Here is a 72,089-nt window from a genome sequence, read left to right on the forward strand (position 1 = left end):
TAACAGCTACAAAATGGGGTAAGGTGCAATCAGGGAGATTGCTAGAGACAAAATCAGGGAAGGGGAAGGGGAATAACAACGCACAGGCAAAAAAAGAATTAAATTGGTACGTATGATAGATAGTAGACCACTGTTACTATTAATAATTGGGGAAAATGAATAATGTATATTCAGCAGTGGCGGTGCTCACTAGAGTTAGGTACAATATGCAAAAAACAAAGAGGAAGAAAAGAACTCTGTTTGGTGAGCACTCCATAAATTGATGAATGATAAAAGTAATTAAATCTTAACTTTTAATAAACATTCTTAAAAAGAGAGATCAATATCATGTGTTTGCATATAAAACATTTAATTTTGATTTAATTACTTCTATCATTCATCAATTTAAGGAGTGCTCACCAAACAGAGTTCTTTTCTTCCTCTTTGTTTTTTGCAATCAGTGAGAGTTGGCAAGTATGGTGTGTATGCCCAGGGGAGTAGCGTGGAACCATGGCGCCCAGAAAAAATTCATGTCATAGTGCCCCCCGCCACTCCCTGTACTGAACTGTGCTAGTGGGGTATGGTCAGCCTGCGGGGGAATACTGAAGTGAAGAGGAAAACAGCAAACAGTGGCAGCATCACACTGGGCATTGAGGTCCCATTGGGAGAATAGAAAGCTTTAGCGATGCACTATCTGACATTAAGGAGTAGCTCCTTTGGCACTGCTTTATTTATATATAGCACCTAGGATCTGACTTTTATCTCCTTTGAATCATTATCAGTCAATAGAGGAGATTGTATTATATATTTTGATCATTTAACTTAAATTGACAGAATAAATGTGTTACAGTGAAATTACACAGGGTGCACAGCTTATGACTGTAATTTTGACCACAATCCATACATGCCGACTTTCTGGCAGCCCCTTCCGGGAGGAGGCTGCCAGGTCGGTTCAGCAGGGAAGGTGCGGGCGGCTGTAGTGGGCAGAGGGTGGGCGTGTTCGCGAGATCACATCATTGTGGCTCCGCCCCCCGCTTTATAATGCCGATATTTCCGGCATTACAAAGCAGGGGGCGGGGTTACGATGATGTGATTTATCGTGAATACCATCATCGTCACCCGAACCGCTCACTTTTACATGTGGTTGTGGGGGGGTCACGGGGGGCGGTGGACAATGCAGGAGACTTGCCTCCTCTTGCGGGGGGCCGGGAGTTACACTCGATTTTCGGGAGGCTCTCGACAGTCCCGGAAGAGTAGGCAAGTATGCCACAAGCAGCTATCACTGGAGTGGGGACACCTATGGGAAGCTACGTTCTCAGCTATGCTCCTACTTCACAAATATACATTACACCTATATTAATATGAGTACTACTAACCATGTTCTGTCTACCACCATTATTATTATTTCAGGTCTCCAATTAATATTTTTTTTAAATCCGTAACTTATTTAGGATATAGAACAAACTAACGAAGATAAAACTAACAGGCGGCCGTCACACTATGTAGCGGCCCATGAATTCCGGAACTCTGGATGGCGCCCTGTGTTCATTTTGGTGCCCGGAGCTCATGCTCCACTAGAACCACCCTCGCTACTCCCCTGTGTATGCCTCCATGTCCCCCTCCCCCCAGCAGCAGTTGTGTTTATGCCTCCATGTCCCCTTCCCCCCAACAGCAGTGTATATGCCTCCATGTTCCCTTCCCCCCACCAGCAGTGTATATGCCTCCATGTCCCCTTCCCCCTACCAGCACTGTGTATGCATCCATATCCCCCTTTCCCCACCAGCAAGTATGTATGTCACCCCAGGCCCCAGTGTGTCTCTGTATCAACTTTGTTTGTGTATCTGGCCTTTGTTTTTCCTTCTTCCTTTGCCTGTGTCTGCCATTACGCCTTTTAATTCTGTCCCCCCACCTAATTCTATCATTTATCTGCCATCACCCACCTTTTCCTGTACCCTCACCACTCACCTTTCCATTTTGCCCCTACCACTGTTCCTCTTACCCTGCTCTTCATTCCGCCACCCCCTTTCTATTTTCACTTGTCACTCTTTCTCCCCTTACCTTCTTCTTCCTTTTCTACTGAAGGTTGATGGAGTCCTGCTGGTCGAAGATCAGAAGTAGCGAGGAGAAACCTGAGCATGCCAGGTAAGCACAATCTTCTGTTTATAAATTATTTTTCATCTTTATAATGCTGCTGTCACTGGTGAAAACCCTGACGGCAGTAAAATACACCAGTTTTCACCAGTAAAGCTTCCCCATATGAACAGCACTGGTATTTTGGTTGTACTTTTATCGCCACAATACCTGTTCTTTCAGCAGGTTAAAATTCTTTAAAAAATGATTTATTCTTTGCAAAGTATTGGGGGCCCCAGACCAGTAAGTTGCCTAGGGCCTCATGAAGTGTAAATCTGCCTCTGGGTGAGACAGAGCACGGCTGGGGAGACCTGGTCGCCGATGCTTTGTGACAGGTGTCACTCAAAATCCTTCCATGATAGAGACATTCTACAACTATGTTTGAATTCAGCACAGAAAATACTATTAGGTTCACTTATATTCACTCTTTTGACAAAAAGTAAGAAACAGTTTGTTAACCAGTGTAATTATAGTTTTGCCTGAGTTAAATTCCACAGTGTCATAAAACAGGTTGGACTGGACCAAGCAGGGACAGTATTATACAATTTGGAATTACTTTTCATCCAATATTCTCTTCTGGTTACTTTTGATTTGTAAATAAGGTCCATCATGTTAGGTGGGTTAGACCTTATTCTATCAATAAATATGACCTCTTGCTGTTAGTAAATTGAACAAATGTCACCATGACTCGTGGCTTGGCCCACACTGGACAACAGGCTGTATCTGACCTTATTTTATCCACTCCCCTCAAACCTGTGCATACCAGAGCCCATTTCATTACCTTATGGTCTAAGCAGGAGAACCTGTTGAAATTAACCCTCCTAGCAGTCACTTATTTACTGTGAATCAACGTACAAAAAACGATTACCTAATTTCCTCAACTTACTACAAAATATATATTTTTTTAATCATTGATTATATTTTAATTTAAACAATTTCTTTTAATCCTAATACCTAAATTATATTTTATTTAAATAATTACCTATATGGCAACCTTAGATACCTGTTGAAATGAACCCTCCAAGCAGTCACTTATTTACTGTGAATCAACATAAGATTACCTAATTCCCTATTTAGTACATTTATGCATATAAACTTTTTAATGTAACATATGTACTCAACTTCTTGCTACAAAATATATATATTTTTAATCATTGATTATATGTTATATTAAACAATTTCCTTTAATCCTAATACCTAAATTATATTTTATTTAAACAATTACCTATATGGCAACCTTAGATACATACATATATAGATATGTACTGTACTGTGCACCTCAAATTCTGCATTCAACACACTGGTTGACTAGCTGCCATGCAATTTATTTAATACATTAAGGTCTTTAGTCTGTACAGACCATATTTTTTACCACTTTTCTAACGCTCTTTCATTCTAGTGTCAGTGTATTATATATGATACCACATTATATTACTAACAAGTCAGTCACTAACCGTGGAGTTACTGCGTTGAGTTCTCTTCAACCGTGCTGACTGGGCTCTGATGCCTCGTCTTTCTATGGCTCCTCAGCCGAATGACATAACGCTGGCTGGTGCCTGGCTGGCCCCGCCTATTCCCTCACTGCATTCTGTCTCTGACAAATGTTTAACAAGCTTTCACGTTTACACTTGGGTTTATCATGGTTTAAAAAACAGATGATTCTTTTCAGTGTACCAGATGCAATGAATGAATGACAAGCACGCCAAGAGAGAATTATTGCTTGCAGTTCCACTTCATTTTACAAGACAGTGGTCTCTGTATATGTATCACCATCTACGTGGAAAATACACATGGGTGTGCACAGGAGTTCCCACACCCCAAAACAAGCTTCCAAATGCAAGAAAATTGCACTTACACCATCACAGAGTGGAAAGGGCCATATTGTGGGTTGAATGAAAACATATTAATTCACTAGGAACCAACAAAATAACTGAAAGGGGGAATGCTATTAGCCCCGATAAGTTAATGGGTGTTAATTGAATGCCAGACCCTATTCAATTAGCCCCGCTTATCAGGGATTTTATTTTGGGTCTCCTGAGACCTTACCTCCCCTAGCCCCCCTCCACTTGCTGCAAACAATAATGGCACGTCACCTCCTCGAGCTCCCCCCCCCCTTGCTGCAAATAGCAATGGCACTGCCAGGCACCTCTCGTCCCCTTGCCCCCCCCTTGCTGCAAACAGTAATGCATTACTTAATGGCACCTCACATCCCCTAGCCCCCCCCCCACTGCAAACAGTAATGGCAATGTCAGGCACCTCATCTCCCCCAGCCCCCCCTTGCTGCAAACAGTAATGGGACTGTCAGGCACCTCACCTCCCCTAGCCCCCCCTTGCTGCAAACAGTAGTGTATTACTTAATGGCACAGTCAGGCACCTCACCTCCCCTAGCCCCCCCCCCCCCCTCGCTGCAAACAGTAATGTATTACTTAATGGCACTGTCAGGCACCTCATTTCCCCTATCCCCCCCTTGCTGCAAACACTAATGGCACAGTCAGGCAGCTCACCTCCCCTAGCCCCCCCTCCTCGCTGCAAACAGTAATGTATTACTCAATGGCACTGTCACAGGCACCTCACCTCCCTTAGCCCCCCCCTCACTGCAAACGGTAATTTATTACTTAATGGCACTGTCAGGCACCTCATTTCCCCTTGCTGAAAACAGTAGAGGTGCTGGCAGACACCTCGTCTCCCCTAAGCAAATCCAGAGCCTGCACAAGCGACGCCCATCCCCCTGCATTTGTGAAGGTGGATGTTGTTGGTGGTGAGCTTTATTGCACAAGATAGTAAATATAAGGCAAGAGTGTGGAAGGCAGTACGCTCACCTTTTATTCAGCAGCTCACCTCACTGCCTTCCTGCGTTCTCGGCTCCTCACTCAATGGGCGGAATTCAATTGATTCTTCCCCCCTTCGCGCCCGATGGAGCTATTCAATTGTTGCTCCTGTCGCGTGCGATCAGCTGCTAGCGCTCAATTTCAGCTCGCAGCCCCAGAGGGGTGCGGGCTGAAATCGGCGAAAAGTGTCCTGTTTGGGCGCCCAAACGGCACTTTTCGCGATCGCGCCCAGCACTTTGGTCGGGGTTAGCCGATTTACGCGGCTAAACCCAACCACTTTGGGTGCGATCAGCGTGAAAAGCTGGCACAATTGAATAGCGGCCCGCGATCTCCTGTCACTTTAGACGGGAGATGCGGGCCGCGAAATCAATTGAATTACGCCCCTTGTCTCTGTGCATGTCACGTGCACACACTGACACAGTGCAGGAGAGGAGGAGACAGAGTGGTGCACGCTATCCAATGCGCATTGAGACATTTACAGCCTACTTGCTGGAGCCTGTAAGCAAGCAAAATGTCCTCTGCGGCTGCCTTGCTCCATTATACATTCCAGTCGACGGATGTGGCCGGGATCCGCTGGGCCCTAAGCGTGTGCCTGGATTTCCTAGTGGTAAATCCACCTCTGATTCTGTGTGTTAACGCTTGATAACCAGTGTTGACGCCCGGTAACACGTACATTCAATGGGCATTAACACAGCTATAGGGTAATAAAAAGGGAGCCTACAGTAATTGAATAGCCAATCAGGTGGCATATGTGACCCGGATCGTGCCGTTTACACTGCAGGGCGGCACGGGAAAGACCTATGACCAAGCCTGCAAAGCACCCGAGTTGGATCCCCGGGTCCCTGGATCCGGGTGGATCCATTTACATCGACAAAAATCCCAAGTTGATGCGCATCAACCCAGGATTTTTAGGTCGGTGTAAAAGGGGTATTATTCATATTATTTTTAGCACCATTTTAAATACCATTTATTTCACTGTAAGTGGCATCTCTAAGGTACCTTGGCATGTGCGCAGTGCGACCATGATGTATGCGCAGTCAGCCAATAATCGCTTTACTGCGTAAATATCGGCAAACATATCTGAATCAGGCCCAAAGTTACCAATTTAGGTTACATTCATTCTGAATATTTAACCAAACATCAAGTCTAAATATGTACCCGATACAAGGCTTCAAGCTGATTATTGAAAAAGAGAGGGACATCTACTGCACTAGGAAAATTAATTTTACATTAGGCTTAATTGTTAAACCCTGTATCTTCTAAAAGAATGATCCACAATGTCACATACCACAACCACTCAAATGTTCAATTAGGCCCATAAGTAAGACTCTTATGGGGTAAATTTACTAAGATTCGTGTTGGTACCGATTTGGTCTGTTTTTAATCATGGATAAGATCGATCAAAAATGGACGTTCATTTCACTAATAAAATTGGGAACTTACCAAGCACCCGGTGTTCACAGGATCGTGTTTTTTGATGGTGTATTTGATCGATCCTCTCCGTGTTGAAGCCCTGAGTTCCCTGCTCAACTTTCCCTCCTGAACAAGCAGCCTGCACATATCAGTGACATATGTACAGGCTGCTTGTGTGTTTATTGTCATATTAAGGATTCCATTTTTGTAAAAAATTACGTGCCCCCCCCCCGAAAAGCTTAACCAGCCCCGGCTGCTCAGCCAGTCCTGGTTCCTAAAATTCCGGGGAAAAAACGTGTAGGGTTCCCCCATATTTTAGGAACCAGCACCTGGCTGAAGGGCCAGTCCTGGTTTTAAATATAGGGGGAAAAAATGCGTAGGGTTGCCCCTATATTTAAAACCAGCGCCGGACCCAAACCGACCAGGGTGTAATGCCACAGCCAGGGGACCCTATCACCGGGTCCCCGCAGCCAAAGCATTCACACCCCAAGCCGGTGTTACAAACTGCTGGATTGTTCGTGCTGAGAAGAAGAGGAATTGCACCAAGAAAACAGGAAACTGAACAAAGGAATATGATAAAATGATACTAAAACTCTAATCCGTAATGGCCACAGAATAAGCTAGCAGCCTTGAGGGCTGTTAGGGTCTTGGCAGTGATGCAGCCTTTGAGATCGTGTTGGAGCCTTGAGGTCTGTTAGGGTCTTGGCAGTGTTGCGGCCTTTGAGACCATGTTGCAGCCTTGAGGGCTGTTAGGGTCTTGGCAGGGATGCAGCCTTTGAGACCATGTTGCAGCCTTGAGGGCTGTTAGGGTCTTGGCAGGGGTGCAGCCTTTGAGACTGTGTTGCAGCCTTGAGGGCTGTTAGGGCCTTGACAGGGATGCAGCTTTTGAGACTGTGTTGCAGCCTAGACGGCCGGAGGTATTTATGATATCTATACTGACTGGTGTGCAGCTTGGTAAACTATGATGCGGGCTGGTTAGCCAAGGTGCGGCTATTGCCGTGATGCGATTGACACAGCCGGAGGTATTAACGATGGCCCTGAGTGACTGAGGTGCTGCTGACAGCCGTGGTGCGGCTGACACAGCTGGAGGTATTAACAATGGGTCTGACTGGCTGAGGTGCAGCTTGGTAAGCTGAGATGTGGCTTGGTTAGTCGAGGTGCAGCTTACAGCCATGGTGCAGCTGACATAGCCGAAGATATAAACTAGGGGTGAGCTGCTCACCCCTTGTATAAACAATGGCCTTACTGTCCGAGGTGCAGCTTGGTACACTGTGGTTCGGCTTGGTTTAGCCGATGTGCAGCTTACAGCTATGGTGTAGTTTACAGCCATGGTGCGGCTGATGCTGCCGGAGATATTAGCGATGAGCTGCGGCACCAAACGGAGATAAGCAGGACACGAGGAATTGGAACCCACATGAGGATACACTTGCATACACTGGAACTGGATGACACGCACTGGACGCTATAGCCAGCATGGAGTGAAGGCCTGGCTGTAATTTGTCAGATGCAGGGTCCAGTCAGCACAAAAACCCTGCAGAGAGCTGCCCTAATGAGAGACTACTGTGCACCTGAGCTCTGCACGCAGACACATAATTAACTAGTGTGCAGGTGAGATCTGCACAGAGACAGACAGGCAAGAACACAGGTATAAACTGCACACAGACAAGACAGGATGCAGTGCAGTGTCCCAGTCACAACAACCGCTGGGAGCTGCCACCAAGATGATCTGTACCATCCTAATTATGACAAGGTGCACTAGCAACTTGTATCACTACCCCCCCCTTAAGTTACCCCTAGAACCAGGTTTATCAGGGAAGTCTTGAAAAAATCTTCTTCTCAAAACAGGAGCATGTAAAGATCTTTCTGAGACCCAAGAACACTCCTCCAGACCGTAGCCCTTCCAATTAACCAAAAATTGTAAACCTCTGTGTGAAAATCTGGAATCCAAAATTCTTTCCACGATGAATTCCTGTTGACCCTGGACGAGTATAGGAGAAGGTCTAGCTGGGCATCAGAAACTAAACCTTGAGGAAGAAAACACTGGTTTGAGTAAGGAGCAGTGGAAAGTATTGTTAATTTTGAGCGTGTTGGGCAACTTCAGGTGAAAGGCAACAGGATTGATCTGAGAGATGATTCTGAAAGGACCAATGTATCTAGGACCAAGCTTCTGAGAACACTGGTGAATGTTGATGTTCTTCAAAGATAACCAGACCAGATATCAAATCTTGAACCTGCATGGCTTGTGAAATGAAGATTTGAGAAGACATTGACGAACCTTCTTCCAAACTGAACAAATCCTAGAGACATAAGAAAAAAAAAGGTTCCTACAGAATTGGTTTCAAAAGAATTGACTCCAGGATGCAGACCGGAGTTGTAGGCTGTTCTGTATGTATTCTTGCATAGACTTACTTTCCGGCAATGACAGAGCATATAACCTGCCTTTAGGTAACTTGGTTCCTGGCAATAACTGGATGGAACAGTCATGTGAGTCATTTTTTCTTGGAGAACACTCAGAGAAATCCCGATATGGAGTAGGGATCTCAGGAGAAGTATCAGGTTGCATGGAAAATACAGTCCAAACAGGAAAGGCAAGGCACCGTGAAGAGCAGGCAGACCCCCATTAAAGAAATTTACCAGATTGCCAATTGATAACAGGATTATGGTTCCTGAGCCAAGGTAATCCTAAAATCACAGGAGCGAGAGAACAATGGAGCAGGAGGAACTTTATGCTTTCAGAATGTAATGCCCCAATAGAGAGTTGGATGGGAGGAGAACTGGAGTTCACTGTACATTTGGATATGTGGTTGTCATCTAAGCCAAACATGGAGACAGGCATGGGCAAGGGTTCAGGAACTAAACCTAAGGTGTTGAAAAAAGATGTCCATGAAGGTATCTGCTGCACCACTATCCAGGAAAGCAGCAATGGGTGTCTTGACATTTAATGTCTGAATTACTGTGGGAATAAGGACTGAATTCTTGGGAGAGACAGATGCAAGGCCTAGATGGAGCTCTCCTGATTCATCTAGACCTTGCCTTTTCCCGATTTGACAGGACATGCAAAGGCGGTATGTCCCTTTCCTCCACAGTACAAACATAGGGCCCGATTCTGACCCGCTCGCGAGCGCTGTACGCTCTCAAGCGGGTCGATGGTGCACAAGTGCGCATGCGCACGACAGAGCGAGCTCCGTCGTGCGCATGCGTGAGACCCGGCGAGCGATGGGGAATCCGTCGCTCGGGGTCTCGCACCAAAGGGGGCGTGCTGTCGATGGTGAGTGACAGCACGCCCTCCTTTGGTGGGCATGCTGGGGACATGGCTGCCAGACGGAGGCATTCCCATGGGAACGCCTACCGTTTAGGTCCGGCCCCACTGACATCACTAGTGATGTCAGTGGGAGTGATTTTGGCTCTGATAGAGCCAAAATCACTCTAGGGCTAGCGGCAGCGAGACCCTACCGCAGGGTCTCATCGCAAGCCCGATGGTCGCGATGGTCTTGACCATCGCGACCATCTATTTGGCCGCTCGCATATGCTGTGGGTGGTCACCCACAGCTATGCGAGCGGCCAGTAGGCCGCTCCAAGTTGAGGTAGGAGGGCCCTGATTCAGAGCGAGCGCTCTGGTCAGAGCGTCCAGCTCTGAATCAGGCCCATAGTCCAAGAGACCGCCTCCTGCGCTTTTCCTCAGGGTAAAGTAAAAAATCCCCCAGTTGCATAGGTTCCTCCTGGTCAGGTGTGGATATCCATAGCGGAGATCATGGGGATGCGGTCAGTAACTCCTCCAGTCTTCGCTCTCGGAGCCATCGATCAATGCGAATGGCTTGATGCATTAAGTCATCCAAGCTCTCAGGAACCGGATATTGAACAAGGATGTCCTTGATTTGAGGCCCAGATGAAACTAGCTACGAAGTGCTGGGTCATTCCATCAACAATCCACTGACCATTTGCAGAATTCTGTAAAATAATCTTCTGCCGCCCTCTGTCCATTTTAATGATCGTAACCTAGCTTCTGCTAGAGTTGCCTAGTATGGGTCATCATATAAAAGTCCAAGGGCGGAAAAGAAAGAGTCCACGGAACTGAGGGCTGTATGAGTAGATGGTAATCCAAATACCCAGGTTTGTGGATCACCCTTGGGCAGGGAGATGATGATACCTACGCATTGGGTTTCAGTACCGTATGATTGGGGTGCAACTTGAAATGTAGTTTGCAGCTATCACGAAAATTAACAAAGTCCTTGTGCTTCCTGGAAAACCAGTCCGGTAAGTTCAATTTAGGTTCTCTGACCGTGGCCTGGGCAGATTAAGCATGAACATCTTCAACTCGGAGTGACAATTCTTGTACCTGTTGAGTTAAGGCTTACATTTGTGCTGCAAGCACCTGAGCCAGGCTGAGTGTGGGGTCCATGGTAGGCACAATTGTCCTCAGTAATCCAAAAAAATTGTAAAAAAATTTTGGACTGGCTATAATGTTATGAATTGCTGGATTGTTTGTGCTGAGAAGAACAGGAATTGCACCCAGAAAACAGGAAACTGAACAAAGGAATATGATAAAATGATACTAAAACTCTAATCCGTAATGGCCACAGAATAAGCTAGCAGCTTGAGGGCTGTTAGGGTTTTGGCTGGGATGTGGCCTTTGAGACCGTGTTGCAGCCTTGAGGGCTGTCAGTGTCTTGGCAGGGATGCAGCCTTTGAGACCGTGTTGCAGCCTTGAGGGCTGTTAGGCCCTTGGCAGGGTTGCGGCCTTTGAGACCATGTTGCAGCCTCGAGGGCTGTTAGGGCCTTGGCGGGGATGCGACCTTTGAGACCGTGTTGCAGCCTAGACAGCCGGAGGTTTTTATGATGGCTATACTGACTGGTGTGCAGCTTGGTGAGCTATGGTGCGGCCTTGTTAGCCAAGGTGCAGCTGACAGTCATGGTGCGGCTGACACAGCCGGAGGTATTAACGATGGGTCTGACTGGCTGAATTGCAGCTTGGTAAGCTGAGATGCGGCTTGGTTAGCCATGGTGTGGCTGACACAGCCAGAGGTATAAACAATGGCCTTTCTGGCTGAGGTGCAGCCAGACCGCTAGCCAATCAGGAGCCCACGTGTAATCTGCCAAAGTATGTGTGAGTGAGGTATTTAGGTATGTAATATAGTTGTACTTTAGACGGCGTGTGTGTACTGTGTTTTTTTTAAAACTATTTTACAGTGGGGGTACAGATGCCAGCCACCTGCTGGCACTTGTAGTTCCACATGTGCCAAAGGGCATGCATGCTGGCACCTGTAGTTTCACTGTAAATTACAATGGTTTTGAACTATTACCCCCGTACCCAATGCTCAGGGGTGCGAGGAAGAGCCCCAGGCTTCAGCCTAATCCTGGGGTGTCGGGAGAGGGGGAGACCCCTTCTTGGGGGGGTCCCCACCTCCCATGAGATCCCCTGCTTGGGCTGACCTGCTTGTGGTGCACATGCTTTCGCTGGGGAGACCCGGTAATATGGTCCCCTGGCTGTGGGATTACATCCCGGTCGATTTGGGTCCGGTGCTGGTTTTAAATATAGGGGCAACCTTACGCATATTTTCCCCCTATATTTAAAACCAGGACTGGCCCTGAAGCCAGGTGCTGGTTCCTAAATTACGGGGGAAATCTACACATTTTTTTCACCATCATTTTAGGAACCAGGACTGGCTGAGCAGCCCGGGGCTGGTTATGCTTTCGTGGGGGGGACCCTACGTCATTTTTTTTTACATTTAACCATTTGCACACTGTGTCCATGCTGAAACATACACAAGTAACACTGATCTGTGTATGTTTCAGGGAAACTCGCAGCTCAGGAGGTAGTTTATTTGTAACTTCTACAGTGTTCTCCCCAGAATTTTTTTTTAGCCAGGTGGTATCAAGAAGTAGCCAGGTGGGGGCCTTCGCAATAATAAAATGTGTTATCTCAAGTTTAAATCATTATAAGGTCACCTTATAATGATTTAAACTTGAAATAACACTTTATATATTAATTCTCCTCTTCTTCTTAGAGGCCCAGTCGTCTGCAGCTTTTTCATAATCAAAGTCTGTAGGATCTGGTCCCTCTTGTGAAATCAGCATCAGGTTATTTAGTGTGCTCTGGGCCTGTTTCGGACCCGCTCGCGAGCGCAGGACGCTCGCAAGCGGGTCGATGGTGCCCGAATACGCATGCGCACGATGGAGGGAGCTCCGTCGTGCGCATGCACAAGATCTGGTGAGCGACGAGGAATCCGTCGCTCGGGGTCTCACACCAAAGGGGGCTTGCTGCAGATGGTGTCTGACAGCACGCCCCCTTTGGTGGGTGTGGCGGGGGCGGGGCTGCCAGACGGAGGCGTTCCCATGGGAACGCCTACCATCTGGGTCCGGCCCCACTGACATCAGTAGTGATGTCAGTGGGAGTGATTTTGGCTCTGATAGAGCCAAAATCACTCCAGGGCTTGCGGCAGCAAGACCCTACCGCAGGGTCTCGTCGCAAGCCCGATGGTTGCGATGGTCTTGACCATCGCGACCATCATCATGGACGCTCACTATAGCTGTGGGTGGTAACCCACAGCTATGCGAGCGTCCAAGAGGCCGCTCCAAGAACAGGTAGGAGGGCCCTGATTCAGAGCGAGCGCTCTGGTCAGAGCGTTCGGCTCTGAATCAGGCCCTCTGCTTCATGCGATTCCTTAAGCAGGTTTTAATTCGTTTTAGAGTAGAAAATCCTCTTTCACATTCAGCTGTGCTTACAGGTATGGTCAGTCCAATAGAAGCTAGTTTAGTTAAATTTGGAAAAGATTCTTTGAGCTCAGTTGTTGTTGAAAATGTATGTATTATTTGTTTTGAATGTAGATTTTTGTAGGATTCTAGTTCAAATAATTTTGATGCAACTGCCCATTCTAGCTTTCTATTTGCATAGTTTAAGATTGCAGGACTTCCATTTTTAGAATAATGCTCCAAAAAAATCTCACAAGCCTCATTTTGATCATGGTTCTCTGCATTGAAAACTCGTGAAAAACAGGATATTATTGGTATATCTGGAAATCTTGCTTCTAGGTGGTTAATAAGTGTGTCTATGTATTTTCCATAGATATTTTTCATAAAAGCTGTAGCATTAGCATCAGAACAATTTACTTTAAGGTCTGACCATTCACCAGCAAGATGTAGATGGAGATTTTTAAAATGAGTAGCAGGTGTGTCTTTCAGTTCCATAATGCATATTTTTGTAGCTTTCAAGATAGGGTCTATTTTGTTAAATTAACATCTTGCCTTTGCCAAACTTTAGACAACTTAGACAAATGAGGGAGCACATCTGAAAGCATCATAAATGAAGCTACAAAATTGTATGTTCTCAAATGTTTTCTTAAACCTTCAGCTGTGATGTCATTTCTCTCAGTGGCCTCTCTCTCCAGTGCAGCAATGACACTCACCAAGGATTCTCTTAAAGACTGTACAGCAAAGTCAACAGACAGCCACCTAGTGTCACTTGCCATTTTAAGTTTAATCTGAGGACTGTTCAGTATATTTTGGATTTCAGTTAAACCTGCCATTCTAAATGGGGAATTTTGAAAAAAGAAGAACAGTTGTCTTAAGAGGTCATTAAATGTAACTAAATAAGGCACTTCAGCAGCTGCTTGGGCACTAGCAATAGCCAAACGGTGGTTTATACAATGACAGTTGACCATGATTCCACCTGTTTCATCTTTCAATAGTTTTGCTACCCCTTTGTTCTTCCCATTCATGACAGTAGCTCCATCAGAGCCTAGGCCCACCAAGTTAGATTTTTTCAACCCTATATTGTCAATTTGTTCAATTATTTTGTTAGTTATAGTTTCAGCTTTGCCATCAATGATACTACATGTGGATATAAAACTAACAGTAATCTCTTTTTTTACTTGACAAACATATTTAATGTATATAATAAGTTGCTTCAAAACAGAGATGTCTGTTGTTTCATCACATAGAACATTGAAATATTCTGCTGAATGCAATTGTTTAAGTATTTCACATCTTATCTGTGAAGCTAAGATGTCAAGCCGTTCTTGCATTATTCTTTCGGAAGTGTAATTTGCATTCTTTCCAATATCAAGATGGCGTAAATATGTACAACCCATAGCCTTGCAGTGTTTAAGCAAATTTCCGTACAGTGTAGTATGTGGTAGTTCGTTTTTTGCCAACAAATACATACTTCTTAAAGCTCCACAAAAGCATCTCTCTGCAAGTTAATCAAAATTGAAACTGATCGTTCAATGTCTTCTATCCCTGTTTCTTCAAGAACACGTTTTTGAAGTATATTTGAACACAAATCGGTGTGTAATTTACTTTGCTCATGGTCAAGTAAGCTTTATTTACGGAGTCTTTTGCACGGAATAGTCACCCAAGTTACTTCCTTATTTGCAGCCGGTCTCTTTCCATGTTTTATACAAGTGGAATACATCATTCCACTATCTTTTACCAATAACCACTGAAATGTTTTAAACCAGTCATAGTTTACTCCTGATGTGCGATGTTTAGAGAAACATTTATCATGTGAAACAGACTGTGATTCAGAAGATGGTCCGGCCTCGTCTGAATTGTCGTTGTTGGAAATCTCTGGCTCTGAGATTTTGTTAGTATTTTCATTTTTTTTAAAGAAACTTAAAATTGATCGATTTTCTGTCAGATTATCTGTCAGATTTTTTAACGTGTAATGAACGATTTTTTTGAACTACAAACGATTTTTGCATATTCCCTTTCTGAAAATCGTTGAGTTGGTTAGTCTGACTGAACTACAAACTACAAACGTGAACGCGCATGAACGATAATCGTTCATCGTTTTAACTCAGAAAGTGAACGATTTTTTCAACGATTGAACGATAAACGATATCATTATCGATAATCGTTCAAATAATCGTTGTGTGTATATGCACCTTTACTCATTATGGGTAACAAGTGGCTGAACACAGATTTATTTTTTAACAGCTCCCAGATACTGTCCCCACTTGCTGGCATCAAAAAAATTTATTTTTATACAGCCCTCAGATACAGGCCTAGCTTGCTGGCTAAAATTAATTTATTTTTAAACAGCCCTCAAATCAGGGTTGCCTACCTTTAATATTCTCTTCCCGGGAGAAGCCCGGGTAAGAGAAGCAGCGGGGGGCCGACAGGGGCGGGGCTTGACGATTTGAGTCATTAAGCCCCGCCCTCTCGCTGTAAAATTGTCACGATTGGGCATAATTTACATAGGGGGCGGGGCCAAATGCTGTGATTCATGCAGAATCACAGCTTAAGCCCCACCCCCTTCACGGAGACCCGCGATTGCCGCGGGTATTCTCCTAATTCTGCCCACTTCACTAGGAAGTGGGCAGAATGTGGGAGAAATGCCTACCCTTCCGGGGGTGCGGGGGGTTACCCGAAAAATCGGGAGCCTCCCGCGAAAACCGGGAGGGTTGGCCTGTATGCCTCAAATACAGGCCTAACTTGCTGGCACCAAGAAATTTATTCTTTATACAGCCCTCAAATACAGGCCTAACTTGCTGGCACCAAATAAATTTATTTTTTATACAGCCCTCAAATACAGGCCTAACTTTGCGGGCACAAATGAATTTCTTTTTTATAGCACCCTCAAACACAGGTGACTTGCTGGCACAAATTAATTTCTTTTTAAAGCACCCTCAAATACAGGTGACTTGCTGGCACAAATTAGTTTCTTTTTATAGCACCCTCAAATACAGGTGGCTTGCTGACACAAATGAATTTCTGTTTCAAAGCACCCTCAAACACAGGTGGCTTGCTGGCACAAATGAATTTCTGTTTGAAAGCACCCTCAAACACAGGTGACTTGCTGGCACAAATGAATTTCTTTTTATAGCACCCTCAAATACAGGTGACTTGCTGGCACAAATTAATTTATTTTTATAGCACCCTCAAATACAGGTGACTTGCTGGCACAAATTAATTTCTTTTTTATAGCACCCTCAAACACAGGTGACTTGCTGGCAAAAATTTATTTCTTTTTTATACAGCCCTTAGATACTGGCCCCTAAGGCTCCTAAATAATGTCCCCACAGATTAGTTTGAGCTCCAACACAGAGAGAGTGGACACAGGTCTATTCTCTTTAATCAGCTCAGGCAACTGTTCCCGCCTGAACAGTGCATCTGTGATTTTATACAGGGGGAGGGATCTTTGCACTGCAGTCTGACACCTCCCCTGCAGCATCCCCTGCCCAGCATGGTCATCCACCCGACACTTCCCCCGTCACATAGCCGCACCCCTTGTCCGGCACCTCCCCCGTCCCAATGTAGCATCCGCTGCCCAGCACCTACCATAGCAGCATCCCGACTGTCACCTCCCCCCGTCCCAATACAGTCAGTGTCCCCTGCCCAGCACCTCGGAGTCCAGCGTTGGCATCACATCCGGCACTAGCGTCGGCGTCACATCCGGCACCTGTGTCCTTGGCAACAGGAATACATTAAGGGTGACCAGGAGACATTGTGCATTGTGGCCGGGGGGGGAGCTAAGTGCCGGGCGGCAGAGGTCAGGAGACGTTGCACATTGTGGCCGGGGGGCAGAGATTTCTTACCGGGCGCTGCGCCCGGAACATAGAACGTGGGCAGAACACTGTTCTATTTACTCCCCGATATGCCTGAAAAAACAGCCAAATAGAATAAAACGAATAATGGTAAATTCCCGTGTTATGCTGAAGTGAATGAAAAGTACTTCTGATTTGAATCGATGGTGTATTCATTTCTAGTGCAAAAACCGCCAATTTTGTTGGAATAACATGGCCAAATTCACCCTTCACACCCCCCCATAATGAGAGAAACACCTGAGTTTAACAATAGTATAATTCCGAGTTGGTAAAAAACTATATTTTCACCCAAGATTGCAAATCGGGGCCAACACGATTCTTAGTAAATTTACCCCTTACTCTATTAAGAATAAGTCAGCACAGTTGATTTTTCTCCTTTTCTATCTTGTATCCAAACTTGTCCTCAGGTTTTCTTTCTCGAATATATACACAAAAAAACCCAAAGAACATATAGTGCAATATTGTCACGTCCTTAAACACACAGGATTTATTTGTACATCTCACTCACATGTTAAAAATGTAAAACAAGCATATAACACCAAAGGTGAATCATGGAATGGTGGAAGGTGGAATGGGGAGAACAGTTTATTCTGATTAGTGCAGATGTATGAACTCTCTACACAATCATTGATACTGATAAGGGCCTGCAAGCGGTCTCATATTTTTTGGAATCATTTTGTGGATCATTCTCAGGGGCAAACACAGGATTTTTATGGGGGGGTTTCCATATTATATATATGTATGTGTCATACTTGCCTACCCTCCCGATTTGGTTGGGAGCCTCCCGAAATCGGGTGCCGCTCCCGACCTCCCGGGAAGGCAGAAAATCCTCCCGGCTGCCGCCCACCCTTCCTATCCCCCCCGCATTTACCTTAGAAACCCCCACAGCAGGGGGGAGCAGTGATGCAATTCACGCTGAATCGCATCATTTTGGCTCCGCCCCCTGCTTCACAATGCCTGTAATATCAGCATTGTGTAGCGGGGGCGGGGCCAAAATTACGTGATTGCGTGCCCCCCCACAAATGGTTGTCGCCTGGCAGGCCCCGCCTCCTCAAGATGGCCACGCTCCCCTGGCATGCCGATCTGGATGCTCCCTCCCGGAAGGGGCAGCCAGAAAGTCGGCAAGCCTGGTATGTGTGTGTGTGTGAATACACATACTGTATATACATACACACGCATATAGACATACACACATATACACCATACTTGCCTACCTTTTGCTTCTCCTCCACGGGAGAAGCCTGGGGAGGAGAAGCAGGTGGGTTGTGACGGGGGCGATTTGCCCCATCACAGTGGTGCAGTGGCCATTTCCCAGTAATTTGCACATGTGCAGTAGTGATGTCCCTGGGAATAAGGGGCAGACGCCATGTTTCCGGAGGCATGCGCAGTAGACTCTGATACTGCGTTTCCAGAGAGGAGTGAGCTGAAACGGAGGCTGCACACGGGCCCCTTCCTCTCATAAAACGCCCCTTCCTCTGAGATTATTTAATAGTTAGATATTATAATCACGCTGAAATTGTTCTGACCAATAATAATGCTGGGACATTAATATAAATACCCTATTCATTTATGCAACATGTCTTTATATGACGGTTTATTCATAAATGAATAATCTTTCTTTATAAATACTGGGGAATGATTCCTCTATATCAGTAGTTCTCAAACCCGGTCCTCAAGACCCCCAACAGTGCATGTTTTCCAGGTCTCCTCACAGGATCTGAGATGTGGGAGGGATGGGAAAAAATGGGACATGACTTGAGCACTGGTACTGTAACCTCATGAGATAAAAATGCAAAGCAAATGGAAAATTATGGATATACTACTGTGATGTACGGTTACTGTGAAATAATCAACAAAACAGAGGTGCTCCCATGAGATTAGGTAGAGTATATACTGTAAAGGTGTGAATACCGGTTGGTGGTGTGTGCTGGGAAGCACCTATTCTTTAAAAATACATATATATGAGGCATCCCAGACCAATTGCCACCTCTGTGACATTTTCATCCAAATCCATCTAGTGGAAAGCCCAGAACAGGCTCCCCGAGTCAAAGTTCTGCCCAGGGTACACCAACGGGAGGTCTGACTGAGACCTCAGCCCCCTAGTATGTCTTCTGAGATCCAGTGTTACCACTCTGTGAAGTTTTCATTTAAATCCATCCAGAACAGGCTTCCAAGATCAAAGTTCTGCCCAGCGTCCCAGGGTCAAAGTTCTGCAGGGTGTACACCAACGGGAGATCAGACTGGAACCTCAGCCGCCTAGTATGTATTCTGGAATCCAATGTTACCACTGTTATGAATTCCAGTGACCACTCCTAGTAAACCATCTAGAAGTCAGTCTACAAGGTTCTTCCGCCACTAACAACTGCCCATTGTTCCCTTAGAGATTAATTGCTCACCGGTACTTAGGCGGCCATCTGAACTTACTGCTCGGAGTTGTAGCAGCTTACAGGGGTGTCAACTGGAATCCTGTGATGAGGGAAAGACTCTTGTTCAGGAAGAATAAATGGTACAGATTAGAGAGCTGTGGCTTGGGAGCCGATGGTGTGACCAATGTGCTGATGGTCCGGCCAGAGCCGATGGTAGGAAGCTGATAATGAGTGCTGTGGATTTGAGAGCTGATGGTGTGGCAAATGTGCCGATGGTGCAACAAAAGTGGCGATGGTGTGGCTTGTGTCCCAATGGTGCGACAATAGCCGATTGTAGACAGTTTAACAGTAGATGCTACGGCTTTGGGAGCCAGTGGTGCGGCAAATGTGCAGATGATGTGGCAAATGGGCCGATGGTGTGGCAATAGTCGGTAATAGACAGTTAATAGTAAATGCTGTGACTTAGGAAGCCGATGGTGCAGCAATAGCTGGTGGTAGACAGTTAATAGTAGATGTTGAGGCTTTGGGAGCCAATAGTGTGGCAAATGTGCTGATGGTGCAGCAATAGCCGATGGTAGACAGTTTAAACAGTAGATACTGCGGCTTTGGGAGCCGATGGTGTGGCAAATGTGCCGATGATGTGGCAACTGAGCCGATGGTAGAGCCGATGGCAGCACAGTTGTATTGGTGTGACTAGGGAGCCATAAAAGAAACTGGAGAGCCGGGGATAGCACGGAAGCTATTGGTGTGGCAAAGGTGCGGCAAGAGCCAATGGTAGAGGAGGAGGTAGTTGGTGCTGCGGCTTGGAGAGCCAATGAAAGCACGGTGGTATAGGTGCGGCTAGGAAGCCATAGGGAGGCTGGAGAGCCGGAGTTAGCAGGGAAGCCACTACAGGAAAATCAAAATCTACACCATGAGGAGGAACAGAACGCTGACCATGCAGCCGAGCCAGGGGAACCCACAGATACGCTATAGTCAGCGAGGCGCAAACAGTCCAGTGTGTACAAATAGGAGGAACCACCGATCACGCTGCACTGTGAATGACACATCACATGCTGAGGCGTGCCGATCGCCTAGCAACAGGGGAAACTAAAGTAACCCTGTCCTGACTGGTTAAACTGCTCGAGGGAGACAAGTCATGACTGCGACTTGTAACAACCACTCTGTGAAGTTTTTGTCCAAATCCATCCAGTGGAAGGCCCAGAACAGGCTCCCAAGGTCAAAGTTCTGCCTAGTGTACAACAACGGGAGGATCGACCTGGACCTCAACCTTCTGGTATGTCTTCTAGGATCCAATGTTGCCACCCTGTGAAGTTTTTGTCCAAATTGTGTAATGCCATCCATATTCATCTAGTGGAAGGCCCAGTACAGGCTCCCTAGGTCAAAGTTCTGCTCTGTGCACTCCGCTGTGAGGTCCGACCGGGACCCCAACCACTCAATTAGGCATCCCAGACCAATTGTCACCTGTCTGTGAAGTTTTCATCCAAATCCAGCCAGTGGAAGGCCTAGATCAGGCTCCCCAGGTCAAAGTTCCTCCCAGCATCTCCAGGTCAAAGTACTGTAGAGTGTACACCAATAGGAGGTCCGACCACGATCCTAACCACCCCCTAAAACCTGACCAAGATTCAACTGGACCACCTCACATTGGTTCCATCCCAATCGGGGCAGGGGTGTCCGAATGCATAAACAAACAGACAAACAAAATTAATTTTATATATATAATAATTTCAAAATGTATTTGGCTTTACCGCTTATATTAGCTATGCGCGGGGGGATAGTTAGCTACAATCACTGACAGGACTCAGGGAACAGCTCTGTGCAACCAAACAGTGCTGGGGAGACGAGCGGCTGTGTATGGGAGTCAGGCAGCCAGTGAGAGCTGTGAGGGGATGGTGGGGGACTTCCTGCTGCTCTCACTTTGCAGCTGCTAGACAGACATTTAGTAGGATTATATAATAGTTCCCTGTGAGTAATTCACTTTGACTTATCCCATGCTCTTAAAAAAGAAATATGATAAACTATAAATTCTGATGAAGACTGATGCACAAGTGTGTAGAAAGAAGAAAATAGGTAGAAAGAATAAAACAAAATAAACTGACATATCAAAATATCTAAATGACATTAACAACCGGGTCACCTCACTTTGCCCCTCCCTCCACTGTTCCACCCCGTACCCTGCTCTGTCCATCCTTATCCCCTCTTTCCACCTGCTCTGACTGCTGCTTGCCCCCCCTTACTCTGCTCCATCTGCAATTTCCCCACTCCGTCCACCACAATCCCGTTCTATCACATCCCGCCTCGCCCACTGCTCCACTTCCATACTTACCCAATCCATGGTGGCCAGCTGGGTCCTCCTCTTCTGCGGCGGTAGGTCTGTTCTGCCTCCCTATTAGTAGGAATGCCACACGCCCCAGCTCCCACTGTGCATGCATGTCAGAGCGGTAGTTACTACCAGTCTCCCTGTGTCTGGATCGTTCGCTGTGATCTTGGCAGACTTCATAAGAGAATTGTGGAGCAATGGTTCTAATGGACCCGCCTGGGGCAGAATGCAATGACCTGCTGCTAGTAATTAGTTGCCAAGTCTTGAAGCTTATTTCAGGACTATATATTGCAGCTTCTGGGGAACAAGACATGGACAAATTAGTTAGTCTCTGTGAACAAGCACTCTGAATCCTGTTCTTTCCTGGCTACTTTCCCATGCTTTGATCCTTGGCTCTCGCATGTGAAGGTGCAAATGAAATGTGTATGACTCTCAAATGCCTGTAGCTGCTCAAATTTGTGTATAGTTGGCTTGGACACAAGCAGAGTCCATGGAATTGCAACATCCACCCACAAATTAGACTTGCTTGCAACTATTATTCAGGAACTTCAGTGCTCACCATCAAAACCTGAAGTGCTGCATACAAATAATGAATTAATGGATCTTCAGCTTACACATCCATAACAAAAGAATATAGGAGAGATAACAGCTGACAGTTAACTGCCATTTTCTGATAATATTAATAAATGGTCTGTTAAAATTGCAACCCTAAACTTATTACCTGTAAGGTATAGAAACTATCCCATTTATCTAAGTGGCAGTTTACTAAACCCCATGGATTGCCATATATTGTGTAAGTACACAAGTTGCTAAGCATCGGGCCTAACCCTCCATATGATCAGGCACCCACACACCTAATGCAGACTAGCCCTGGTCATAGGTAGCAAGATATAGGGCAAATACTTGTAAGGTCCTGCATGAACTGACAGCCCATGATTGTTTTTGTATTCTGGCACTTGAAGAACTACATGCGCCAGTATACAGATTTGTGGGAATGCATATTTTTTAGCTCCGCGAGTGTTGTCTCCTTCTTCTAAGATCTGAGCAGGCCTGTATAATATAAAAAAATATGAAACAATGAGAAAAAAAAAATGTGTAGGGATCCACCGCAATTTCATGACCAGCTCTGGGTGTCTAGGCTGGTAGTAAAAAATAGGGGGAAAAATGGCATGGGGTCTGATACCATGATGTGTTCTGGATTACTTACAAACCTTACTTGGTATAAAGAGTAATGAAATAAATCACACAAATACAGATTCTAAAATAAATGACAATGCTTTTACTTAAGACAGCTTAATCATACATATATTTTGCCAATGCAGACTCACAACAAAAAGATAAGTTATACCAACAGCAATAGGAAATACTATTGTAAAATAAATTTGTGACACTCAGTGCAGAATAGCAGCCAGCCAATACTTCATACATACATAACGGCAGCGGCACCACCTAACCTCGTCCTGTGCTCTCTTCTCTGTTCTCCGAATGCTCCCCCCTCCCTCTTTCTCTGGTGAGTTTTATACTATCATTTTGTTTATACTTCCAGTTAATCTAATTAGTACAATTAATTTAATTAATATTTGTATGTGCTAGGCCCTCATTGGTCATCTGTGATTTAGCCATAATATTGACACTCTTCTGTGTTATCTTTTTGTTCCCATGTAGAATTGTAACATAATTGCTCATTTAACCTTAATTTCTGCTTATTGCAGTTAAATGTTATCTTCAGTTAGGTCATTTGTTTATATAAAAACTGAGACTTGCTGTCAGCTGTTCTGGACATGTTAAAACTAATATATTTTAAACTTATAATTCTTATTGCTAGAACAATGTATATAGCAGTTTAACCTATACATATCTCCACAGTTAATCACAACTGTAGAGAAATAAAACACTAATCTCTACATACTTTTTAATACATCATTTAACATGCTTTTAGCTAAAATATCAAACTAGATCGCTGCTGCATCAAACACACACTTGATTACTTTAGAGAGAAAAGGGAAGGCCTTATCCTCTCTAGTCCTGAGGCCATTCGACAAACTCGCACAACCTATATATAGTCTCAATCATTTCTATATACTCTAAATTGCAGTGCAGGAAAATAAAGTTACATAAGCATACATATATTTGTGAATTACTGAAGGAATATGTACGTCCACATATTCCTGCGTTATCAGGGTCCCCCCAATTATTTATTAACCCAGTAATAAAGAAACAGTACCTAGTGGAAACTGATGAGGCGCTATTTACTGGGGTAGATATCTAATGTAAAATGAGCTGCTGTATAAAGAGGAGGGTGGTTAATCCTCACATACACAGAAATATACAGTAGAAAGGAATACAGCGCTCAAAATTCAGACATAGACATGTAATTAGGCATGGCATAATTTAATAACAATAATAATCATATGCACAAATAACTATAAAAAGTATTGAATAGATAGGCTGTATCAATAGAATAACAGACAAATCAGAATAAAAGAGTATGTATAGATAAAATATTCACCCAATCCACAGGGACAAAAAATAATGACCAGATAGTAACACTTGTTCAGGAAGCATAAATCCAGAGAGAGTTCTGTGTTGCAAAGAAATGACTGGTGCTCAGTTTGAAAATGTCCAGCAGGAAATAATATTTACCGGTTGCGGTGTCCAAACAATAGTGCGGGGTCCTTTAGCAACGCCAGCACAGCTTTTGCAGTAGAAATCGTCCCCTATGGCACCGGCCCGGTCCACTAGTAACTTAGACAGCTGTCTGTGGCACCCGTAGCAAAGTGGGATATACTCCTGATAGGTAATGTGCTGTGGAGGGTGAAGTAGCAGCTGTTGTGCATCAATCAATTTTTTAGGAATTAATACAATAAAAAATATTTTATAAAGCATAACACATATGATATATAAATAGATAAGTGGGAGGCAAATTCATATAGATTTGTATCTTAAATCATCATAAAAACCCATTAATATACCCATTGTGCATCACCAGCTATGTAATATATGTACTTATATGTGGGTGTAACCTGAAGTATGTAGGTAGAACTATTCGCAGTCTAAAAATTCGGTTTATTGAACACCGAAGAAACATAATCAACAGACTACGTAGCGTCTCTCGTCACTTTAATGAGTTCCACAATGGAGATCCACGCTCGTTGAGGCTTATTGGTATTAAAGAGTCGCTGTGACCTCACGAGGAGGGGATCGATTCAAACTCCTTTGTAAACAAGAGACATTTTGGATGTTCAGAATGAACTCTCTCCGTCCTAATGGCCTCAGCGAGGCAGTGGAACTTAACTCCATTCTTTAGAATTGTTGTTTATTTTGTTTCCCTTATATAAAATGCGGTTTTCTGCTTTATGTAAACCCACTGGATTTTAATTAATTTGTCTTCTATACAAGTTGATTTCGATTTATCGGACCACATAGGTCACTATTTTTGGCTGACTATCCAATGACTGTTTATATTGATATATGTATTATCAATCTGTCCATCTGTACTTCTTAGTGTTTATTCCCCAAGATTAATGCGCTAACTACTATAAATCATTGTTAATAGATTTCCACAGAATATTATTAATAGATGTTACAGATACTTATTAATGTGTGTTCCTATTATTCCTATAAGTCTTTGGAATTTTCTATTACATTGAAATATTTATTTATAGTTTAACAAGACAACTCCAAAATGTAACGAATATATTGCCAAGAAATTGTTTCTTCAGCTCTCTTTCTGGGTTAACATGTTTATCATACTTATTAAACACTGTTTACATCTATTATTGTTGCCTAAATACTCTTTTCTAATCGTTATGCATGCTCCTTAGCCCATGTACTATCATGATTATTACTCTTTCTGCATGACGCGATCTATGTTTACATCACATGATTTCTGACAGCTGTTCTGCGCCGCGTGGATCCGCCCCGCCCGCGTGTTGCTGTTAACATCACGTGGACGGGGTGGGATGACGTGCGGCTGCAGGCTACATGTGGCTAGCTCTGTTCCAACCCACGTGGCGTTTGTTTACATAACGTGGACGGACTGAGCAGGACCGCAGCTGATTAATAATGTAAGTTACACTCTGTTCTCCTATATTAATGGGTTTTTATGCTGATTTAAGATACAAATCTATATGGGTCTACCTCCCACTTATCTATTTATATATCATATGTGTTATGCTTTATAAAATATGCATTTTTTATTGTATTAATTCCTAAAAAATTGATTGACGCACAACAGCAACTAATCAGCAGCCATTTTAACAAACCAACATAAAAAGGAGTCTCTGCCAGTACATTGTCACCTTTGATAAAGCTGTGCCAGTGAAACGCGTAAGGGACTGGCTACTTCATCCTCCACTGCACATTACCTATCAGGAGCATATGTGCAGTGGGGCCACAGACAGCTGTCTAAATTATTAGCGGACCAGACCTGTGCCATAGGGAACGGTTTCTGCTGCAAAAGCTGTGCTGGCGTTGCTAAAGGACCCCGCACTATTGTTTGGACACTGCAACCGGTAAATATTATTTCCTGCTGGACATTTTCAAACTGAGCACCAGTCATTTCTTTGCAACAAAGAACTCTCTCTGGATTTATGCTTCCTGAACAAGTGTTACTATCTGGACATTATTTTTTGTCCCTGTGGATTGGGTGAATTTTTTTATCTATACATACTCTTTTATTTTGATTTGTCTGTTATTCTATTGATATAGCCTACTTATTTATTAACCCACACTAGGCTGAAACAGCAAGTACTGGTACACTATAACAGAGAGACACGCACCGTGCGGTTCCCCTGCCATAATGGAAACCATTCCTAGAGTGCTCAACCCACGGCTAGAATCCCTAGAGAAGTAGGGAACCCAAAAAATGGGATTCCCCCTCCCTAAGGACACCTAGCCCTGGGGAAGGTGGGTGCAGAAGTAATGAGTAGTTAATAATATTGTTCTTTACAGGTAGACTACAGGTCCCAACAAGCCTTTCAAGGATAATGGCACTTGGAGAACCACAAGTGCTAGCAAGACCAGGCATCAAGGGCTCACTGGCACTTGTAGTCTACCTTTAAAAAAATATTAAATAAAGACAGGACACACACACCGAATGTTGGGTATGCACCGAATGGTGGGCATGCTATCAGTTGTAGTTCGCCATGTGCCATCATCCCTGGCAGGCTTGCTTGGATCTATAGTCCACATGCAAAGAATAATCATAATATTATTATTATTAGCTAATGATTATCTCATAACCCCCCGCCACTAGGTGTGCGGAATAGATACTGCTCAATAGAACCAGACATCAATCCGCGGCAGCTTCTGGTAGGTATGAAATTACTTCAAACCTCCCATTTAGAAAATTTAGCCTAAAGTAATTTTTTTTTAATTGATAAATTGGTTTGCAAAAGTATTCTACCTCAGTCAGAATGTTCATATTACTTTGCAGGGTGTGTTTTATTTACTTCCTCTTCTATGCATTACAGATTGGTAGGGGAACAGCTCTGACAGCATTTAGAGTAGAAGACCTCGTTTTCTCTCTTTATAGTAAAGGCAGATGTCCTTCTCTACAGCCTCCAATTACTTTGAAATATATTCCTCTTGGAAGATGTTACAGATATAGGTGAGCAGAGACACCGAAATCCACTCTGGTATCCAGCAAACCAAGGAAGCCTGGAGATAAATAAAACTGTTAGAGAAAACTATATTTTATATTACATACCATTTTTTCTTTACCTTTATCACAGTAAACAACAGAAACAGTGAAATGTAGATATGCTAAACAGTAAAATCATATGCACTATATAAAATATTTGATTAATCTATAAAATTACTTAGCATTCAGTAAAATACCTGGAATGATTATAAATACAGTCTATAATAGACATGCACTTATCAACATAAAATATGTACAGTATAATCTGGCTCTTTTGTGTTTATTTTAGCATTACGTTTATTTACCTAAACCCAGTGATTTCCTTTTCCCATTCTGGCATAGCATTTTACAGTTTCCTTGTCTCAGAAGTTTTTATGTGGCAAAAACTTAATTAAAAATAATGTGCAAATATATCCAGGGCTCTGGTGCATAACAAAAATTACAATTTGTCCCTGTGTATTTTACCATACACAATATAATGTTACAAGAGATTATGTTGAGATTATTAAAAACAGGCATTCCGTTTAGATTTTAACAGGAAAAGAGAGAAATCTGATTGCTGGCCATGGTTCGCCCAGGGCTGTAGTGAGCCTTGTGGAGCCCTGTAAATTTAGGGGCATGGTCTAATGTCAGATGTGGCCACGGCTTGTAAAAAAAAAAAAAAAACTCCACAAAGCAGTGCAATGCGGTCCACAGAGAGGCGCTGTGTGCCCGTCAGCCAAATCCAGGGATGGGGGTGCAATCAGTGGGATTGCTCCCCCCCACTTCAACCACACAGGCAGAGGAGACTCACTGGTCCCACCGCAGCCCAGCACACAGCAGCTTGTGCGGGGTTGAGGAGACCGTGACACCGCCGCTGAGCTCATCCATAAAGCCCGGAGCCAGGAAATTAGTACCTGCCCCCTCTCAGCTCTCATGGGTCCATCCATAGCATTGAGGGACATTACACACTCTCCTTTGACAATTGACATTAACCTACCACTGCCACTCTGTTCATACACAGACACCAGATGTGCATGCACATTATGAGCCTGAGTTGGACAGATGGTGGGTTTATGCATACAGCGCACGCGCAAAAGCACATTTATACATTTTTTTTATATGTTTGTCTTATTCAGAATCGGGCGGAATTTGGCCGTATCTGTCTTTCCGTGAATTAGAGCGTTTCGGGGCAACAATTGTGAGGTGACAATGCACTTCTAGGAGTGTCATGGAAGTTTCATGGGAGTGTTATTGGCACAACCTATGATCTTGATAGATGTCAGTGGTGTGCGATGGAGGTCAGTCCACAACCAGGTAACTTAACCAGACTTATTGGTTTATTGACCAGCAGATAATAGGTTGCAGGGTAACACAGGGTTAATGCAGGCATACACATACAGCAGATAGCGACAGATCTAGCCAGGAGCTTATGGGAGTAATACAGTTGGTGTACGTAGATAGAGTAGCTCACACCTGTATATATACTCAGTAGTGGCAGTTGCCCTCTAAGAATAAGCAGTGGTGACAGTGGGGTCTGTGGTTGCTGGTTAATAAACCAATAACTTAACCAGGCTCATTGGTTTATTAACAAGTAACCTATTATCTGCGGGTTAATAAACCAATAAGCCTGGTTAAGTTATATGCCTTCTGGACTGACCTCCTGGGTATCACAATCTCTGGTGCAACAAGACGATTAGGTGCAGTTCCTCTTCCAATGGAGGGCAGACACAGGGGCGCCAAGAGGGGGGGAAAGCAGGTCCTAATTACCTGGGCCCAGGCTTGTTCTAGGGGCCCAGTGGACGCCAGGGTCAGCTGCTGAGGGGGGACAACTGCACCACTAGAACACAGCAGCACAGGGCTCCAAAAGAGGGAGGCAGCGCATTTGTGCAGTATCAGCATGAGGAGGAGGAAGAAGCAGTGAGCCATAATGGGATGAATATGCACCATTGGGTAGCCTGATGCCTCCGGGAGGAGCCAGGAACCTAATCTGTGGAGAGGAGACGGGTCCCCATAAAAATAGACTCCTCCCTCAGCTAGAGAGAAAACAGGGTAATTAAAGTGGCTGCATTGAGCATGATTTTTGTGTGTTATTGTATATCAGGCAGTACTTGGCGTGCTATGCAGATGAGTGAGCAGCACTATGGCTGCCAGTAGAATGCTGCTGCACATTGTATGTCTGCACATAGGGCATAGTGTCTCTCTACACCCTCCACTGGCCAGAATACATGTGGCCACAGCGTGTGATGTGTGCTGGTTATACCTTTTTTCCACCAAAAACCCGGCTTCAACCTGCGACAGTGAGCATGGACTGAGCACCTATCGGAGCCAGTGTTTTACCCCTTTTACAGGGCTCCTCCTTGCACCCCTGGAGGCAGTGGTTGCTGGGGTAATGGGTTAAACATAAAATTAATATCGTTCTTCACAGTGGGACTACAGATCCCAGTAAGCCTGCCCTGCGGCACTTATAGAAACTAGGGGTGAGCGGGTTCGGATTTCTGAAATCCGAACCCCCCCCGAGCCCCCCCGATCCGAGTCCGATCCGAGTCAGGCTCGACTTTTCCCGCCTGACTCGGATCTGAAATCGAGGCAAAACGTCATCATCCCGCCTTCCGAGCCTCGCGGGTTTTGGATCCTATATAAGGTACCCGCGTCGGCGCCATTGTCTCACTCGGCTGTGGACAGTGAAGAGGGAGGGTGGGAGTTAGGGCTGGCTGGGCTGTGTAGTGTAGTGTAGTGTAGTGCTGCTGTTGTCCACTACTTCAAAGTCCATAGGGGCTGGCTGTGTTGTGCTGTGCTGCTGTTGTTAATAGGGGCTGTGTCCACTACTTCAAAGTCCATAGGGGCTGGCTGGACTGTGTTGTGCAGTCAGTTCTCCATAGGGGCTGTGTCCACTCCAAAGTCCTGTGCAGTGTCCCAGTCCTAAAGGGGTGCTGTAGTGTTGTTCAGGGGGTGCTCTGTCCATCAGGGGTGCTCCCCCCAAGTGGTAAAAAAATAATATATTTTCTGTGTTTGTGAATTGTGTGCGCAGTAGCCGCACGTGCATCAACAAAGTAGTGCCAAGCGTGCGCCTGTGTCATAAGTAAAGGGCCGGCTGGCTTGACCGTTAAAGGGTGCTGTAACCCCCAAAGTACACTCCAGTCCAAACTAAAAAAAAAATTATTTTCTGTGTTTGTGAATTGTGTGCGCAGTAGCCGCACGTGCATCAACAAAGTAGTGCCAAGCGTGCGCCTGTGTCATAAGTAAAGGGCCGGCTGGCTTGACCGTTAAGGGTGCTGTAACCCCCGAAAGTACACTCCAGTCCAAACCAAAAAAAAAATTATTTTCTGTGTTTGTGAATTGTGTGCGCAGTAGCCGCACGTGCATCAACAAAGTAGTGCCAAGCGTGCGCCTGTGTCATAAGTAAAGGGCCGGCTGGCTTGACCGTTAAAGGGTGCTGTAACCCCCAAAGTACACTCCAGTCCAAACCCAAAAAAAATTATTTTCTGTGTTTGTGAATTGTGTGCGCAGTAGCCGCACGTGCATCAACAAAGTAGTACCAAGCGTGCGCCTGTGTCATAAGTAAAGAGCCGGCTGGCTTGACCGTTACAGGGTGCTGTAACCCCCGAAAGTACACTCCAGTCCAAACCAAAAAAAAAAATATTTTCTGTGTTTGTGAATTGTGTGCGCAGTAGCCGCACGTGCATCAACAAAGTAGTGCCAAGCGTGCGCCTGTGTCATAAGTAAAGGGCCGGCTGGCTTGACCGTTAAAGGGTGCTGTAACCCCCAAAGTACACTCCAGTTCAAACCAAAAAAATAATATTTTTTGTGTGTTTGTGAATTGTGTGCGCAGTAGCCGCACGTGCATCAACAAAGTAGTGCCAAGCGTGCGCCTGTGTCATAAGTAAAGGGCCGGCTGGCTTGACCGTTAAAGGGTGCTGTGACCCCCAAAGTACACTCCAGTCCAAACCAGAAAAAAAATTATTTTCTGTGTTTGTGAATTGTGTGCGCAGTAGCTGCACGTGCATCCACAAAGGAGCAGCGCCAAGCGTGCGCCTGTGTCCCATAAGTAAAGAGCCGGCTGGCTCATTTCTTAAAGGCTGGTGTAACCCACAAAGTGCACTACTCTCCAGCAAAAATAAAAAAAATATTTTCTGTGTTTAGCCGCACGTATATATCAAATCGATATAACATAAATGGAGGACCAAACTTTCTCCGATAAAAATAAAATAGAGAAAGATCAAGAACCACTTCCTCCTAGTGCTGAAGCTGCTGCCACTAGTCATGACATAGACGATAACATGCCATCAACGTCGTTTGCCAAGGCCGATGCCCAATGTCATAATAGAGGGCACATACAATCCCAAATGACAAAGTTCAGGAAAATGACCTTGAAAAAAACATTTAAATCAGCTGAAGAGAAACGTAAACTTGCCAATATGCCATTTACGACACGGAGTGGCAAGGAACGGCTAAGGTCGATCCCTAGTATGTTCATGACTAGTGGTTCAGCTTCACATGACGATGGAAGCCCTCCTCCCACTAAAAAAATCAAAAGAGTTAAGCTGGCAAAAGCACAGCGAAGAACTGTGCTTTCTAAGAAGATATCACAAATCCCCAAGGAGAGTCCAAGTGTGGTGGTGGTTGCGATGCCTGACCTTCCCAGCACTGGACGGGAAGAGGTGGCTCTTTCCACCATTTGCACGCCCCCTGCAAGTGCTGAAAGGAGCACCCACAGTCCACTTGCTGATATGCAAATTGAAGATATCACTGTTGAAGTACAACAGGATGAGGATACTGGTGTAGCTGGCGCTGAGGAGGAAGTTGGCGAGGAGGATTCTGATGGTGATGTGGTTTGTTTAAATCAGGCTCCGGGGGAGACAGTTGTTGTTCGTGGGATGAAAAAGCCCATCATGGTCATGCCTGGGCAGAAGACCAAACATTCCACCTCTTTAGTCTGGCAATATTTCTATCCAAATCCGGACAACAACTGTCTTGCCATATGTACCTTATGTAAAGGTGGAATAAGTAGGGGTAGGAACGTTAACCACCTAGGAACATCCTCCCTTATACGGCACCTGCAGCGCGTTCATAATAAGTTACTGTCAAGTTCAGAAACTTTGGCTAAGACCGTAAGCAGTCCAGGGACACCTAAATCCCGTTGTCCTGTTGTATCCAAGCGCCTGCAAACCACACCGTCAACTCCCTCCTCGGCAATTTCCTCCTTAGTCAGGATCGGAAGTAGTCCTGCAGGCCATGTCACTGGCATGACTGACTCTCCTATGCGGGATTCCTCCGGAGGATCCTGCATTGCTACGCCTCCTGCTGCCGCTGCTGCTGTTGCTGCTGCTGGGAGTCATTCATCATCCCAGAGAGGAAGTAGGAACACCACTACTTTTACTAAACAATTGACCCTCCAACAGTCCTTAGCGAGGAGGATGAAGTACGACAGCAGTCATCCTGAAGCAAAACGTATAACTGAGGCCTTGACTGCTATGTTGGTGTTAGACGTGCGTCCGGTATCCGCCATTAGTGCACTTGGATTTAGACAATTGATGGAGGTAGTGTGTCCCCAGTTCCAAATCCCGTCTACATTCCACTTCACTAGGCAGGCTATACCGAGACTGTACAGAAACGGCAGAAAAAGTCTCCTCAGTGTCCTGAAAAATGCCGTTGTACCCAATGTCCACTTAACCACGGACATGTGGACAAGTGGAACAGGGCAGACTAAGGACTATATGACTGTGACAGCCCACTGGGTAGATGTATCACCTTACACAGCAACAGCAGCAGCGTCACCAGTCGCAGCATCTCAGAAACGCCAGCTCGTTCCAAGGCTACGATGTGTATCACCGGTTTCAGTAAGAGGCACACCGCCGACAACCTCTTAGAGAAACTGAGGGAAATCATCGCCCAGTGGCTTTCCCCACTTAGACTCTCCTGGGGATTTGTGATATCTGACAACGCCACCAATATTGTGCGGGCATTACATCTGGGCAAATTCCAGCACATCCCATGTTTTGCTCACACAATAAACTTGGTGGTGCAGAATTTTCTGAAAAGCGACAGGGGCGTGCAGGAGACGCTTTGGGTGGCCTGAAAAATTTCAGGCCACTTTCGCCATTCAGCGACTGCGTGCCGAAGACTGGAGCGCCAGCAAACACTCTTGAACCTGCCCCGCCATCACCTGAAGCAAGAGGTTGTGACGCGGTGGAACTCAACCCTATATGCTTCAGAGGATGGAGGAGCAGCAAAAGGCCATTCAAGCCTATACATCCACCTATGACATAGGCAAAGGAGGGGGTATGCACCTGACTCAAGCGCAGTGGAGAATGATTTCCGTGTTGTGCAAGGTTCTCCAGCCCTTCCAACTTGCCACAGGTGAAGTCAGTTCAGACACTGCCAGCTTGAGTCAGGTCATTCCCCTCATCAGGCTTTTGCAGAAGCAGCTGGAGAAAGTGAAGGAGGAGCTAAGATGGAGCGATTCCGCTCGGCATGTGGGACTTGTGGATGAAGCCCTTCATTCGCTTTGCCAGGATTCCAGGGTGGTCAATCTGTTGAAATCAGACCACTACATTTTGGCCACCGTGCTCGATCCTAGGTTTAAAGCCTATGTGGTGTCTCTCTTTCCGGCCAACACAAGCCTGCAGAGGTGCAAAGACCTGCTGGTGAACACACTGTCAGCTGAAGTGGAACGTGACACGTCAACAGCTCCTTCTTCATTTTCTCCTGCAACTGGGGCTGCCAGGAAAAAACTTAGGTATCCTAAGCAACCCACTGGCGGTGATGCAGGGCAGGCAGGACCAAGTTTGGACATCTGGTCCGGACTGAAGGACCTGGCAACAATTTCTGACATGTCTACTGTCACTGCATATGATACTGTCACCATTGACAGAATGGTGGAGGATTACATCGGTGACAGCATCCAAGTAGGCATGTCAGACAGTCCATACCTGTACTGGCAGGAAAAAGAGGCAATTTGGAGGCCCCTGTACAAACTGGCTCTATTTTACCTGAGTTGCCCCCCCTCCAGTGTGTACTCCGAAAGAGTGTTTAGTGCAGCCGGGAACCTTGTCAGCGAAAGGTGTAGGAGGTTGCTTCCACAGAATGTGGAGAAGATGATGTTCATCAAAATGAATTATCAGCTCTTCCAGGGAGACCAGCCTCCAGAACGTACAGAGGGACCTGTGGTGGTGGATTCAAGTGGGGACGAGTTAATACTTTGTGAGGATGAGGATGTACACACTGAAGAGGGTGAGGAATCGGTGGATGAGGAGGATGAGGATGACATCTTGCCTCCGTAGAGCCAGTTTGTGCAGGGACACATTAATTGCCAGCTTGTTTTGTGGGGGCCCAAACGAACCAATCATTTCAGCCACAGTTGTGTGGCAGACCCTGGCGCTGAAATGATTGGTTTGTTAAAGTGTGCATGTCCTGTTTATACAACATAAGGGTGGGTGGGAGGGCCCAAGGACAATTCCATCTTGCACCTCTTTTTTTTCTTTGCATTATGTACAGTTTGGGGCCTAGTTTTTCAAACTGCCATCCTGTCTGCCACTGCAGTATCATGCCTAGATGGGTTACGTGTTTGTGCCGCCCACTCGTGTCACTTAGCATAGTCATCCAGCTACCTCGGTGCAACCTTTTGGACATAAAAACACTATTGTGAGGTGTGAGGTGTTCAGAATAGACTGGAAATGAGTGGAAATTAAGGTTATTGAGGTTAATAATAGCATAGGAGCAGAAAAACCTACAAATTCTGTGATTTTAGCTGTTTTTATGCTTTTTTTAAAAAAAAATACAGATCCAAAACACAAAACCCAGAACCCAAAACACGGAAGGGTGGTTTTGGCAAAACCAATCCAGATCCAAAACACGAAGAAAGATCCAGATCCAAAACCAAAACACAAAACACGAAAAGTGGCCGGTGCACACCCCTAATAGAAACGCTGTACCCCCACTGTGAAGAATATAAAAAAGACGAGACACAGACACCAATTATTTTAACTGTTTATTACACATTAACTCACTCACACTCACACTACATACTTATCTACACCATGACACAGGTCTGCCCTCTTCTTCAATAGGCATACAGGGGGCTTGGCAAAAAAATAAAAACTAAGACCCGATCTAGCGGACACAGAAGCGCTATATATACATACTGTAGGGGGGAACCCCACACTGTTTTGAGGACCAGGCCGTTTATTGATTTGGGGGGAAACTCCATCCATTTTTAAACCTAATGAAGCCTGCACAGATCATAGTGACCTGTGCAGATCATCCTTTAAACTCGCCTGCCACGGTAAGGTCTATTGTTTGGGCACTTTTGCCATGGTATTATGGTCGGTTATTTACGTCCTTTTTTTTTATAAATAATTTTATTTGAAGCATTTATTCAAAAATACATAAACAATATATATTTACTCAGTTATTGACATCTTAATAATAGTGTAGATCTCTGTATCTCTTACCCTTCCGTGGTTCACGGACTAAAATTCTAATAAAAATTATTGATGAAAAAAATAAATAAATAATAGCGAAGATCAAATACAGGTTTTTTACTTCTATTTGCTGTTTTGAATGGTCAAAACTTATGGCAAATACTCCAGGGAAAATTGACTGATATCGATGCCTGGTTCTAATTGAAGTTGCAATTCGACAAATAGTAAATATAGTTTTTTTTAGACAGCAACACACTGTCTATGCCCGTCAGTTACCGCTGATTTTGGTTTAGAACCAAAACCGACTGTTAGTAAATGACATCGTAGAGTCCCACATAACTCTCCAAGTGTGGCACTCAGGCGGTAGTTAGATTTTTTGTGGCCGGAATGCTGCAGTGAACAAAGCCATTCAATACTGTATAACTACTTTTTATAAAACAAAGTATTGAAAATATATATATTTAAGTTGTTTTTTTAGCATAGAATATCTGCCATATTATAATATTATTATTTAGAAATTTTGAACTTATAGTATTTCATATCTACATGCTAAGGCATCATTCTCTCTTCTCTATGCTATAGAAATGTTTGTGTATTTTAGGATTCAACTGTATGAAACTGTTAATGTACATTGCTAACTTGTCTTCCTTTGATATTTAGAACTTGCTTGTCATACTTTGTTTATATTTAGTTTCATTGCTGTACCCCATAATGTTGTCTCATTACTGTAGCTCTAGGATAACCTGGTGGCACAGTGGCAAGCAGTGATGTCTCACAGTACTGGGGTTATTATCTCCATTCCGATCCAGCGCTGTTGAGCAGCAAGAATTGCTGGGAAAATTGCGGCGGACATTTTCCTGGTGACTCGTGCATGCACAGTGCCACTGTCCCCGGGAAGACAGCGCGGGATCCATTTTCCCAGAGATCCGCGCATGCGCACTAAGCCAGAATCTACTGCCAGTGCAGCACTGCGGGACCGCCAGAGAGAGGAGGAGGCCCGCACTGAGTCTGCACATGGGCCCCCTCCTCTCTTGAAACGCCCCTGTGCTATACACTGTAAATATGTGAGAATAATAATAACTTTCAACAACAATATCATGCTTTATAACTTGAACATTGTTTTTACTAAAATATATGTTCACCTGTATAGAATGGGACCAGTGTCCTGATGTCCTCCGAGACACCCCTATGGTTCTCACTGCTTGATGTGCGTAATTTTTTGCAGTGGGAACTAACACAGATCCCCTCTGAAGATGACGGCTAAATTTTGTCATATTTGAAACCACAAAATAGGGAATTATGCTCTGAATCAAAATTCCATCGGAAGCGTATTCATAATGCAGAGCCTGACTGAAATAATCCAAGAAAGTCTGCAAAAAACATAGAAGATAGAATAATCAAAACTGTTATCAATATAAACATGTAGTGTAACATTTCCAAACAGGTTTTCACTGCTGAGGGTTCTGTGCAGAACCAATTTGTATTTGTACTCGTCACTTTCCAACATCAATATCAGAATTGTTTTCATGCAGTACCCACAGAAATTAGGGATGCAGTCAAGAAGCCGACGGTCAAAATGCTGACCGCCGGCTTCCCGACTGCCAAATCCCGGCAGGGGTCTAATGATAGGCGCCGAAATCCCGCCACCTATCATTATCTCTAAGCAGGGAGCCCGACATCTGGCATACCGAATGAAGGTAAGCCGGGAGGTCTGCGCCGACAACCGTCGGGAGGGTTAGGGGCTCCCAGGGGTCACTTAGGGTTAGGCATCCCCCCGGAGGGTTAGGGTTAGGCTAGGGGAAGGGGAGGTTAGGGTTAGGCACCCCAGGGGGAGGTTAGGGTTAGGCACCCCGCCGAGAGACTTAGGTTTAGCTGCGGGTACGGGGGGTTAAGTTTAGGCACTTACAGGGGGGTTAGGGTTAGGCACTAAGGGGGGAGGTAAGGGTTAGGCACCCCTAAGGGAGGGTTAGGTTTAGAGGGGGAGAGGGTTAATTATACTTACCTTTTTAGTTGTTGGGATCTTCACTGCTGCCGGTCTTCCGGCGTCGGGATTTGATTTGATCGGTCATTCATACCGATCCCAGAAATTATACCTTGTTTATTCAGAAGACATTGCATTTATTTTTATTTGCCCGAAAATACCATTAGTCTTGTTACTTATGTATGTTACTTTATGTCAAATAAAATGAAACCAAACTGTCAATAATTATTTTTTATTAACTGAAACTTCAATAAAGTGATATAAAGTAGGCAAATGTGATTCTCTTTTCTTTTGCAAAGACCACAAAGAGAAACATTGTGGTTCTTGTTTTAGCATTAATTTACCCTTTCAAATTAAAAAAATCAGGATGTATGTTTTCTTTAAAAAAAATCTGAAAATGAAAACAGATAAAGGAGTGTAACCAGCCATGGACATCAGCTGGAGTGTCATGGCCATCCCACAAGGACACTGCATAATATTATGAATAAAATGCATATGCAGACACAGCACTGCTGTGTAAGGTGCTCTAGAGTGTGTGTGTAATCAAGACCCAGTACACCACACAATACACACAAACCAGGGTAAACACACATGTCCTGATTCAGAGCTGGGAATAGAAAAAGATATCTCTCTCACTGATCATCTTGGTGAAACCATGCTGCACTGCAGGTGGGGCAGATTTAAAATGTGCAGAGAGATTTAGATTTGGGAGGGAGGTGTCCAAATTGATATCTAAATTGTAGAGTAATAATAAAGCTGTGCAGTATTTGTGGGCTACATGTAAAAGCAGCCAGTATTTACCCTACATGCAAAGAAAATAATATGTATTATAGCCCTTGCATTGCAACATGGTTTGTCCAGGTACACAGTTAAGTGCTATCTCTCTCTCTATTCCCAACTCTGAATCAGGCCCACAGTCCAAATAATAGGTCAACTTACATCTGGTGATGTCAAGCTGGTGAAGCTATATTATCACCATGACACTAGTAAGAGGCTATAACAATAATATATAAATATAAATAATTCAAGTATTATTGACATTTCTTCTAACTGGGAAGAGCAGATTACAGTTAAACAGATAAAAGCATATGGTATACTAATAAGGACATAAAAAATATCACTGATAATCACCAAACCAGGTAATTAAACAGAGTGCTGGACATGATATTTTCCATTAAGTTAAGCAAAATTCAGCTCAAACCCAACAAGATTTTCTCCAATGTATTGTCCAGGTTTCTGAAGCAATGTCAAGGTGACAGGTTACTGTACACACTGATCCATATACACAGGTTACAGAAACTTCACACACTGATCCTTATATACAAGTCAAATATCACACGTCTGATATACAGTGCCAGATTAAGATTTACATGGGCCTGCAGCTGACATTTAAGAAGGGCCTATTTTGTGCTGCCACATGGGGTGTTACCCACCATGTGATACGGAGGTGTGACTAGTGATGGGGGGCATGACTAGTGCTGCATACACAGCATAGTGTGTTGTATATCTTTTCAGAGGCATGCTTTTTCGTAAGTGAGAGAACCTATAACTGGTCATATATAAATAAATATACAAATATAAATATATTCCATAACAAAAAACCCTACGGTATCACATGTCCCATTAAGGCTGCTTAGGCATGATCTGAAAATTCACAAAACCTATTGATTTTCTGCCACTCAAACTTCAAAAAGCAATGAAATTATGATCATTAAGGCTGACGCCTTAATGGACGTGTTCCTTGCGCAATACAGATATGGTATGCCATCACACCCTGTGGTTAACTGCAGATTCATCACTCTCACAGTATGAGATTGCTGTCACTCACAAAATGGTGGAGCTGCTAATTCACAGAATTGTGTGCTCATTGGAATACACACATGCAGTCTATGCAACTGAGGTTTAAGCAGTTATGTGGCTCCCACATCCCACTCAGTGCCCACAATCTTCCCATTTGATCACCAAAACAATGTCACTGGCTTCCAACATCCTTCTCACTGCATACATTTATCTAATTTAGAATATATGTTCAGCTCCCTTATTTTTAAAAATATCATACTGTCTCCCCCCACCACCCAGTCTTCCTGCCCATCCACACCAATCTGTCTAACCCAATTCCTGCTGCTGTGTGGTCTCCGAACTATGGTATTCTGTGTTCTCTCATCCGCACCAATCTGTCTGTCTTTCTCCATCTGCACTGCCCTGCATCCGTGTAACTCTGTATCCTTCTGCACCCCTGCCTTCCCCTAAGCCACGCTGCTGTCTTCCTTTCCTCTGTGGCACTCTTTCTTCCTCAATCTGCACTACTCTGTCCCCCCCAACTGTGCAACTCTGTCTCCTCCCCCCACCCGCACTACTCTGTCTTCCTACACATCCACACTAATCTGTCTTCCCCAATCCCTATGGATGTGTGTTCTCCTATTTGTGTTAGTCTTTATTCCCTTATCCGCACCAATCTGTCATTATCCATCTGCACTGCTCTGTCTTCCCATGTCCATGCCACTCCCTTCCCCCCATCCACGTTGCTGTCCCCCCAAACCGTGCCACTGTTTCCTCCCATCCGCACCACTGTTTTCCACCCATCTGCATTACTTTGGCTACTGCCCCCCCTCTGTACTGCTTAACCTTCCCTCCTCTACACGCCTTTGTGTCTCACCTATCCACGCTGCTGTGTCTCCTCCCCCCATCCACACCACTTTTATCCCATTTGCACACAGCTCTATTTTCTGTTTTGACCTCAGTTCCATAGACTGCATGTGTGTATTCCAATGAGCACACAATTCTATGAATTAGCAGCTCCACAATTTTGTGAGTGACAGCAATCTCATTCTGTGAGAGTGCTGAATCTGAAGTTAACCACAGGGTGTGATGGCATACCATATCTGTATTGTGCAAGGAACACGTCCATTAAGCCATCAACCTTAATGATCGTAATTTCATTGCTTTTTGAAGTTTGAGTGGCAGAAAATCAATAGGTTTTGTGAATTTTCAGATCATGTCTAAGCAGCCTTAATGGGACATGTGAAACAGTAAGGTTTTTGTCTATGGAATTTCATAGCTTTTTAAAAAATGTATTAACTATCAGGGTTTGGATGAGCAAACCGGGCCACCTGCAGGGGAGAAGGGCAACAAAATGGTACACTAAAGCAGGTGGAAGAGGGGACAGCACACAGGAGGTTGGTTTGGGAGGTGCAGAGTGCGAGACAGCTGTAGGCGTGTGGGGTAGTGGCAGCAGCGGTGGTGCAGAGCAGTGGCAGCGGTGCAGTGCAAAGGCGCATTAGTGGGCGACAGAGGGCTCACTGGTAGTGTGTATGCACCTGAGAAAATCAAATCAATAAGTCACAGATGCACAAATGCAGTGAGATCCATCTATGCATCTGTTAAAAATTGAATGTGTAAGAAAAAAAATAAAAAGCTAGCCCCACCCCCTAGCAGACAACCAGCGCCAGGCTTTGGAGCCCCAGTACTGGTTGTGCTACATACAGGGGACAAACGACGTAGGGGTCCCCTGTATTAAGCACAACCAGCACCAGGCTTTTCAGAACCTGTCCTGGTTGCCAAAATATGGGGGACAAATGACGTAGGGGTCCCCTGTATTTAGCGCAACCAGCACAGGGCTCTGAGCTGGTTCTGGAAATACAGGGGGAAAAAAATGCATAGGGCCCCCCTGTATTTCCCAGAACCAGCACCGGACTCCTTCTAGCGGGGGGGTGATGCCAAAGCCAGGGGAGCTCTTTCACCAGGCCCCCAGCCGCAGCATCACCCCTGACTGCTAGTCAGCCCAGGCCGGGGATCCCTGGGGAGTTGAGGACCTCCCCCAATAAAGGGGTTTCCCTCCTCAGGGCACCCAAGGCTGATAGCCCGGGGCTATCCCCAGCACCCCTGGGCGGTGGGTGCTGGGTTGATTATGTCAAGTGTGGTGCATTTGAAACTATAAATATTGGCTTTTGCTGTGGAACTATAGTTCCCAGCAAGCCTCCCCTGCATGCTGGCACTTGGAGAAGCACAAGTACCAGAATGCGGTGCATTACGGGCGTGCTGGTAGCTGTAGTTCCACAACAAAAGCAATATTAATAAAACACACAACACACACCGTAGAAAAGTATAATTTTATTAAAACAAACATGCACACACACATGTACTCACACATGCACACACACTATCTCACATACTCACCTAGTATCCCTAAAGCCAATCTGTCCTCTTCTCCAGTAGGTAATCCAAAGGTGTACCTGCAATAAAAATTCCATACTCACCTCCTCCTATGTGTAGATCTGTCCTCTTCATTCCAAAGTAGGCAAATCCTGGGTCTTGGCAAAATAAAAAAACAAATTACCCGGTCCCACGGACATTAGAAGTGTCCTCTAAGGACACCACTACCTGAATGACAGCTCCGCTGTGGGAAATTTTTTTTTTTTTTACACACAGGGGTAGGGGGTACAGGGTGTCACACACACACAGGGGTAGGGGGTACAGGGTGACACACAGGGGTAGGGGGTACAGGGTGTCACACACAGGGGTAGAGGTACAGGGTGTCACACACAGGGGTAGGGGGTACAGGGTGTCACACACACAGGGGTAGGGGGTACAGGGTGTCACACACACACAGGGGTAGTGGGTACAGGGTGTCACACACACACAGGGGTAGGGGGTACAGGGTGTCACACACACACAGGGGTAGGGGGTACAGGGTGTTACACACACACAGAGGTAGGGGGTACAGGGTGTCACACACACACAGGGGAAGGAGGTACAGGGTGTCACACACACAGGGGTAGGGGCTACAGGGTGTCACACACACACAGGGGTAAGGAGGTACAGGGTGACACACAGGGGTAGGGGTACAGGGTGTCACACACAGGGGTAGGGGGTACAAGGTGTCACACACACAGGGGTAGGGGGTACAGGGTGTCACACACACAGGGGTAGGGGGTACAGGGTGTCACACAGGGGTAGGGGGGTACATGGTGTCACACACACACAGGGGTAGGAGGGTACAGGGTGCCACACACAGGGGTAGGGGGGTACAGGGTTTGACACACAGGGGTAGGGGGGTACAGGATGTCACACACACACAAAGGTAGAGGGTACAGGTTAAAACACACAAATACAGGGGTAGGGGTACAGGGTATCACACACAGGGGTAGGGGGTACAGGGTGTCACACACACAGTGGTAGGGGGTACAGGGTGTCACACACACAGGGTTAGGGGGTACAGGTTGACACACAGGGGTAGGGGGTACAGGGTGTCACACACAGGGGTAGGGGGGTACAGCGTGTCCCACACACACAGGGGTACGGGGTACAGGGTGTCACACACACAGGGGTAGGGGGTACAGGGTGTCACACACACACAGGGGTAGGGGGTACATGGTGTCACACACACACAGGGGTAGGAGGGTACAGGGTGCCACACACAGGGGTAGGGAGGTACAGGGTTTGACACACAGGGGTAGGGGGGTACAGGGTGTCACACACACACACAGAGGTAGAGGGTACAGGTTAACACACACACATACAGGGGTAGGGGGTACAGGGTGTCACACATACAGGGGTAGGGGGTACAGGGTGTCACACACACACAGGGGTAAGGAGGTACAGGTTGACACACAGGGGTAGGGGGTACAGGGTGTCACACACAGGGGTAGGGGGTACAGCGTATCCCACACACACAGGGGTAGGGGGTACAGGGTGTCACACACACAGGGGTAGGGGGTACAGGGTGTCACACACACACAGGGGTAGGAGGTACAGGGTGTCACACACACAGGGGTAGGGGGTACAGGGTGTCACACACACACAGGGGTAGGGGGTACATGGTGTCACACACACACAGGGGTAGGAGGGTACAGGGTGCCACACACAGGGGTAGGGAGGTACAGGGTTTGACACACAGGGGTAGGGGGGTACAGGGTGTCACACACACACACAGAGGTAGAGGGTACAGGTTAACACACACACATACAGGGGTAGGGGGTACAGGGTGTCACACATACAGGGGTAGGGGGTACAGGGTGTCACACACACACAGGGGTAAGGAGGTACAGGTTGACACACAGGGGTAGGGGGTACAGGGTGTCACACACAGGGGTAGGGGGTACAGCGTATCCCACACACACAGGGGTAGGGGGTACAGGGTGTCACACACACAGGGGTAGGGGGTACAGGGTGTCACACACACACAGGGGTAGGAGGTACAGGGTGTCACACACACATAGGGGTAGGGGGTACTGGGTGTCACATACACAGGGTTAGGGGGTACAGGGGGTCACACACAGGGGTAGGAGGTACAGGGTGTCACACACAGGGGAAGGGGGGTACAGGGTGTCACATACACACAGGGGCAGGGGGGTACAAGGTGTTACACACATACAGAGTGTCACACACACACATAGGGGTAGGGGGTACAGGGTGTCACACACTGGGGTAGGGGGTACAGGGTGTCACACACACAGGGGTAGGGGGTACAGGGTGTCACACACACACACAGGGGTAAGGAGGTACAGGGTGACACACAGGGGTAGGGGTACAGGGTGTCACACACAGGGGTAGGGGGTACAAGGTGTCACACACACAGGGGTAGGGGGTACAGGGTGTCACACACACAGGGGTAGGGGGTACAGGGTGTCACACAGGGGTAGGGGGGTACATGGTGTCACACACACACAGGGGTAGGAGGGTACAGGGAGCCACACACAGGGGTAGGGGGGTACAGGGTTTGACACCTAGGGGTAGGGGGGGTACAGGGTGTCACACACACACAGAGGTAGGTTAACACACTCACAGGGTACAGGTTAACACACACACATACAGGGGTAGGAGTACAGGGTATCACACACAGGGGTAGGGGGTACAGGGTGTCACACACACTGGGTTAGGGGGTACAGGGTGTCACACACACAGGGTAGGTGGTACAGGGTGTCACACAGGGGTAGGGGGGGTACAGGGTGTCACACACACAGGAGTAGGAGGGTACAGGGTGCCACACACAGGTGTAGGGGGGTACAGGGTTTGACACACAGGGGTAGGGGGGTACAGGGTGTCACACACACACAGAGATAGAGGGTATAGGTTAACACACACAAATACAGGGGTAGGGGGTACAGGGTGTCACACACATACAGGGGTAGGGGGTACAGGGTGTCACACACACAGGGGTAGGGGGTACAGGGTATCTCACATACACACAGGGGTAAGGAGGTACAGGTTGACACACAGGGGTAGGGGGTACAGGGTGTCACACACAGGGGTAGGGGGTACAGCGTGTCCCACACACACAGGGGTAGGGGGTACAGGGTGTCACACACATAGGGTTAGGGGGTACAGGGTGTCACACACACAGGGGTAGGGGGTACAGGGTGTCACACACACACAGGGGTAGGGGGTACAGGGTGTCACACACACACAGGGGTAGGAGGTTACAGGGTTTGACACACAGGGTTAGGGGGGTACAGGGTTTGACACACAGGGGTAAGGGGGTACAGAGTGTCACACACACACAGAGGTAGAGGGTACAGGTTAACACACACACATACAGGGGTAGGGGGTACAGGGTGTCACACACATACAGGGGTAGGGGGTACAGGGTGTCATACACAGGGGTAGGGGTTGCATGGTGTCACACACACACAGTGGTAGGGGGTACAGGGTGTCACACACACACAGGAGTAGGGGGTACAGGGTGTCACACACACACACAGGGGTAGGAGGTACAGGGTGTCACACACACACACATAGGGGTAGGGGGTACAGGGTGTCACACACACAGGGTTAGGGGGGTACAGGGTATCACACACAGGTTTAGGGGGTACAGGGTGTCACACACAGGGGTAGAGGGGTACAGGGTGTCACACACACAGGGGTAGGGGGTACAGGGTGTCACACACACACACAGGGGTAAGGAGGTACAGGGTGACACACAGGGGTAGGGGTACAGGGTGTCACACACAGGGGTAGGGGGTACAAGTTGTCACACACACAGGGGTAGGGGGTACAGGGTGTCACACACACAGGGGTAGGGGGTACAGGGTGTCACACAGGGGTAGGGGGGTACATGGTGTCACACACACACAGGGGTAGGAGGGTACAGGGTGCCACACACAGGGGTAGGGGGGTACAGGGTTTGACACCTAGGGGTAGGGGGGTACAGGGTGTCACACACACAGGGGCAGGGGGTACAGGGTGTTACACACATACAGAGTGTCACACACACACACAGGGGTAGGGGGTACAGGGTGTCACACACATACACAGCGGTAGGGGGATACAGGGTGTCACACACAGGGGTAGGGGGGTACAGGGTGTCACACACAGGGGTAGGGGGGGTACAGGGTGTCACACACAGGGGTAGGGGGTACAGGGTGTCACACACAGGGGTAGGGGCTACAGTGTGTCACACACACAGTGGCAGGGGGGTACAGGGTGACACACACAGGGGTAGGGGGTAAAGGGTGTCTCTCACACACACAGGGGCAGGGGGGTACAGGGTGTCACACACACAGAGGGGCAGTGGGGGTACAGGGTGTCACACACACACAGGGCCAGGGGGTACAGGGTGTCTCACACACACACAGGGGTAGGGGGTACAGGGTGTCACACACACACAGGGGTAGGGGGTACAGAGTGTCACACACAGGGGTAGGAGGTACATGGTGTCACACACACACACAGGTTTTGGGGGTACAGGGTGTCACACACACAGGGGTAGGGGGTACAGGGTGACACACAGGGGTAGGGGGTTACAAGGTGTCACACACACAGGGGTAGGGGGATACAGGGTGTCACACACACAGGGGTAGGGGGTACAGGGTGACACACAGGGGTAGGGGGTTACAAGGTGTCACACACACATGGGTAGGGGGATACAGGGTGTCACACACACAGGGGTAGGGGGTACAGGGTGTCACACACACAGGGGTAGGGGGTACAGGGTGTCACACACACACACAGGGGTAGGGGGTACAGAATGTCACACACACAGGGGTAGGGGGGTACAGGGTGTCACACACACACAGAGGTAGGGTGTACAGAGTGTCACACACACACAGGGGTAGGGGGGTACAGGGTGTCACACACAGGGTTAGGGGGTACAGGGTATCACACACACACACACACACGGGTAGGGGGTATAAGGTGTCACACACACACACACAGGGGTAGGGGGTATAGGGTGTCACACACACACACAGGGGTAGGGGGGTACAGGGTGTCACACACACACTCAGTGGTTGTGGGTACAGGGCATCCTGGGTAGTCACCGCTCTGTGCTCTGATCCACCTCGGGGTGAGCTGCAGGGTGTCGGTGAGGGAGGCCCACGGACCCAGGTTCAGGCCCCCCGGCTCTCCTCAGCACTGGAGCTACCTCCTCTGCCGGGTTTGGGCCCAGCCCGGTAGAGGCCGAAGGGGAGGCCGGCTTGCGGGGGGATCCAGGCCAGACACAGAGCTCACCGAGCGGCTACGCAGACCCATGGCACCGCCTGGCCGGTAATGTCCGAAGTGTGAGGCCGGTAGCACGGCCGAGTCATCAGAGGACACCCCGGGGAACTGTGCCCGGGAGCAGGAATCCGAGCTCTGCTTCCCCCCCATAGGGCGGCTGCTGGGGCGGGAGGGTGCCGGCGCTACTGAGGGGAGGGCATCTCAGATCTCCGGCATCACCCACTCTCTCCCTGGAAACAGGGTCCCCTTGTGGGCGGTGCTCTGGGGTCACTCAGCGGGGGTGCTGGGCTCCTGTGACCCCTGGCAGGGTGCGGTGGGGGCCCTTTTCTCAGCTCTCCGGCCCATCAGACCTGGCCCTGTATAGACCCGGAGTCTCCGCTGTCATTGCTAGGCACCTCCTGGAGTACGAATAATTACAGTCCTGGCAAGCCGCACCCCGATTCAAATGTCACACTGCAAGCCACGCCCCCATGCTCGCCGTCTTATCTGACGTAGGTGGGTCCGTTCCATGAAGGGGAAATAGTTACTACCCAACAGGAATGGAGTGTCAGCTCTGGGGACAAGGAGCCTTCATCACCTCTCTGTCCGGACCCCACACAAACGGCTGAGTGTATGCCCCATTACCCGCACCAGTAGCAGCAGTAGGAACAGGAAAAATCAGCATCAGGGAACATCTATTCGGGCTAAAAGGCAGCCATGATTGTACACCCAGGTGAAGCCACAGTACATACACCGCCTGCTGGAGGCTCCTACTGCGGCTGCGCAACAAGTTGAAAAGTCCTATCTTTATAATGGCGCATTCTTGAGGTAATAGTTTAAAAACTGTAACTTTTTCATTTACCTGAACCCAAAAAGCACGTACCCTGGCTACCTAATAAAACAAAACCCAAGTCTAAATTTGCCCCCCTACCCTGAGTTATGCCTTCCCAAAAATCCCCCATAGAGAAAAGCAGAAAGGGGTTCCTACGTGAGCATGTCAGAAAAATGTGACAGTTGGAGCTTTATGTTTTTGCCCTGAAATTTGGCATGCAGCACCCAGTGACAGTTCTACCCGGCCATGCCGAATTTCAGATCCGTACCTCTAATAGCTTTTGAGGTGTAGCCCCTTAAACACCCTGCCCCCCCTTCAGAATTCTCTATGGAGAAATCCGTGTTTCTAGATGCAGCCTTAATATAAAGGCACGACTGTGCCCTTATAATATGGATATATAAATATACATATTTGTCTACACACATGCTGTATATATATATATATATATATATATATATTTACTATAGATGAAGGAAACTATAGTCACTTCCAAGTGCTGCTTTCGTCTAAACAGGCTTCACCCAGCCGGTACTCAAATGTTCTAGCTAAAAATGAGGAGCACACAATGTAAGTATTAAAATTTGATGTAATGTATTAAAGTTTTAGGTATTAAAAATAGCAATCAATTACGTACATCACTGTTAAAAACAATCTGCATAGACCAGCCTGCAAGATCGCAGTGCCCAAAGACCCATGACATGCATGTTCAGCAGGACAGAGCAGCATATAGTCACCAGCTTCTATGGACTCCTCCCGCGCTCTCTCCCCTCGGAGGGGGTGACACCAAAATGCCGGCTCCTCTGTGACAGGAGCCGGGTGCTGCAGTGTGACATTCTCCTTATTTACGAGAAATGCAGCCTTTTCGAGGGGGGGGGTGGGGGGTCCAGAGTGCGCACTGGGTGTCACCAGAACCGGTGACGCCTCTGTGATACACATTGATCACTATACGCAGGTCACTCTGATATCACATACAGGGCCTGATTCAGAGACGGACGCTCTGAACGAGCGCTCGCTCTGAATCAGGGCGTTTTTTCTTTTTGGTCGGCCTCCTGGCCGCTTGCATAGCTGTGGGTGACCACCCACAGTTATAGCGAGCGGCCAGGTTGATGGTCGCGATGGTCAAGACCATCGCGACCATCGGGCTTGCAACGAGACCCTTGTGGTAGGGTCTCGTGGCCGCAAGCCCCAGAGAGCTTCTGGCTCTAATAGAGCCGGAAGCTCTCCCACTGACATCACTGGTGATGTCAGTGGGGCCACCCCGAAACGGCAGGCGTTCCTTCAGGAACGCCTCCGTTTGGCCAGCAACCCTCCCTGTCCGCCTACCAAATGGGGGAGCTGTCAATCACCATCGACAGCTCGCCCCCTTTGGTGCGAGACCTGGAGCGATGGAGCATCCGTCGCTAGCCGGGTCTCGCGCATGCGCACGATGGAGCCGGCTCAGTCGTGCGCATGCCCAGTGGGCAAACATTGACTCGGTTGCGAGCACTCAGCGCTTGCGACCGGGTCTGAATCAGGCCCACTGATCACTATTCAAGGTTACTCTGATAACACACACCAGATACACATTGATCACTATACACAGGTTACTCTGATATCACACACCTGATGCACACTGATTACTATACACATGTCACACACCTGATACACACTGATTAGTGATTACTATACACAGGTCACACACCTGATACACTTTGATCACTTTACACAGGTTACTCTGATATCACACACCTGATGCACACTGATTACTATACACATGTCACACACCTGATACACCCTGATCACTATACACATGTCACACACCTGATACACCCTGATTACTATACACATGTCACACACCTGATACACCCTGATCACTATACACATGTCACACACCTGATACACCCTGATCACTATACACAGGTCAAACACCTGATACACACTGATCACTATACACATGTCACACACCTGATACACCCTGATCACTATACACAGGTCACACACCTGATGCACCCTGATCACTATACACATGTCACACACCTGATGCACCCTGATCACTATACACATGTCACACACCTGATACACCCTGATCACTATACACAGGTCACACACCTGATGCACACTGATTACTATACACAGGTCACACACCTGATACACCCTGATCACTATACACATGTCACACACCTGATGCACCCTGATCACTATACACATGTCACACACCTGATGCACCCTGATCACTATACACATGTCACACACCTGATGCATCCTGATCACTATACACATGTCACACACCTGATGCATCCTGATCACTATACACATGTCACACACCTGATGCACCCTGATCACTATACACATGTCACACACCTGATGCATCCTGATCACTATACACATGTCACACACCTGATGCACCCTGATCACTATACACATGTCACACACCTTATGCATCCTGATCACTTTACACGGGTCACACACCTGATACACCCTGATCACTATACACGGGTCACACACCTGATACACCCTGATCACTATACACATGTCACACACCTGATACATCCTGATCATGATACATTATGTTGTATCTGTGCATCATTCTGTGTACAGTGGGGAATAATGCACAGTGGAGCTGTTGGGACCTGGACTTTCCATTTATAGCTGGAGGGTAAAAGGAGGGCACTATCAGGGCCGGATTAAGAGGGGGGGGGTGACAGGGGTGGTCGACCTGGGGCCCCCACACAGCATCGGTCTGACCCTGTAATAGTTGATATAGTGGTTGCCGTGCAGCGGTGGACTGGTCTGCACCCTGCTTTGACGCTTTTTCGGTCGATATTACACCAGCCGCATAGTCCTTGATGCAGCTGTGCTGGGGCCGCCATGAGAGGGTTAGCAGATACTGGGACCAATCAGGAGAATTGCTGAATGGATAGGAGTGGAGGCGGAGCTGAGGTGTGTTGACTCAGGACAGCCAAAGCATGCAATGCATAACAGCTCTACCGCTGAGTCAGAGTGTTGACTACCAGTCTTTCCGGCTCCGCCCCCTGCTCAGGGCTGGTGCTCCCATTAGTTCTTAAACTTCCCCAGCAGTGCACAAGTTACCAAACCAAACTGTGTGGGCTCTGCTCCTCCTCAACAGATCCCTGGTACAAGAAATGAGCCGCTCATCTCGGCTGCGAATATTCATGCTCGCCGTCACATATGGTCAGGCTTCCTCCCTGCCACCTCTCTTGGCCATACAGTAAGTACTGACCAGACCACCAGGCAACGCTGATTTCACATTCCTTACTACCTCCATGGAGCAGGAAGATTCCCTCTATCTGGCCCCTTCTTTGGTTGTGGGCAGTGTGATGTTGTGTCCCCTGAGATATCCACGACCTATGTGCCTGTTAGTGCTTCTGTGGAGCTGCACACAGCTGCTTCCCATATATACAGTACATACTGTATACCATGTGGATTTATTTATAGGAGAGCCCTGGGCACTCCTCTTTGCATGATCCTCTGAGGCCCTTCTCCTCATCCCTTCATGGCTGCCTAGTTCTCTTTTGAGGGCCAGTGCCAACCTGCCAGCGTTTGTCACAGTATACTCAGCAGATCACTGGAAGGCAGTAGCGGAGGTCTGCTCAGGCCACAGGCCCAGACAATAGCAGCAGATCTTGTGTACAGTCACCTGGTGAAGATGTAAGGTAGGCAACAATCCAGATTCTGAATATAGCAGCTCTAAAAAGGCATTTGAGTTTGAGAAGCAGTGGTTTTGTCAAGCAAATTAATTATCTAATGGCATCCTAGTATGGGTGAATGGGTTAATGGGTTCTGGGGGTATAATGATTAATGAATACTTGTCAGAGCCGGCCCTAGGCATAGGCATAATAAGCTAATGCCTAGGGGTGACTTGAATGCCTAGGGACATTCAAGGCTCTGCTGCTGCCTCCCACATGCAGCTGCCGCGATCGGAGCTCCGCTCCGATCTGGCAGCGCACCTGGCAGCCGGTCAGGTGACTTTGACCGGTCAGAATAAGCTTCTGCACAGAAGCTCATTCTGGCTACAGGACAGGGGCGGAACCAGCTGGTGCCTTGCATCGGGGCCCACTGTGGTGCAGGGGCCCGTGGCCGCCTGCATCCGACAGTGCTGCTGCCCGCCGTCCCGGTCCCCATTACTTAAATGGTTGGAGTCGGAGTGGGCCCGCTTCGGCCGCTCCGGCTCCACCAACATAACAGACACCCGCCACGGCCCGGCCCCTTGTTATGACACGGCGCGCGTGACATCATGCACGCCGTGTCATAACAAGGGGCCGGGCTGCCGGAAGGAGAGGATCGAGAGGAGCCGCGGAGAAGAAGCAGCCAAGGTAAGTGGCGGCAGCTGCACTGGTATGGGATGGGGAGGATGCAAGGCTGAGACACACTCTGGGGCGGAGAGGCTGAAACACGCACTGGGGCTGGGGGAGAAGGCTGAGACACGCACTGGGGCTGGGGGGAAGGCTGAGACACGCACTGGGGCTAGGGGGGAAGTATGAGATGCGCACTGGGGCTGGGGGGGAGGCTGAGACACGCACTGGGGCTGGGGGGGAGGCTGAAACATGCACTGGGGCTGGGGGGGATGGTGAAACACGCACTGGGACTGGGGGTGGAAGGCTGAGACATGCACTGGGGCTGGGGAGGGGGGCTGAGACACGCACTGGGGCTGGGGGGGAAGGCTGAGACACGCACTGGGGCTGGGTGGGGGAAGGTTGAGACATGCACTGGGGCTAGGGGGCAAGGCTGAGACATGCACTGGGGCTTGGTGGGGGAAGGCTGAGACACACACTGGGGCTGGGGGGGGAGGCTGAGACATGCAGAGATATATATATATATATATATATATATATATAATAATGCTAGGGGGCATCAGCCAAAATTTTGCCTAGGGCACCGAATTGGCTAGGGCTGGCTCTGATACTTGTGAATGTTTTGATGGCTGGTAGAAGTGAATGTGTTTCTTAGTGTTGGATGGAGTGAGGTTAATGTGTCCTGGAAATGGGTATTAATTAGGGGTGAGCGGGTTCGGATTTCTGAAATCCGAACCCCCCCGAGCCCCCCCGATCCGAGTCCGATCCGAGTCAGGCTCGACTTTTCCCGCCTGACTCGGATCTGAAATCGAGGCAAAACGTCATCTTCCCGCCTTCCGAGTCTCGCGGGTTTTGGATCCTATATAAGGTACACACGTCGGCGCCATTTTCTCACTCGGCTGTGGACAGTGAAGAGGGAGGGTGGGAGTTAGGGCTGTGTAGTGTAGTGTAGTGTAGTGCTGCTGTTGTCCACTACTTCAAAGTCCATAGGGGCTGGCTGTGTTGTGCTGTGCTGCTGTTGTTAATAGGGGCTGTGTCCACTACTTCAAAGTCCATAGGGGCTGGCTGGACTGTGTTGTGCAGTCAGTTCTCCATAGGGGCTGTGTCCACTCCAAAGTCCTGTGCAGTGTCCCAGTCCTAAAGGGGTGCTGAAGTGTTGTCCAGGGGGTGCTCTGTCCATCAGGGGTGCTCCCCCCAAGTGCTAAAAAAATAATATATTTTCTGTGTTTGTGAATTGTGTGCGCAGTAGCCGCACGTGCATCAACAAAGTAGTGCCAAGCGTGCGCCTGTGTCATAAGTAAAGGGCCGGCTGGCTTGACCGTTAAGGGTGCTGTAACCCCCGAAAGTACACTCCAGTCCAAACCAAAAAAAAAAATATTTTCTGTGTTTGTGAATTGTGTGCGCAGTAGCCGCACGTGCATCAACAAAGTAGTGCCAAGCGTGCGCCTGTGTCATAAGTAAAGGGCCGGCTGGCTTGACCGTTAAGGGTGCTGTAACCCCCGAAAGTACACTCCAGTCCAAACCAAAAAAAAAATTATTTTCTGTGTTTGTGAATTGTGTGCGCAGTAGCCACACGTGCATCAACAAAGTAGTGCCAAGCGTGCGCCTGTGTCATAAGTAAAGGGCCGGCTGGCTTGACCGTTAAGGGTGCTGTAACCCCCGAAAGTACACTCCAGTCCAAACCAAAAAAAAAATTATTTTCTGTGTTTGTGAATTGTGTGCGCAGTAGCCGCATATGCATCAACAAAGTAGTGCCAAGCGTGCGCCTGTGTCATAAGTAAAGGGCCGGCTGGCTTGACCATTAAAGGGTGCTGTAACCCCCAAAGTACACTCCAGTCCAAACCAAAAAAAAAATTATTTTCTGTGTTTGTGAATTGTGTGCGCAGTAGCCGCACGTTCATCAACAAAGTAGTGCCAAGCGTGCGCCTGTGTCATAAGTAAAGGGCCGGCTGGCTTGACCGTTAAGGGTGCTGTAACCCCCGAAAGTACACTCCAGTCCAAACCAAAAAAAAAATTATTTTCTGTGTTTGTGAATTGTGTGCGCAGTAGCCGCATATGCATCAACAAAGTAGTGCCAAGCGTGCGCCTGTGTCATAAGTAAAGGGCCGGCTGGCTTGACCATTAAAGGGTGCTGTAACCCCCAAAGTACACTCCAGTCCAAACCAAAAAAAAAATTATTTTCTGTGTTTGTGAATTGTGTGCGCAGTAGCCGCACGTTCATCAACAAAGTAGTGCCAAGCGTGCGCCTGTGTCATAAGTAAAGGGCCGGCTGGCTTGACCGTTAAGGGTGCTGTAACCCCCGAAAGTACACTCCAGTCCAAACCAAAAAAAAAATTATTTTCTGTGTTTGTGAATTGTGTGCGCAGTAGCTGCATGTGCATCAACAAAGTAGTGCCAAGCGTGCGCCTGTGTCATAAGTAAAGGGCTGGCTGGCTTGACCGTTAAGGGTGCTGTAACCCCCGAAAGTACACTCCAGTCCAAACCAAAAAAAAAAATATTTTCTGTGTTTGTGAATTGTGTGCGCAGTAGCCGCACGTGCATCAACAAAGTAGTGCCAAGCGTGCGCCTGTGTCATAAGTAAAGGGCCGGCTGGCTAGACCGTTAAAGGGTGCTGTATCCCCCGAAAGTACACTCCAGTCCAAACCAAAAAAAAAATAATTTTCTGTGTTTGTGAATTGTGTGTGCAGTAGCCGCACGTGCATCAACAAAGTAGTGCCAAGCGTGCGCCTGTGTCATAAGTAAAGGGCCGGCTGGCTTGACCGTTAAAGGGTTCTGTAACCCCCAAAGTACACTCCAAACCAAAAAAATATATATTTTCTGTGTTTGTGACTTGTGTGCACTGTGGCTGCACGTGCATCAACAAAGGAGCAGCGCCAAGCGTGCGCCTGTGTCCCATAAGTAAAGAGCCGGCTGGCTCATTTCTTAAAGGGTGGTGTAACCCACAAAGTGCACTACTCTCCAGCAAAAATAAAAAAATATTTTCTGTGTTTGTGTGCGTTTTAGCCGCACGTATATATATCAATATAACATAAATGGAGGACCAAACTTTCTCCGATAAAAATAAAATAGGGAAAGATCAAGAACCACTTCCTCCTAGTGCTGTTGCTGCTGCTGGGAGTTGTTCATCATCCCAGAGAGGAAGTAGGAACATCACTACTTTTACTAAACAATTGACCCTCCAACAGTCCCTAGCGATGAGGATGAAGTACGACAGCAGTCATCCTGAAGCAAAACGTATAACTGAGGCCTTGACTGCTATGTTGGTGTTAGACGTGCGTCCGGTATCCGACATTAGTGCAGTGGGATTTAGACAATTGATGGAGGTAGTGTGTCCTCGGTTCCAAATCCCGTCTAGATTCCACCTGCATCCTCAAAGCAGCAGCGACAAGCGTGCGTCTGTCTGTTAAAGGGTGGTGACACCCTCAAAGTGTGCTACACAAACAATTAAAATATTGTTCTTTTTTTTTCTGTCTTTGTGAATTGTGTGGGCTGTAGCCGCACCTGCATCCTTAAAGCAGCAGCGACAAGCGTGCGTCTGTCTGTTAAAGGGTGGTGACACCCTCACAGTGTGCTACACAAACAATTAAAATATTGTTCTTTTTTTTTCGGTCTTTGTGAAATGTGTGGGCTGTAGCCGCACCTGCATCCTTAAAGCAGCAGCGACAAGCGTGCGTCTGTCTGTTAAAGGGTGGTGTAACTCTCAAAGTGCTCCAAAAAATAAAAAACTATTTTTTTAATGTGTTTGTGACTTGTGTGCGATGTAGCCGCACTTGCATCTTTAAAGCAGCAGCGACAAGCGTGCGTCTGTCTGTTAAAGGGTGGTGACACCCTCGAAGTGTGCTACACAAACAATAAAAATATTCTTCTTCTTTTTTCTGTCTTTGTGAATTGTGTGGGCTGTAGCCGCACCTGCATCCTTAAAGCAGCAGCGACAAGCGTGCGTCTGTCTGTTAAAGGGTGGTGACACCTCAAAGTGTTCTACAGAAACAATTAAAATATTGTTCTTTTTTTTTTCTGTCTTTGTGAATTGTGTGGGCTGTAGCCGCACCTGCATCCTTAAAGCAGCAGCGACAAGCGTGCATCTGTCTGTTAAAGGGTGGTGACACCCTCACAGTGTGCTACACAAACAATAAAAATATTGTTCTTTTTTTTTCTGTCTTTGTGAATTGTGTGGGCTGTAGCCGCACCTGCATCCTTAAAGCAGCAGCGACAAGCGTGCGTCTGTCTGTTAAAGGGTGGTGACACCTCAAAGTGTTCTACAGAAACAATTAAAATATTGTTCTTTTTTTTTCGGTCTTTGTGAAATGTGTGGGCTGTAGCCGCACCTGCATCCTTAAAGCAGCAGCGACAAGCGTGCGTCTGTCTGTTAAAGGGTGGTGTAACTCTCAAAGTACTCCAAAAAATAAAAAACTATTTTTTTAATGTGTTTGTGACTTGTGTGCGATGTAGCCGCACTTGCATCCTCAAAGCAGCAGCGACAAGCGTGCGTCTGTCTGTTAAAGGGTGGTGACACCCTCAAAGTGTGCTACACAAACAATAAAAATATTCTTCTTTTTTCTGTCTGTGTGAATTGTGTGGGCTGTAGCCGCACCTGCATCCTTAAAGCAGCAGCGACAAGCGTGCGTCTGTCTGTTAAAGGGTGGTGACACCCTCAAAGTGTGCTACACAAACAATTAAAATATTCTTCTTCTTTTTTCTGTCTTTGTGAATTGTGTGGGCTGTAGCCGCACTTGCATCCTCAAAGCAGCAGCGACAAGCGTGCGTCTGACTGTTAAAGGGTGGTGTAACCCTCAAAGTGTGCTCCACAAACAATAAAAATATTCTTTTTTTTTTTCTGTCTTTGTGAATTGTGTGGGCTGTAGCCGCACTTGAATCCTCAAAGCAGCAGCGACAAGCGTGCGTCTGTCTGTTAAAGGATTACATCAGTGACAGAATCCAAGTAGGCATGTCAGACAGTCCGTACCTGTACTGGCAGGAAAAAGAAGCAATTTGGAGGTCCCTGTACAAACTGGCTCTATTTTACCTGAGTTGCCCCCCCTCCAGTGTGTACTCCGAAAGAGTGTTTAGTGCAGCCGGGAACCTTGTCAGCGAAAGGCGTAGGAGGTTGCTTCCACAAAATGTGGAGAAGATGATGTTCATAAAATGAATTATCAACTCTTCCAGGGAGACCAGCCTCCAGAACGTACAGAGGGACCTGTGGTTCCTGCAGGGACGAATTAATACTCTGTGAGGATGAGGATGTACACACTGAAGAGGGTGAGGAATCGGTGGATGTGGAGGATGAGGATGACATCTTGCCTCCATAGAGCCAGTTTGTGCAGGGACACATTAATTGCCAGCTTGTTTTGTGGGGGCCCAAACGAACCAATCATTTCAGCCACAGTTGTGTGGCAGACCCTGGCGCTGAAATGATTGGTTTGTTAAAGTGTGCATGTCCTGTTTATACAACATAAGGGTGGGTGGGAGGACACATAAGGGCCCAAGGACAATTCCATCTTGCACCTCTTTTTTTTCTTTGCATTATGTACAGTTTGGGGCCTAGTTTTTCAAACTGCCATCCTGTCTGCCACTGCAGTTTCACGCCTAGATGGGTCACGTGTTTGTGCCGCCCACTCGTGTCGCTTAGCATAGTCATCCAGCTACCTCGGTGCAACGTTTTGGACATAAAAACACTATTGTGAGGTGTGAGGTGTTCAGAATAGACTGGAAATGAGTGGAAATTAAGGTTATTGAGGTTAATAATAGCATAGGAGCAGAAAAACCTACAAATTCTGTGATTTTAGCTGTTTTTATGCTTTTTTTTAAAAAAATACAGATCCAAAACACAAAACCCAGAACCCAAAACACGGAAGGGTGGTTTTGGCAAAACCAATCCAGATCCAAAACACGAAGAAAGATCCAGATCCAAAACCAAAACACAAAACACGAAAAGTGGCCGGTGCACACCCCTAGTATTAATGTATATAGCTGGGTGGTATTGCTGTTTAGCAAATGTGGGCACTGTGGGATGTCAATTTTATTGGAGGATGTCCCCACAATTTAGTTGCTCCCCCAAGCCTTAATCTGGCCCTGGGAACTACACTGTGTTCACTCCGGAACCGACACCTTTGAGCTTCTTATCTGGATGTCCTGGGGATATCCACATCATGGGGTCAATCCAATTAGGTGCGATTTGGGTCCTGCGAGCCATTCTCACTCTAGTGGGAATTCAATTGGCGCTATTATTCCACACTTACGGTGCCTGCTGACTCACAGATTTTTGTTTGCAGCCCCAATATGTGTCTGTCACTGTACATACACTGCTGTTTACCTTGAGACTTATTTCCACATAGGATTAGCAGTATATTAACCTAATTCACATAATGAAAAGAAAAAAAAAACATGTAACTGGATAAATTATAGTTCAAGGTCAAGGATTGAAATAGAGCACATATACCAAAATACTACACATCAAATGTGTTAATGAATAAAATCACAGAAGCTTAGAGAATCAGGGGTGTTTTAAGAGAGGAGAGGGGCCATGCACAGCCCCCATTTGAGTGCTAAGTAGCACACCAGAATCTGCGGAAAGGTAAGTATAATTAGTATGGGTGCAGGGTGTGCAGTGTGGGCCCATTATAAATACACACCTGTAGAGAATTAAAAAGTTTGGACACTTAGGGCCATATCCTATTAGCCGCAATAACCCGCTTTTCGGCACGTGCAAATTCTACATGGCATAAAGTCGCAAAAAGTTTTCACCACCTATGAACAGGTAAAATCTTGTGCAAAGTTACAGTAAATAAATTTTATTACCTTAGAGGCTGCATATATAGTGAATAGAGGCGCAGGCTTCAAACATGCTCCAGAAGCTACATTGATGATAGCTCCTCTCTTCCTCTCTACCATGCCGGGGAGCACTATATGGACCATCATTATGGCTGCAGCAATGTTGACATTGACGATCTCCCACACTTTGTCTTCTGGAACCTCATTAAAAAGTTGTGGATACTCATAGCACACTCCGGCATTGTTCACTAAAATACCCACATCCACATCTCTCAGACCCTCCCTAATGGCCGGATATACCTCACGGCCCTGGCTGAAATCGGCCACTATGTAACGAGTTTTCACTCCATAATTTCCAGTGATGGCCTCAGACACTTTCTGGAGCTTCTCTATATTACGGCTGACCAAGATGATGTTTATACCGTGGCTCGCCAGCTCCTCCGCATAAGCCTTACCAATTCCATCTGTGGCTCCTGGGGCATAAACAGAACCAAATTAATAATGAAATGGATGCCATCATTGTGCACAATTTGCCATTGTGTGATATTTTTTGCTCTGCTCCTCTGGCCATATTATATTTGTGCACCCAACTTGTTCCCCTGCCCTTTCAGTTACAGATCTATTTTTGTCTAGTTTAATTGGCTTTTGGTCCAGTCTCAGCTTATTCTGCTCTATCCTGCATAACATTCCATGTATAACAATAAAGAAAGAAATTGTACATGGCATTGACTGCAGTTAACTGTAAAGTTATTGAAAGCTATAGAAAAATCTGCAGTTTATGGTCATAAATGGTTTAAATATACAGTTTATGGTCATAAATCCTATTATCTATGTCATGTGCCAACGGTAATATATAAACTATACAGCACAATGCACAATGATGTGGTCCATCCAATTGTGGCACTCACCAGTGACTACGGCCCACTCTCCATATTGCGAGAGATGATGGGTCCTGCTGAGAAGACACGGGGAAACATATTGTCTGATGAAGCTGTAACCACCGCGCAGGATGTAGAAAGCTTTCCACACCATGTACCAGGCTCCTAGAATAGCCAATATCTCCTTGTGATTGTAGGAGTACAAGACATCATGACAAAGAGGCAATAAGGCTGGCAATAAGGCTATTGCAGTCACGACCACCATGGCTCTGTAGAAACTTGACCATGACATCTGAAATAGTAATAATATGTACTTACATTTACAAAATGCCAACTGAGAAAACAAATTGATTATATACGTAAATAATGTAACAGACTATTTCTCAAATCCCTAAAATCAATTAAAATATATGTGTACATATTTCTTTCTGGATATTTGAGTAGGATAGCAGAGGTCTGAGAGTGTTGCCCAACCTTTACCCCCCACGGGACACTGCAGCCTACGGGACAGTTGCCAAAAAGCAGGATGTCCTGCCCAAAGCAGTACAGTTGGTGGGTATGCTTAACCATTCAGCAACTGCATGTACAAGATTGTAGTGCCTGCAAGAAAAGTTCATGTTACAAGTCGCAGTGACGACTTGTCTCCCTCCGGAAATTTACCTGTGCATGACGCGTTTGCTCCGGTCTCCTCAGGTGCTAGACGCTCGGCACGCCTCAGGAGGTCACGTACTGTCCATAGCACAATCTGACTGGATGATCCTCCTATTTGTACTCACCGGACCTTTGCTGCCTCGCCGACTATAGCGTTCCTGTGGGTTCTCTTGGCTCAGTGGCACGAGCAGTATCCTGTCATATCTGCTGGAACGATCTCTGTCTCCTTGGTTTTGTTTCCCAGCTGCCTCTGGCTCTTGTGGCCTCTCCTACGGCTCCCTAGCCACACCATCAACTCCCGTGCTGTGCTCCGGCTTCCTGATTCCACCTACGGCTTCCTAGCTGCACTGGCAGTGACGGCCCTTCAAGCCGAATCAGCATTCTCGGCAGGTCAGTGGATGCTAATTTGTACACAAACCTGTACACTTGTACTCAAACCTATGTTTTGTCCGTCAGGACTTTAGTGCTAATTTGTACAAACCTGTACACAAACTTGCACTCAAACCTATGTATTTTCCGTCAAGACTGTGGATGCTAATTAATACACAAACTTGTACACAAACTTGTACTCAAACCTACGTATTGTCCATCAGGACTTTGAACGCTAATTTGTACACAATCCTGTACACAAACTTATACTCAAACTCACGTACTGTCTATCAGGACTTTGGACGCCAATTTGTACATTAACTCGTACTTTAATCTAAGTACTATTCATCAGGACATTGTACCTTGTTCAGTGCTCAAGCCACAACATCGGCTCTCCAAGCTAAATCAATTTTTAAACTCTTCAGCATCGGTTCCAAGCCGCACCAACGGCTCTCAAGGCCAAATCAATTATTAAACTCTTCAGTATGAGCCTCAGGTGGTTTTTTCTAGTCCTTATAACCATACCACATTTACTACCAACAGAATCTTGAACCAGCTTCTTGCCGCATCGATAGTGTACACCTCCTGTTCTGGATCTATACTCATATCTACTATCCACGATTTAGTCTCCATTCCTACTGTTGCTCTCACCATTGTAGCCTTTTGCTCCTCCATGTAAATTGCTACTACCTCGAGCTGTAAGTCCAGGTGGCCGCCTAAGTACCGGTGAACGTATCCTAGTTCTAAGGGAACAACAGGCGGTTGTTATTGGCAGAAGATCTCACTAGCCTGTTTCTAGACTTTTCACGTGGAGTAGGTATTGGATATCATAACAGTTCAATTTGCCATGCCACCAACTGAAGCAAGAGGTAGTAACAAGGTGGTTCAGAGAAGGGTGCTGCTTCCAGGGCTAAGGTTCAGTCTGCAATATACGGACTGTACACTGAGGTGTTCAGTAAGCTGTTTTAATTATCCAGACTCTCAGTTTCTGAGTTCCTCACTGGGTTCCAGTTCCATTGTTTGCATCAGAGTAGTACAAGAGTTGCAGTTTCCTCAGGCTGTACTCTGACTATATTAAACTCCAATTCCTGGCCTGAGTTCTGAGTTCCAATCTACCAGTACTATATTGTTCTGAGTTCTGGAGGTCATCTTTGTCCTTGGAGTGTATCCCTGGTCATGCTGGCCTTCACAGGTCACTAGACGAGGGTTCGCCCAGTGGATTGTTCACTCCGGTTCCAGTCCAGTATCCATGCATATCACAAGTCTGTGGTTTCTACACAGTCACTAGTGTGCCTACACTCCTGTATACTCTTGAGCCAAAGTATCATTAAGCCTCCATGGTTCCTATGCACAGCTGTCATACCTAATATCCCATCCCATATCCCGAGCCGGATCTACTGAATATCAAAACTGTGACCTTGGCTTTGCTTTACTTAAGCTGCCTACCCTGCAGCATGTACTCGGAAATAGTTTTCAGCACCGCCGGGAACCTTGTGTTACAAGTCGCGGTCACGACTTGACACTTTCTGACAGTATGCCCAGACTGGATGGGGTTACTCCAGTTCTTCCTGTTGCTAGGAGATCGGCACGCCTCAGGAAGTGATGTGTTTTCCACAAGTGCAAACCTGATTGGGACTTCAGCCTATTTATACTCACTGATCTATTGCACCTGTGCCGACTATAGAGTGTCTGTTCCTGTTCTCCGGTTCACTGAACTCCCACACTGCTTCCTAACCACTCCAAGTAGCTTCCGTGCTACCACCAATCTCCAAACGGCTTCCTACCGTATCCAGCAGCTCCCATGCTGCCAACGTTCATCCTACGGCAAGTGCCCCAACATCGGCACCATCGCTGCTAACATCGGCACATTTGCCGCACATCAGCTCTCAAAGCCATCATCGAACCATAGACTGTTTATCCACGGCAATTGCCCCAACATCGGCACCATCGCTGCCAACATGAGCACACTTGCCACACCATCGGCTCTCAGCCATCATCAAACCATAGACTGTTTATCCATGGCAATTGCCCCAACATCGGCATCATTGCTGCACCATCGGCATAATTGCCACACCATCGGCATCACTGCCGCACCATCAGCACCATTGCTGCACCATCGGCACAGCTGCCACACCATCGACTCCCAAGCTATTGCCCAGAAAAACAAACTGTACTCTCACAACATCTTTACCATCGATATCCTTAAAATCATCAACTGTGTCAGTACTAACAGTACATGCTTTACCTGTTGAATTCCTCTTTATCTCCATGTGAGCCGCTACTACCTCGAGCATAAGTCCAGACGGCCGCCTAAGTACCGGTGAACGTATCCCAGTTTTAAGGGAACAACGGGCGGTTGTTATTGGCAGAAGATCTCGAAAACCGGGTTCTAGGGATCTTACATGGAGCAGGCAGTGGGATTCGTAACACCTTGTTAGTGATTGGTGTAGAAGGCTACTTCCTCAAAATGTGGAAAAGATGATGTTCAGTAAAATGAACTATAAATTCCATGAGGAAGACCTTTACCGGTAATTACATCAAACTAAAGAGAGACTTCTGTAATGGTGGATTCCATCAGGGACGAATTAATATTGTGTGAAGATGATGTAAACACTGATGAGGGTGAGGATAATGATGGTGACTGTTAGCTGCCTTAATCCCATTATTAACAACACTATTAGCTGCCCATTGGTAGCTTGTTTTGTGGGGGCCCAAACAAACTAATCACTTCAGCCATAAAGGTTGCAGTCCCTGTCACTGAAGTGATTTTTTGTTAAACTGTGCATATTGTATTGAATATATAACGTAAGAGTGGGTGGAAGGACAATTTCATCTTGCACCTCTATTCTTTGCATTTTGCACTGTTTGGGGCATTGATGACTGTCTTTTTGCAAATAATTAAATTAACTTACAAATAAAGCCTTCCTCCCTTTCCCTGCCTTCCACTACATACATACTCCACCTCCCTCGAGCCTCTGATCTAGTTCTTGATTAATTAAAACATTCATGGTTTCTATGGGGTCATATAGTTTATTAAACTGCAATCCTGTCTGCCACTGCAGTGCCACTCTTTTTCCTAGATGTGCCATGTTCGAAGTTGAACTGCCACAGCAGCTGGAATCTTGGACATGCGGTTGCTGAATGCCAAAAATGCCCAGAAATTGTTTTGGCCACAGACAGCATCTCCTGCATGCCATTTTTTTAAAACATTCTGAACCACCAAGTTTATTTTGTGGGCAAAACATGGGACATGTTCGCCTAGTTGTAATGTTCACCTACCTCATAAATTTGCTTTGGAATAAAAAAATTTAATTTACAAATTATTCAATCCTTACTTCCTTTACCTGCCTTCAACTACATACATACCTCCTGATTAATGAAAACATTATTGGTTTCTATGTGGTCATATAGTTGTTTTAAACTCCCTGTCTGTCTGCCACTGCAGTGCCATTCTGTTTCCTAGATGTGCCATGTTTGAAGTTGAACTGCCATGTGTTGTGCCGCCTGCTGCTGTTACATAGCTTAAGCAGCCAGCTACTGTAGCTCAGTCTAACCTTTTGGCCTAATCTGGATGAAAACAATATTGTGAGCTGTGAGGTGGTTAAAATTGACTGGAAATTACTGGAAAATAGGAATAAAAAAAAGGCCCCAATTATGTGATTTTAGCTACTTTTGCAAAAAAATACAGATCCAAAACCAAAACATGTGAGGGTGGCTTTGGCAAAACTAAAACCCAATGACGAATCAGAACCAAAACCAAAACATGGGGTTGGCGCACATCTCTAATTATGATATCCTTCCTACATTCATACCTATTGTTGATTACCGGGTTGCGGTTTATGACTATACACTTACCTCAGCCCATGTGTCTTTTATTAATTTTATTACTTTTTCGTCTGGGCTAACTTTTAGCAATTTGCCACTGGTTATATTTAAGATAAATCAGAGTGGTATATTAATCAACGGTTTTTGCTTTTGGAAAATATTCAGAATTTTCTGTTTTAGGGTGAATCCTGCATATTATTATGGCCCCTAGTATGTATGGAGGGATTCTTCCATTTTCATTTGGAAAAGCAGCCCCCATAGAATTCTTCCTGGAGCTTGGGTCCAATAGGTAAAGCCATTGTAGCCTGTGGGTCACATAACCGCAGATTGTTATGGACAGGGACCTAAAGGATCTCTCTCCATTAACTGGTGCTTTGCACATACGCAGTGCAAAGACTACGCGTGCACAGTAGCTCTCCCGGGTCTGAACCCAGAAGGAAAGTGACAGCGTAAGACGATTTGAAGGCTGCGATTCTATGGCTAGCCTTGTGGACAACACTCTATTACTTATCTGCTGTGTATACTTATTTAATATTTCGTCTACTGTACACACCCTTTACTAGCTTTATATTTTGAATGTCATATTTGTATTGTAATTTCTACTTTATCCTAGTAAAGAAAAAATTTGATAAAAAAAAAAATTATACCAATAAATAATTTATTTTTTTTTATACTTTTTTTTATAGAAAGTGGAACTGACAGCCCAAGTCTTAGCTACCAGTGAACTGGCAAAACAGATTCACACATACACATACTGTATGTATCCAGACTAACTAGCATAGATATATGCCCAGCCATACCACTGCTTGTCAGTATGGCTGGGGAGCTGAGTGTCATTGAGCTGCCCTGGCAACATTTTGTTAGTAAATATAATATAACTGAATTTCAATTGCTGTGATAAACATGCAGAAAATCTTTGTTATTGCCATCTAATAATAAATAGACTGATATCTGTTTGGAGTGTGTGGGGAGAAAGTCAAACATTGCTTCACCGTACGGCTGCAGGGTTTCCTCTGAGTGCACCAGTTTCCTCCTACAGTCTAAAAACCTACTGATAGGCTAATTGGCTTCAGTGTATGTGTTTTTGTGGTAGTGAAGCTCAACCGGGGCAGAGGCTGATGTGAATTATTGATTAATTACTAATTAATATATATGGTTGAAAAACAATGTAGAAAAATAATAATAATAATAATACAAATAGGAGATTCACTAGGGATCCTTGCAAAGGAGTGATGTAGGGATGGCCATCGACCGTCAATGTTTAACCACAACTGATGGTTAACCACTGATGGTTGATGGTTTTGTCATCAATGGTGGAGATCTAATGGTTCTCTGCCATCGATGGCACAGAGCCATGCAATTTTTTTTTTCCTATGTGCCGGGACACTGTGCCTAGCTCTGTCCCCCAACATCACCTGCAAAGTCAATCCCCACTTCCTGATTAGCCGGCTGCCCAGCAACAATAAAAGTAGAGATGAATATCAGTGGATGAAACCATTGATAGTTCCAAATCAATGGTTTCATACCATCGAGGTCAACCATCAATGGTACCATCGATGGTTAATCCACCGATGGCCATCCCTAAAGTGATGGGCTTCACTGTGGGGAAACCACAGGTCAACAGCTGAATAAAAGAGGTCATGGTTAGAAATGTAAATGGTAAATGAGACCAAAGTCAGGGTCACAGGCACACAAACATAGTCAAAACAAGCCGGCTTGGTACACAGAAAGAATAACATTGTATATACAGCATATATAAACAACTTACGAACATAACCTGTTGATAAGCTACTGGAACTCAGGCAGAGTGCGATTAAATACTGAAGTGTGTATATGAATGCAGACTCCTGATAAAGGCTTTTCTGCCCAGTAGGGGGGGTTACCATGCACATGTGTCTCAGGAGAGCTGCCTGCAGATAATGGTGCGCAGGGAGTGCAGCAGAAAGGCGCTCTCCACGTGAATCAGTGCGGCCAGAGAATTATGATTGTTACAGGAGGACACTTGTTATATTTCCTATATTATTCTAAAAATATCCCTGCAAAGACTAGAGCCACTCATTCTGGAGAATGGTGTTGACAGAGAGTTGACTATATAGATACAAATTATTATTTATGCTTTGCAAAACACAAAAAGACATGCTACAAAGCCTAATTATAACAAAGACTACGCAGCATAATACTTTTGTTAATTATTATGAGGTCTTATTTACAGTTACCTTCTCTTGGTATCTCTGTTTCTGAATATTCCCTCCAACTTAACTCCAATGTCTAACTACGCCTTTATTTATACTCCAACTCCTCAGTACACCTAGCATTTCCCATGGTAATATATTCCAATACATAATTATAGTTCTACGCCCAGGTGAATTCAAGGTATCAAAAAAAAAGTAAATTGTTTTTCTACGGACATTTTTTGCTTTGTTCTGTAGGTGGAATGCAACCAGGTCACTAATCCCAAAGGAGAATTCATTTAAATTCTAAGGAGCACTTGGCAGGTGACACAATCTTTTAAGGCCATCAAATGAACACCCTTAGGAAGGATTATTATCTAAAACAGGTTGATGGTGAAAGAGCAAGTTTTATCCTGACCAGAGACTGTTGTTCCATCTGTATGGAGTCTCAGGTATATTTACTAAAGGGCGGGTTTATAGAAGTGCAGATGTTGCCCTTAGCAACCAATCAGATTCTACTTATCATTTATCTAGCACCTTCCAGAAGATAAAAGCTAGAATCTGATTGGTTACCATTTGCAACACCTTCACTTCTATAAACCCGCACTTTAGTAAATATACCTCTCAGTCATTCTTCCCATCCTGGATATAAGGAGGAGGTTTGATTCTCTGTGATATTTGTATACCTGGAAGGACGGACATTAACTAACCCTTGGAAATTTTTTTGATGCATTGTAATTTTTATGGATTCATTTTTATAATACATTATTTTTTAACTGGATGAATTCGATCAATGCAAGTTTTTATGCTTTGGGGACAACATCATATAGAGGAGAGCTGCTGTTTACTGTGAAAACATTAGGAGCTCACCAGCAAACACTCGCCGTAACGATCTGGTTCTAAGCGTGATCAGTGTTCAAAGTTACCTTTTATTGCACGTTTTTACCTGATTTCAGGTGAGTGTTATTCTTAAAGAAAAGAGGGAATGAGGATTGATGATGTATGATAGAGAGGACTGATATCTATCAAAGAACATCCCTAATAAGTGAGTGAAAGAAACCTATGTGCACATATCTCATTGGGTAATTGTGGATGTAAAAAGGGAAATCCCTTTGTTGTGTTCCTGATGATTCAGGGTTTTCTTTGTCATTTTTTCTATATTTTGAGAGAATTACAAGAGTACAACTGTACGGCTGCCTCAGGATATAGAGGAACCTATTATTCTACCATAGATGGTGCTTTTGGACCACTCAATTATTGTTTTATATTGGTAAAGGACTGGTGCTCCTGAGTGTATTGGACTAAGCTGTGGCCTGGGGGTGCAGGTGTCGATACTGGATTTAAACCTCTATACGATCCTGCCTATACCTTCTCAACCTCTATACGATCCTGCCTATACCTTCTAAATCCTGCCTATACCTTCTAGAATTATCGCTATTTAGCGTAATGAGTCATACAGTAAATAAATGCCTTCAGACTTTGAATGTGTTTCCAACGCACAAAAGGTTATTATTCAACATAAAAACAGTAGGTTACACGCTGTGATCTAAAGACAATTTAGCGCAAATAAATCATACAGACCCAAGGTACAGTTGTTACATACGCACGCGCTCTGGGACCAGATACCGGCATCAGCAAGAAACCTCCGTCAACAGCATCAGCAAGAAGACTCCAGATTGGGGTCAGAGAGCACATATATATACCCTTACAGGGATAGGCAATACAATAGGCAAGTTTGGCATAATTCCATTGGTTCTCCATCATTGTGCTTCTGTTACAGGACATTTAACAGGTCAATTCAAATGGACACAGGTCAGCCTCCAACAGCCTTTTGTCTCCTTTTTCCCGCTGCATGCAAATCTAAGCTGCTAATATTACATAGTACATTTTAGTGTTTTAACTCTCTACAGTCCATAAGTTGTGGGCGCATTTTGCGATCTTCTCACCAATGACACCGGGAAGCTGTTGAGACAGAGTAGATCAGTACAACACCAAACACGTTCTGCTTATCATGTATTAAACCTTAGATATCAAATAATCTTTATTTCACAACATTAGTAATAAATGAATGAACCTTAGATATTACACTTTGGAGCTATGGAACCTTTTATGTAAGTGTGCAGTGTTCACCATGGTACGTGTTTTGCAGGGTTGATCCCTTTGTATGTTTTAGTGACTGTCTGGATTTATGTAGTGAGGACTTTTAATTTGGGGCAGATGCGTACGCATGAAGCTAATAAACAGCGTTTGTACACGGGGTATTATGCAGTCACTAATGTGCGTATGGTGTTAACAGTGCAACTGTGCATATTTAATGTGTGTATGGGGTATGGTGAGATATGTGATCGCATGATGCTAATAATAGCATCGCCGTATGTACTTGAGTGTGAGTTTCGCTAAAATGGCGCTGGGTGGCCATTCGCAAAATGGCGTCGTGCAGATCTCATTTTTAAGATGGAGTCTTGTCGCCATTCGCAAGATGGCGTTGTTCCAATATAATTTGTAACTGGTCCTGTCTCAGTCAATTATCCGGCTTCGACACAGGTTATACTGATTTTCTGGTATTCCAATTGCACTTTCAAGTTCATCAAACAATATAATGCTTTGTATTTTCCTAGAATGTTTCTCACTATTTGCTTATAGTTGGGATCATTAAAATCCTCACCAAAATATTTACAACTTCATTAAAAGCATTCCAAGCCTGCCTCAGCAGTTTCCATTTGTTTCAAACTCATTGCCTGTTCGAAGTTTTTGAATGTTTGGTCCAACCAAAATACCTTGTTTCAATTTGGTACTGTGTTTGACAGTCCCAAAAATGTTTTACACTGATATTTAACAAACTGCTTAATAAGTCCTATGGGTATATTTACTAAAGTGTGGGATTTTACAAGAGGAGATGTTGCCCATAGCAACCAATCAGATTCTACTTAACATTTATCTAGCACTTGGTTGCTATAGGTGTGCTACCCCCAAATTTGTGCCCAAATAGGGGTCCCCCAATATTTTTTTTATGTACTGTAACACGACCGGATTAGGGGTCTCTCTCCTGGGGTAGATGGACTCCCTCTTCACACACACAGCAGCCAGAAAAATAGTACACCAGTCTGGGGTCTCGTACTAGCTGGTCGGTACCAGTCTTTATTGTGCAATGTAACAAGAAAACAAAACATAAAAGTTAACGCTAGCCCATCTGGGCGCTAACTAGACAAGTGATTCCCTCTTTAAAGAAATAGTGGGGTCTACTGCCTCCACCATCAACACAATCATATGCACAAAACTTACAGGTAGTTTTCACCAAGTGTCTCTGAGCCAGCCAGTCTGCTTGCTCTCCCAGGTATGAGACACTAGCTTACAATCACGCACAGCTTATATCAGCCAGTTCCAGGTGCAGACCCTAATGAGCCTGCTCAAAGGCCAAAACCTGGAGTGGCCTGTGGATGGAGCCCACCCTCTTCTCACATCCACACCCCCAAGACCCAAACTGGCTTTTCAAAAAGCCGGCACTCAAATCTGCTTCACTGCAGACTTTTCTCCTGGTTTTTTTTAGAACACATAGGTCAAAAACCTAGGACAAATGTATCTACCACTGACCACTTTACCAGTGTTCCTATTACATATCCCCCCCTTTGTTTCGACCTGTGGGGCGGAACAATTGAAGCCCCCAAGCAATGAACGCGTGACAACGCGTCTGCATTGGCCAGCTGGCTTCCTGGCCTGTGTTCTACTGAAAATTTAAAGGTTTGTAGCACCAAGAACCACCTTGTTATTCTTGCATTAATGTCCTTGTTTTCTGACATCCATTTCAGATGGGCATGGTCAGTAATCAGTTTGAACTTTTTTCCCACCAAATAGTACCTTAGAGTTTCTAATGCCCATTTTATGGCCAAAGCTTCCTTCTCCACTGTGGCATAGTTTCTCTCATGTATATTCAATTTCCTGCTTAGGTAAAAAATAGGTTTTTCCTCACCCTCTTTGCTTTGGGACAGGACCACTCCGATGAATACACCAGACGCGTCGGTTTGTACCACAAACTATTTGTCAAAATCAGGGGTCACCAGAACAGGTTGGGTACATAAGGCTATTTTTAATTCTTGGAAAGCTTTCTCCGCTTCAGGACTCCATTCCACCATGATTTTTTTTTTGCCCTTGGTAAGGTCAGTAAGTGGTTAAATATCTTGCTGTCCCCAGCCTTTCAATTAGCTCATCCACCCTTGGCATCGGGTAGGCATCGAATTTTGAAACACTGTTCAGCTTTCGGAAGTCATTACAAAAACGCACACTACCATCGGGCTTTGGAATCAACACAATGGGACTGGACCACTCACTATGTGATTCTTCAATTACCCCCAATTCTAACATATTTTTGATTTCCTTTGACACAGACTCTCTTTGGGCTTCGGGCAACCTATAGGGCTTTAGGTTAACTTTAACCCCTGGGACAGTGACTATGCCATGTTTGATGACCGTGGTTTTTCCTGGCAGGTCAGAAAACAGTACCCTATTTCTGATCAAAAATTCCTTAACCTCCTGCTGTTGACTAGCTGACAGGGTTTTTGCCACTGTCACTTCGGGTACCACGGGGACCTGGGTTTACTGGAGGGGCTTGGATGGCTGACAGTGCTGCTCTATCCTTCCAGAGTTTTATCAGGTTCACATGATATATCTGTTCTGGTTTTCTTTTCCCCGGCTGGTAAACTTTATAGTTGACCTGTCCCACATTTTGTAAGATCTCATAGGGCCCTTGCCACTTAGCCAACAGTTTACTTTCTACCGCGGGAACCAACACCAACACTCTATCCCCAGGAGCAAAGTTTCTTAACCGTGCATTGCGGTTATATACCCTCTGCTGTGCTAGTTGGGCTTGTTCCAAGTGCTCCTTAACTATCGGCACTACAGCCGCAATTCTCTCTTGCATCTGGGAAACATATTCAATCACTGTTTTATAAGGACTGGACTGCCCTTCCCATGTCTCCTTGGCAACGTCTAGTAACCCTCTTGGATGTCTCCCATATAACAAGTCAAAAGGTGAAAACCCGGTGGAGGATTGGGGAACCTCTCTTATGGCCAGCAGCAGATAATGCAACAAATAATCCCAATCTTTACCATCTTTGTCGACTACTTTCCTTAACATATGTTTTAAGGTCTTGTTAAACCTCTCGACCAAACCATCGGTTTGAGGGTGATAAACCAAGGTACTTAACTGGTTAATCTTAAACAGGCGGCACAACTCCTTCATAACTTTTGACATGAATGGGGTACCCTGGTCAGTTAGTATCTCTTTA

At 46.0% G+C, this 72,089-nt stretch overlaps 1 protein-coding gene across 1 annotated transcript; it reads right to left on the bottom strand.

The window, feature by feature from the left end:
* Positions 1–27,148: 27,148 nt before the first annotated feature.
* LOC148524684 (inactive hydroxysteroid dehydrogenase-like protein 1) lies at positions 27,149–60,083 on the bottom strand. Its single transcript, XM_088471972.1, has 4 exons — positions 59,822–60,083; positions 58,941–59,386; positions 36,769–36,996; positions 27,149–27,241 (listed from the first exon to the last, which is right to left on the bottom strand). Exons 1-4 carry the CDS (start codon positions 60,081–60,083, stop codon positions 27,149–27,151), a joined length of 1,029 nt encoding a protein of 342 aa, XP_088328098.1.
* Positions 60,084–72,089: the final 12,006 nt, after the last annotated feature.

The sequence above is a fragment of the Taudactylus pleione genome, unplaced genomic scaffold, assembly GCF_031769625.1.
Source record: "Taudactylus pleione unplaced genomic scaffold, aTauple2 ptg000117l, whole genome shotgun sequence".
NCBI lineage: Eukaryota > Metazoa > Chordata > Amphibia > Anura > Myobatrachidae > Taudactylus > Taudactylus pleione.

Bases quoted from the DNA above. Each gene is read 5' to 3' on its own strand.
- LOC148524684 (XM_088471972.1), bottom strand. From the start codon at position 60,083: ATGTCATGGTCAAGTTTCTACAGAGCCATGGTGGTCGTGACTGCAATA. The intron at 59,387-59,821 runs GTGAGTGCCACA...TTTATGCCCCAG, and splicing joins AGAGTGGGCCGTAGTCACTG to GAGCCACAGATGGAATTGGT. The intron at 36,997-58,940 runs GTAATAAAATTT...TGTTTTTTGCAG, and splicing joins CTATATATGCAGCCTCTAAG to ACTTTCTTGGATTATTTCAG.